Below are 72,089 nucleotides of genomic sequence, written 5' to 3'. Positions count from 1 at the left end.
TTTACCAATCAGCGAATATAGAGAGAAAAGAGACAACTGGAATTCAAGCAAACAAACAACAACAAAAAACAGAAAAACAGAAACCTTCAAGGAAGAATAATGCAAATTCTAAAATACATAGCAGACTTATGTGCTCTTAATTTATGAAATGATCCTAGTTTAGGATTCTGGTAACAGCCTTTTTAGCTGAAAGAATAATGAATTATGGCCAGTGGCTAGGCCATAACCCCAACAGTGACAAGACCAAGTGTGCCTTTCTGCCACTAAACTGTCAATGACTAATATAATTCCATATTATGCATTTAGCAGTGGTTGAATAAATTAATGTTTGTAACCTTCCTGGTGACTTCTCTTCAGTCTTTTTCCTGAAGAGAAATCACTGGGTGGGTTAGGGTAATTAGTACGGTTCGTAAGACCGGTTTCTTACGAACCGTACTAATTACCTTGAATGAGATATGACCTGTGTTCAGTTTCTGGTAACAGAGACCCAGATTCATGGTAGCCCTACTATTTTTCAGTTGTTTTATTTTTCTGTCATATGCGAAATGTATTAGAAAGGCAGACCAGGTTTGTCATGGAAGTTCAAAGACATTACTAGAATTTCAGACTCCTATTTTCTGCTCTGTACTTCTTATTGAGTAATTTCCATGCTCAAGGTTATGTCATTACTATACGAGAATCTGCTTCAGTTATTAAATTTATATTCCAGGCAGGAAGGAGGAAAGAAGGGCACCATGGCAATTGCCTGCTGAGTGAACCCCACCCAAGGACTTTGGCTTACATGTAATTATCCAGCCCTATCTGTAAGATAGCATTAAGAATACAGTTTTTAAATTGCGTATTTTTATTTTCCACATCATCATAATGAAGAATTGTAAAATATTATTGGGTAGAAAACAGTTTCTGACATATACTGTAATGCCAATAAATACAAAGGAAATTTTGACTTCTAGCTTTATATGACTATGCGACTACCCACTATGCCAATCTTTCTTCTGGAAACACTTTCTTTATGTAGATACTTCTCTGAGTAAGTCAACTGTTACTCTTCCTGGGCTGTAATTTCTTGCTTCATGTTCTTTCCTAACATGATCTTGACTTATAAATAACTTCCAAATTTATAATTACAGCCCATATTTCACTTCTAAAAAACCTATATATCCAACTGCCTTTTCAACTTTTCCACTCTGATTTTTCACAGGAGTTACTATATACCCAGCAAACAGAAGATTAAACTTATCTTTATACTCCCAAAACTTGTATATTAATAATTAACTTAATCTAAAAAAAATAGGTATCCTGATCCACCTATTTTCTCAATGTAGAAAACTCAGAGTAATGCCAGGTTGAGTCAGGACTCTAATTCCTATCTATAAGACCAAAAAGCCCATTTTTCTTATTATTATGACTTATAGCTACCCAACATTAAGCCCATAAAAACATCTAAAAAAGAAGAAAGAAATATGGAAAAAAATAGGAAGATAAGAATATAAGTATGAGATATTATAGTAATAACAAATTCTGACTCTTATTGAGTCATAACTTTTGATAAAAATGCACGATATAGTACATAGGAGTAAATTATACATAAGTCAAGGTATTATTTGAAATCTGGCAACATAGTTCTGGTGATATGGCACCAAATCTACCCAGTAGACTTGAGAGATTTTGTATTTAAGAAATAAAAAGCACTCGAGGACTTCTGCTTACGACACTCAGAATTCAACTTGATGATTTTCTTTGCAAGACCCTCATTATAACATCTTAGTATGAAACAATGGAGAATCCCTGATCAGCATTTAAGGGTATCATGTTTCTAAGTCATTAAATGCATAATAATTGTCCTTCTTCCTCTGCCTGGCTATTTACAAGTGAACAGATGCCCAATATTTGGAGAATATGTATTCTTCCTTGACAGAGGAGCCTTGGATGGGACATAGAGTATAAAAAAAAAGACAAAGAGACAAAGAAAAATATAGATTTTTTATGAGACACAACTCTAAATATATTCAATTATTTATTTTTTATCTGCTGTAGTTACCATATTACTATGCTGCGAAGAGGAGTAAATTGCATAACTTAATATTTAATTATATAATTTATTTGCAATTATTAAATGTTTATTTTGTACTTATTGTATGAGAGGAGCTATATATATGAGGCAGAGAGGAAGGAAGGAAGGAAAGAAGGAAGGGAGGAAGGAAGGAAGGGAAAGAAAGAAAGAAAGAAAAGAAAGAAAGGAAAGAAAGAAAGAGAAAGCAAAAGAGAAAGAAAGATAAAGAAAGAAAGAAAGAAAAAGGGAATGTGTTCGTGTCTACAAACATCGTCCCTAAATATTTGTTAATACAATAAAATTTTTTAAAGCATATGCAACATGAGAAACTAAATGCAAACTTTAAATACTTGATTGAGTATTTCTAGGCTGCTAGCAGTAGTTTTCCTCAATATGGTACCCATTGATTCATTTTCTTAAGCAATTCATTCAGTGGACAAAATTAGTTAAGACCACACTTTAGTGGTGGTCTGAATAATTCAAGCATAATACGTAATATAGGTGAAATCATATATAAATAATAAGGACGTTATTATATTTCTGCCAAAAGGTAACACAGAATGTTTTATTTCATAAAATATGTGCCATAACTACAACCCTTTCGGAGTCAAAAACCGAATAAAACAAGAAAAAGTAATGTGTTAGCTGCCTCATTGTCAAAAGATGAGACATCTGATTTTTAAAACCTTAGGGTCATTTTAAAATTGTTGCCAGATGGTGCTTAGCATTAGGCTCAAAAGAGTGTTTACCCTGAATACTTTATGCTTTCCTCCCATTACCTTTCTTTTTAATTTACTTTTTCTGCTTCACAGATATTTGACCCCTATAATAAATGAAAAGAAGTGTTATGAGTTGATATAATTATCTCTTGAGGCAGTTACATAATCTCCATATTCTCAAGAATATTACCATAATGTTAGTATTTAATACATAATACTTTATATTTTTAATTATCTCATCCACAATTTGTAGGACAAAAGAAAAACCTTAATCCTTTTGAAAGCCATTTTCTGAAAAAGGGTATTGCTGTAATCATTGTGAGAAGCAGAAAGAGGAAGATTAAAGTAGAGAATGACAGACAGATTAAAAGGTAGACAGATAGAGGGGGAATGCGCTAAAATATCCGTGTATGATAGTAGTTTCAGTGAAAATAAATGATGAATTATACAAACACTGCTATGAGAAAGATTCTGCCCCTTAAAAAGATCCAGGGAGAAAAAGAAACTATTTTTGGTTTATACTTTTAATATTTAATGTCTATTTTAAATTTATCTTGAGTTTTTTACGTAAGATCAGGAACAAAGATACAGACATTCCGAAAGCATAGTACCCAATAGGTAGTTTTCCAATCCTTATCTTCCTCCCACCCTCGAACATCAAGCAGGCTCTGGTGCCTATTCCCTTCTCTTTCTCCATGTGTATTCATTGTTTAGCTCCTACTTATAAATGAGAATGTGTGATATTTGGTTTTCTGTTTCCGCATTAGTTTGCTTAGGGTAATGACCTCCAGCTCCATCCATGTAGCTGCAGAGAACACTATCTCACTCTTTTTTATGGCTGCATAGTATTACGTGGAGTATATGTACCATACTTTCTTTATCCAGTCTGTTGTTGATGGGCATTTAGGTTGCTATTGCAAATAGTACTGTGAAGAACACACGCATGCTGTGTCTTTACAGTAGAATGATTTATATTCCTTTGGCATATACCCAATAATGGAATTGCTGGGTGAATTAGTAGTTATTTATTACATTCTTTGAGAAATCTCTGAAGTGTTTTCTACAGTGGCTGAACTAATTTACCTTCCCACCAGTAGTGTATAAGCATTCTTTTTCTCCACAACCTTGCCAGCATCTTATTTTTTAATGTTTTAATGATAGCCATTCTGATTGGTGTGAGATGGTATCTCATTGTGATTTTGACTTGCATTTCTCTAAATGTTAGTAATGTTGGGAATGCTTTTCATGTGCTTGTTGGCTGCATGTATGTCTTCTTTTGAAAAGCGTCTTGTTTATCCCCACTTTTTAACAGGATTGTTTTTTCCCTGAATCCAGAATCTATAAACTTAAATAAATTAACAGATGCATAATTTGCAAATAATTTTCCCCATTCTGTGTCTTGTCTGTTTACTCTGTTAATAGTTTATTTTGCTGTGCAGAACCTCCTTAATTTAATTAGGTCCCATTTGTCATTTTTTTTTTTTTTTTTGTATTTATGTTGCAGTTGCTTTTGGTATCTTCATCATGAAATCTTTGCCAGGTCCTACATCCAGAATGGTACTTTCTAAGTTTTCTTCAAGGGATTTTATAGTTATAGGTTTTAAATTTAAGTTTTAATCCATCTTGAGTTGATGTTTGTATATAGTGTAAGGAAGGGGTATAGTTTCAGTTTTCTGCATATGGCTAGCCAGTTATCTTGGCACTATATATTGAATAGGAAGTTCTTTCCCCAGTGCTTGCTTTTGTCAACTTTGTTGAAAATCAGATAGCTGTGGGTGGTACGGCTTTACTTCTGGGTTCTCTAACCTGTTCCATTGGTCTATGTGTTTGTCTTTGTACTGTTACCATGCTGTTTTAGTTACTGTAGCTTTGTAGCATAATTTGAAGTCAGGTATTGTGATGCCTCCAGCTTTGTTATTTTTGCTTATGATCGCTTTGGCTATTCAGGCTCTTTGTTGGTTCCATATAACTTTAGAGTATTTTTTTTTCTCATTCTGTGAAGAATGTTATTGATAGTTTAATAGAAAGAGCATCATATCTGTACATTGCTTTGGGCAGTATGACAGTGTTAACAATATTGACTATTTCCATTCATGAGTATAGAATGAGTTTTTTCATTTGTTTGTGTCATCATCTCTGATTTCTTTGAAAAGTATTTTGTAATTCTCATTGCAGAGATCTTTCACCTCCCTAGTTAGCTGTCTTCCTAGGAATTTTACTTTTTGTGTGTGGCTATTGTGAATGGGATTGCATTCTTGATTTGGCACTCAGCTTGAAAATTGTTGTTGGATAAAAATGCTACTGAATTTTGTACATTCATTTTTATCCTGAAACTTTGCTGAAGTTGTGTTTTAGGTCAAGAAGCTTTGGGGCAGAGACTATAGGGTTTTCTATGTATAGAATCAGATCATCTGCAAACAGAGAGAGCTTCTTCTCCTTTCTTTTTATTAATATTTGGATACCTTTTATTTCTTTCTCTTGCCTGACTGCTCTGGCTAGGACTTGCAGTACTGTGTTGGATAGGAATGGTGAGAGTGGACATCCTCTTCTTGTTCTGATTCTCAAGGGGAATGCAGCCAACTTTTGCCTGTTCGGTAGGATGTTGGCTATGGGTCTGTTATAGATGGCTCTTATTATTTTGAGGTATGTTCCTTCAATACCTAATTTGTTGTGTTTTTTAACATGAAGAGATATTGAATTTTATCAAAAGTCTTTTCTGCATCTATTGAGATGATTGTGTGGATTTTGTTTTTAGTTATATGATGCAATGAAACACATTTGTTGAGTTGTGTATGTTGAACCAATCTGGCATCACAATGACAAAACCTACTTAATCATGGGGGATTAGGTTTTTGATGGTTGCCAGATTCGATGTTCTAGTATTTTATTGAGGATTTTTGCATCTATGTTCATCAAGTGTATTGGCCTGAAGTTCTTTTTTTGTTTGGTCTCTGCCACGTTTCAGTACCAGAATAATGCCGGCCTCATGTAATGAGTTAGGGAGGAGTCTCTCCTCCTCAATTTTTTGGAATAGTTTCAATAGGAATAGTACCAGTTCTTCTTTATATGTCTGGTAGAATTCAACTGTAAATCCATCTGATCCCTGGGCTTTTTCTGCCTGGTAGGCAAGATTGGTTCAACATACACAACTCAACAAATGTGTTTCATTGCATAAACATAACTAAAAGCAAAATCCATACAATCATCTCAATAGATCTTATTTCTCTCTTGCTTACAAAACTTAGTTTGGCTGGATGTGAAATTCTTGGTTAGAGTTTCTTTACTTTAAGCACGCTGAATATAGGCCCCCAGTCTCTTCTGACTTGCACGGTTTTGGTTGAATGTTCTGCTGTTAGCCTGATTGGGTTCTTTCGGCAGATGACCCATCCCTTCTCTGTAGCTTCATTTAACGTTTTTTCTTTCGTGCTGACATTGAATGACTATGTGTCTTGGGGATGGTCATCTTGTACAGCATCTTGAAGAGGTTCTCTGCATTTCCTGAATTTGAATGTTGGCCTCTCTAGAAAGGTTGGAAAATACTTGTATATAATGTCCTCAAATACATTTTTACAAGTTGCTTGCTTTCTCTCCCTCTCTTTCAGGAACATGGAACATGAATGAGTTGCAAATTTGGTCTCTTTACATCATTCAATATTTCTCAGAGGTTTCATTAATTCTCTTGCATTCTTTTCTATTTATTTTTATCTGACTGAGTTAATTTGAAGAACAAATCATTGAGCTCTGAAGTTCTTTTCCTAGTTGTTCTATTCTACTATTAATACTTGCACTTATATTCTGAAGTTCTTGCAGTGTACTTTTCAGCTCTATCAGATCAGTTTTATTCTGTCTTAAAATGACTATTTTGTTTTCAGCTCCTGTATTTTTTATTGTATTCTTTAAATTCCTTTCTAAGGATTGGGATTTGACTTTCTACTGAATCTTGATGATTTTCATTTTTATCTATATGCTGAATTGCATATCTGTCATTTCAGCCATTTCAGCCTGCTTAAGAAACATTGCGGGAGAATTAATGTCTTTGACTAGAAATAAGAGATACTCTGGCTTCTCAAGTTGCCAGAGTTCTTGCTCTGGTTCTTTCTCATCTGTATGGGCTGATATTCCTTTAATCTTTGCAGTTGCTGTCCTGTCGATGGAGTTTTTGCTTTTATCTTCTTTGATGCCCCTGGGGAATTTTAGTGTGGTATAAAGTAGGTTCAGTTGACTGGTTTCAATTCTGGAAGATTTCAAGGGGCCAAGGCTCACTGTAGCACTCCTAGGCTGAGCATGTTCTCTGCTCCTAGAGGTTAGAAATATTTTGTGCTAGAGGGGCCAAGGTGTGACCTGTCCACTAGCTCCAACACTCTCATGGGACTTGGGGGGGGGGTGGGAGGTGCTGTTAAAAGCACTTCATGGAGGTGGCAGCAGTGGGAACCATGATCACTCACATGTGTCAGCAGTTATAGAGGTTTGGCAGGGTACACACACATTGGTTGGGGCAGGACAACAGTGAAAGTGGGGCAGTGGCATCCAGGAATGCATTTGTGCTGGTGGCAGCAGCACAGCAGAGTGCCTGTGCATTGTCAGGGGCAGGGCAATGGCAGGGTGGTGGCATCCTTGCATGTGCTTACACTGGCAGTAGCTGCAGTGCAGCAGGGCAGGGGTTCCAGTGTTTGTGCATGCACTCACACTGGCAGCAGCAACAGCAGCATGGTGGGCTGACTGTACCTGAGCAGGAGTGGAATGCTGGTGGGTGTGGGCAGGGAAGTCAGGTGCAATTGTGCTGGCAGTGGTGGGTTATATGCATACATGCATATCATTAGAGGAGATGCAATATCTGCCAACGCCCTGACACAGCAAAGTGTGAGTGAGGGCCATGAGCAAGGGCAAACCAGCAAAACAGCAGGGGAAAGCTGTGGTGAGGCGAGGCTATGGGTGGACTGGTCATGTTGGCAGGCACCAGTCTGCTTGAGCTTTCCAATGCTGAGGTAAAGTCAGACAGCAAAAGTGTATGATGAGAATCCCGGAAAGAATGGTGGTTGGGAGCCGGGCGCGCTGGCTCACACCTGTAATTCTCAGCACTTTGGAAGGCCAAGGCGGGCAGATCACAAGGTCGAAAGATCGAGACCATCCTGGCCAACATGGTGAAACCCCGTCCCTACTAAAAATACAAACATTAGCTGGGCATGGTGGCGCATGCCTGTAGTCCCAGCTATTCAGAGGCTGAGACAGGAGAATCGCTTGAACCCAGGAGGTGGAGGTTGCAGTGAGCCAAGATTATGCTACTGCACTCCAGCCTGGCAACAGAACAAAACTCGGTCAAAAAAAAAAAAAAATGGTGGTTGGGCATCTGAGGCTGTGCTGCAAGCAGATATGGCTAGGCTGGAGCCCCAGCAGAGATCAGATCAAACTGACTTTGTCCGATGGGCAACACCACCCTGTTGTGTTGATGTCCGGCAGTCATTCAAAGGCTAAAGCCACCTAGATGAGTTTGATAAGCCTGGGGATATAGGCATTCTTGGCCGTGCTCCACTTCAGCAATTCCTACCCCAAACTCCGGGCTTCACACATGCTGGAGTCCTGCCTGTGCCAAGTCTCTAAGCATCTCTCTGTGCTGGCTCAAGTGTCCATGGGGATTGTGGATTCCCCTGCAGCTAGGATTCTGGGGGTCCATGCTGAGAGCAGGCCACTCCTCATCTGTTCAACTCATCCCTTCCCCAGGAGTTGCAGCGATCCAAGAGTGGGTTATGGTGCTCAACATATCCTGCCTCAATCCCAGGCAGGATTCCCAGCTTCCTCCCCTTTCCGTACAGTGACTGAGTCTTCCCTCTGTCCACTCTCAATGCCTTCCCCACAAAGATCTACTCAGAGTGTGCCAGTCTTCCTGACGTCTTCGTCTTTCAGTAAGAAATGATCCACCTGGCTGTGCCTGGTTAGCCATCTTGACTTCCCCCTATATTTTGAATAAGAAAAGTTTTCTAATAATTCAGAAAGTTTTCCAGGGAAATACAGTTTTTCCTGATACTGATGAGACTCAAGCACAAGTCTTTAGGCTTCAAATTCTACTCCTCTCCGCTAATTTATATATCATCTAAAAGTGTGACCATGCAAAGTGACTATTTAGAAATAACCTCAGTTAGGTTATTTCTGAGTGTCACAGAAAATGACAGAGTAGGAATTTCCAGGAGTTGGTCCTGCCACCAAAATAACCATTTAACAAGAAAAAAAGAAAAAAAAAAAAAAAAAAAAAGAAGAAGAAGAAGACTATCATAATAAACTACTTCAGAACTCTGGAATCTAATTAGACACAGCAAGTGGGGAGTCCCTCATGAAAGAAAGCAGAGGCTGTTAAACTTTCAAAAGGAAGCAACTCGCTTGAATCAGGTATTTTCCCCTATTCTTTATCCTCCTAGCAAACATGGGATAGGTGTCCTACTATGTCATCTGGTGTCAGGATGGACAAGTAACCTTCTTTTCTTCCAAAAATTTAGCATTGTAAGTTTTAGTCAGTCTGGTGTCCCTTAGGGGAAACAATGGAGACACTTGCCTACTTGTCTTTGTTTGAAACACCTTAACGCTGCACTGAATTCCCAAGAGGCATCTATCCTAAGATTTAAAATTACAAACATACCTTGTTTCAAAATCCAGATATTTAAGAAAATCTATTTCATGTCACAGGCTGACTACTGAGATAATAGAACAAAAATTTCAGTGACCACATAAGAGAAATTCAAACTTTGCAAAGATATTTTGAAAAAGTCACTATATAAATGTATGAGTAAAGTCCTCAGAAAATAACAACGGCAATCTCTAAGGAGTGAGAGCATTGTGGCAGAAATGAAAAAATGTAGAAAAATAAACAGTGTCTAAGGGAACTGTGGGATACCATCAAGCATACCAATATATGTATTAGAAGAGTCCCAGAGAAGACAGAGAGAAAGGGAAAAAATATTTTAGGAAGTAATAACCAAAATTTTTCCAAATCTGATAAAAACCATGAATATCCTTATAAGAAGCTCAGTAAATGCCAAACAGGATAAATTCAGAGATTTACATTACAGTCAAATTACCAAAACCTTAAGACAAAGAGCAAGAGACCACATGGCAAAAAGAAAGGACTCAATGGGTACAAAGTATGCTCCATAAAGTTAACAACTAATATTTTATCACAAACTCTGAGAATAAAAGACTGTGGGATAGACTATTTCAGCACTGGAAAAAAGCAAAAAAACTGTCAACCAATAATTCAATATCTGGCCAAAGGATTCTTCAAGAATTAAAGGGAAATTAAGACATTCCAGATAAACAAGCTAAAGGAGTCTCTTAAAGAAATTCTAAAGGAAGGTGTTCGGTATAAAATGAAACACGTTAGACAGTAAACAAAAGACATGTGAAGAAACAAAGAACACAGGTAAAGTTAATTGTATAAGTAAATATAAAGCCAATATTATTGTATTTTGACTTGTGAATCTTCTTTTTTATATAATTTAAAAGGAAAATATACTAAACAATCATTATAAGTCTATGGTGATGTCCACTCACTGTAAAAATACATACCCTGTGACAATAACAATATAAAAGTGGAAGGACAGAGATGTGAAGGAAAAGAGTACTTGTATGCTATTAAAATGAAATTTGTGTTATTCAAATGTGATTTTATTTATATGTTTAACATGTTGATTGTGCTTGTCAAGGTAGCCAATAAGAAAATAAATTTTAGGCCGGGCGTGGTGGCTCATGCCTGTAATCCCAGCACTGTGGGAGGCCAAGGCAGGTGGATCATGAGGTCAGGAGTTCAATACCAGCCTGGCCAACGTGGTGAAACCCCATCTCTATGAAAAATACAAAAATTAGCCAGTTAAAGTGGCAGTTGCTTGTAATCCCAGCTACTCAGGAGGCTGAGGTAGGAGAATCGCTTCAACAAAGGGGGCAGAGGTGGTGATGAGCCGAGATCGTGCCACTGCACTCCAGCCTGAGTGACAGACTGAAACTCTGTTTAAAAAAAAATGAATAAATAAAAATATATTTTAAAATACATTTTTTTTTTTTTTTTTTGCTTCCCTGGGCCACATTGGAAGAAGAAAAATTGTCTTGGGACACATGCAAAATATACTAACACTAATAGCTGATGAGCAAAAAAGGGAAACCACAGAACATCTCATAATGGTTTAAGAAAGCTTATGAATTTGGGTTGGGCCACATTCAAAGTTGTCCTGGGCGACATGCAGCCTGTGGGCCCTTGGTTAGATAAGCCTGGTGTACAGTAAAAGAAAGAAGAATGTGATGCAGGATTTTTGCTCCTTATTTAAGCTGGGTATGGGTTCTTGTCTCATGACCAGGACTAGTTAACTAAGATACTTGAGACCACTGAATCCAACGCAGTGTCAAAAACAACAACAACAACAATAACAACTACAAAAAACAAAAAACAAAAAAAACAGCTTGGATGGCATCAACAACAGAAATTTATTTTCTCACAGTTCTGGAGGCTATAAGTCCAAGATCAAGGTGTCGTCAGGTTTGGCTTCTGAGACCTCTCTCCTTGGCTTTCAAATAGTCGCTTGCTTATTGTGTCCTCCCACGGTGTTTACGCTTTGTGGCTGTGCCTTTGGTGTCTCTCTATGCATCTCAATCTCCTCTTATACGATTACCAGTCAGGTTGGATTAGGACCTGCCCTAAGGTAGGGTCCCTTTCACAGCACATGGGAATTCTGAGAGATACAATTCAAGTTGAAATTTGGGTGGGGAGACAGGTAAACAACATCATTGTGCCCCTGGCCCCTCTGAATCTCATGTCCTCACATTTCAAAACCAATCATGCCTTCTCAACAGCCCCCCAAAGTCTTAACTCATGCAGTATTAACCCAAAAGTCCACATTCCAAAGTCTTATCTGAGACAAGGCAAGTACCTTCCACCTATGAGCCTGTAAAATCAAAAGCAAGGTACTTACTTCCTAGATACAAAAGGGGTACAGGTATTGGGTAAATACAGCCATTCCAAATCAGAGAAATTGGCCAAGACAAAGGGGTTACAGGGCCCATGCAAGTCTGAAATCCAGTGGGGCAGTCAAATTTTAAAGCTTCAAAGTTATCTCCTTTGACTCTAGGTCTCATATCCTGGTTATGCTGTTGCAAGAGGTGGTTTCCCATGGTCTTGGGCAGCTCTACCTCTTTGGCTTAGCAGGGTAAAGCCTCCCTCCTTGCTGCTTTCACAGGCTGGTGTTGAGTGTCTGTGGCTTTTCCAAGTGCACGGTCCCAGCTGTTGATGGGTCTACCGTTCTGGGGTTTGGAGGATGGTGGCCCTGTTCTCACAGCTCGACTAGGCAGTGCCCCAGTAGGGACTCTGTGTAGGGACTCTGATCCCACATTTCCTTTCTTCACCCTAGCAGAGATTCTCCATGAGGGCCCCGCCCCTGCAGCAAACATTTGCCAAGGCACCCAGGCTTTTCCATACATCTGAAATCTAGGTGGAGGTTCCCAAACCTCAGTTCTTGACTTCTATGCACCTGCAAGCTTAACACCAAATGGAAGCTCCCAAAGCTTGGGACTTCCACCCTCTGAAGCCACAGCCCGAACTCTATGTTGACCCCTTTCAGCCACAGCTGGAGCAGCTGGGACACAAAGCACCAAGTCCCTAGGCTGTGCTCAGCATAGGGACCGAGTGCCCTGCCTACAAAACCATTTTTTTTCCTCTAGGGCCTCTGGGCCTGTGATTTGAGGGGCTGCCATGAAGGTGTCTGACATGACCTGGGGACATTTTCCCCATGGTCCTGGGAATTAATATTAGGCTCCTTGCTATTTATGCCAATTTCTGTAGCTGGCTTGAATTTCTCCCCAGAAAATGGGTTTTTCTTTACTATCTCATAGTCAGGCTGCAAATTTTCTGAACTTTTATGCTCTGTTTCCCTTTTAAAACTGAATGCCTTTAATAGTACCCAAGCCACCTTTTGAATGCTTTGCTGCTTAGAAATTTCTTCTGCCAGATATCCTAAATCATTTCTTTCAAGTTCAAAGTTTCACCAATCTCTAGGGCAGGGGCAAAATGCCACTAGTCTCTTTGCTAAAACATAACAAGAGTAACATTTGCTCCGGTTCCCAACAAGTTCTTACCTCCATCTGAGATCACCTCAGCCTGGACCTTATTGTTCATATCGCTATCAGCATCTTTGTCAAAGCCATTCAACAAGTCTCTAGGAGGTTCCAAACTTTCCCACATTTTCTTGTCTTCTTCAGAACCCCCTCAACTGTTCCAACCTCTGCCTGTTACCCAGTTTCAAAGTTGCTTCCACATTTTCGGGTATCTTTTCAGCAACGCCCCACTCTACTGGTACCAATTTATTTTATTACTCTGTTTCCACATTGCTGATAAAGACATATCCAAGATTGGGAAGAAAAATAGGTTTAGTTGGACTTACAGTTCCATGTGGTGGGGTAGACCTCAGAACCATGGTGGGAGGCAAAGGCACTTCTTACATGGTGGTGGCAAGAGAAAATGAGAAGGCAGCAAAAGTGGAAACCCTTGATAAACCCATCAGATCTCATGATACTTATTCACTATAACAAGAATAGCATGGGAAAGACTGGCCCCCATGATTCCATTACCTCCCTGGGTCCCTCCACAACACGTAGGAATTCTGGGAGATACAATTCAAGTTTGGGTGGAGACACACTCAAACCATATCAGTACCATAGTGTTTTTTCATGATAGCACTCTAGTGTAAATTGAATTCAGGTAATGTGATTCCTCTACTTTTACTGTTTTTTTCTCAGGATGGTTTGGCTATTCTTGTTATTTTATGGTTACATATAAATTTTAGAATTTGTTTCTATTTGTGTGAAGAATGTCATTGGTATTTTGATAGAGATTGCATTAAATCTGTAGATTGCTTTGAGTAGTAGACACACTTAAAAAATATTGATTCTTTTAGTTTATGAACAAGGAATATCTTTTCATTTTTTAATGTCCTCTTCAATCTCTTACATCAATGTTTTTTAGTTGTCATTATAGATATCTCTCACTTCTTTGGTTAAGTTTATTCCTAAGTATTTTATTTCACTTACAGTTATTGTAAATGTGATTACTTTTTTTATTCTGTTTTCACATTGTTCACTGCTGACACATAAAAATGTTACCGATTTTTCTATGTTGATTTTGTCTCCTACAACTGACTGAATTTGTTTATTAATTCCAAGTTATAGGTTTTTTTTGGTGGAGTCTTCAGGTTTTTCCAATATGATTGTATTGATAGATGCAGAAGGCAGATAAGAGGGAGAGTCCCCAGAGAATCTTCAACTCACCTTCACACTGGAAAAATTGGGTGGAGCCAGAAGAATTTTGTGCCTTGTGCAGTGGGGAGGGGCCTGGCCTCTTCAGCTCATGTGTGGTGGCCTGGAATTCCATCTGTGAGGTGGGAGCCCTTTGGCAATAACCCCTTTCACTTTCCTGAGAGTTTTTTATTCTTTTTTTTTTTTTCCCCAATAAATTCCACTCTACTCACCCTTCAGTGTGTTCCCATTCCTAATCCTTCTTGGTTGTGTGACAAGAACCAAGTTTTAGCTGAACTGAGGAGCAAGTATACTGCAATATTTTGGCGGGTTATGCAGGAATATGAGAAAGAGTGAGTAAGATGCAAACCAAAAAAGCTTTTTCCCTTTCACTTCTAAGACTTTTTGTCCTCTGACTACTTCTGAGGGTAAAGGAAATTGTGCCTCCTTGCCTCCCTTGCTGTCACTCCCAGGGGTCAAGAATGTCAGCATTTTTCTTTTCTTTCTGGGACAGACAAGCAAATGGCTCCTCACCCCCAACCCCTTTTAGGCAAAGCTGGGACACATGGCCCAAGGGTGCTGCATGGCAGGCTGGCCAGCATTTCAAGCCATGCAGTCCACAGAGTCTTCCTCTCCCTCAGCTGAAGGGTCCAGCTCAGTCAGGCAGCAATTAAGTTTATCACTCAGTTGAAACAACCATTTACATAAGAATAAGACCTGTAACCACCTGGTAATGCTTTGTTTTAGCCTTTATCATTTTACAATGGCAGCTAGGGTTCACTTCTGGCTTAGGAAATTAGTCCTTTCTGGTTTGAGATCTGCATGACCTTTTGCCACTTGCTGTTTATCTTCTCCTCCAAAAACTGTCTTGGTTTTTCCTTTCTCTGAGCCTTTAGTAATGTTTGAAAACCAGAAATATCGCAGTTAAAGTTGGATAACAGGAATTTAAAAGAATTTCCTTAAAGAGCACACATCTTAATCAAAAGTGAATATCCAAGTTATAGGTATATTCAAAAGACCTTTACGTTTTTTCTCTTCTTGGATCTTGTTTTGCTGGAAAAGGTTTTTTTGTCAGTTGACTTAATTATTTTTATCCATTTTGTCTTGACCACTCTTAATGCACACATGAGAGGCTCTAAGATAACTTCTGTGGTCACGGGACTCCTTGGAATAAACAGAGAAGGTGCCACTGGTCCCGTTTTGGGAAGAAATCTGTCTTCCTCATGGAACCCCAGCAATTAAAATTGGATAGATCCATTTCAAAATCTGTTTTTGTCTCCCAGGTATGCCTGTTTAGTAGGCCCTAGAAACTACATGTTTTCCTAGGCCCATCTCTTACAGGGTTCCTCATGGAGGCCAATAATCCAATTGGGAGATTGGCACATGAAAAATCATATAGCTACTGGGTTTTCTCCTGCCTGTCTGTGTAGTTATATATGTGCTGTGTGGTGATGTCTATTAAAAAAAAAAAAAAAAAAGAGCTCTAATTAACTAGCCGAAAGGAAGATAAGTGATTGGATCAAATATTTTTTAAAACAGAGACAAAAGCTGTGGTACCTTTTAGCTCCTGTGACTTTAATATTTGAGAAATAAACACAGCCTTAAAGATTATTGGTGAAATGCGGATGTTGTCAAAATGTAAACAGGTGAACTAAATTATGCATGTCAGATAATAGGTTTGCAAAACGTTATAAGGTTATAAATTGGTTTTTTCTTTTTTTGGTTTTTGAGAAGTGTTTGACTTGCCTGCTTCAATTGGTAAGGCCTGGGACATATGGAATTAACCGCACCCTTAATTACGCTGGAAAGAGTCAAACCTTGGCTGTGATGTGCACATAATTTAAACAACTTACCAAACTTTACATTAAAGTTAAAAATTGCTAGGAGTTACCACATAACATGTAATTGAGACTACTAAAAATAGATTTACATGTGAGGTATGTAAGAACATTAAAATGTGTTTTTAATTAAATATTATAAGTAGGCATAGAAATGTAAATTGTTGCATAGGATTAAAAATCATTTTGAAATAGGATAAAGCTAAAAGTTCAAACAAGTTGTAGAAGGATTATAAAAATTAATCTAGCAAAGGAAATTCCATGTGTTAACATTCTGACTAAATTCAAAAAGGTATAATATGGTTTTTCTGCAAAGTGAGCACTGAAATAAAAACACAACAAGGTACTCTTAAGACAGTAATTTTCTCTTTAGCAAAATGTGTGAAGGTTAAAAGATTTATGCTTTTTAAAAATTTCTGAGTCATCATTTTGGCAAAATAAATAACTTACAGTGATCTGGAATTCTTTTTTATAATATAAAGTGTTTTAAATCTCAGACATTTAACAGGCTTCCCAAAATCAAACTTCAGTTTCAAAAATGTTTTTCTTTATGCCTGGCTTTTGGATGGTACAGAGGGACCCTGGAGCATCCAAAAAAAATGTAAACAGGATTATTTTACTTATTTAGGTACATGATATTGCCAAAGTGATGTTTAATTTTCTTCAGGTTATATTTTAGGAAATAATATTAATATACGTTCCATAATTGTATGGAATTTCTGTAATTCTAATGCCTGAGTTTATGTTTCTAATCATAATTAAGGTTATTATATTAAGTTGTTACAAACCACAGAGATAACCAAATATCTTTGTCAATCATGTTTTTGACTGTAACTACCCTGAATATTTTGTCATTCACATACAATTGTTGTCTTGTTTTGATCTTCTTCAAAAGATGTTTTATAATCAGATATAGAACTTTGACAGGTGCTCTTAAATGCAGGTTTCTGATAACTTTGGAGATCGTAACATTGGAATAAAGGAAAAATGTACAGTTCTCATGAAGAGCTGAAATGTTTATGAACATCAAGCAAAACAAGAGTTGGGCTGGGCGCAGTGGCTCACGCCTGTAATCCCAGCACTTTGGGAGGCCAAGGTAGGAGGATCACCTGAGATCGGGAGTTCAAGACCAGCCTGACCAACATGGAGAAACTCCATCTCTACTAAAAATACAAAAAAAATTAGCCAGGTGTGGTGGCCCATGCTTGTAATCCCAGCTACTTGGGAGGCTGAGGCAGGATGAGGAGGTTGTGGTGAGCCGAGATCGCACCATTGCACTCCAGCTTGGACAACAAGAGCAAAACTGTGTCTCAAAATAAAATAAAATAAAATAAATAAATAAATAAATAAGAGTTAATGGAATGGACTGAACTAATAGGAAACTGAGACAATCTTTTCACTTTTGCTTAGATCATTGCTGATCCTTGTTTTGTTTTCCAGAGTCAAGGAAACTTATTTTGAGCTATTTATGGCCTTTAATATTTGAGTGAGTATACTCCTATGAACAACATTTGGAACATTGCTGTCTCTCTCTGCTGGGCTTCTCTGGAATTCGGAAACTAGTTGTGAGTATTATTAACTTATGTTTGCATCAGTGCAATAAGAATTCATTTTCTTTTGCAACAGGATGCAATTGGAGAAACAGATTATTTTACTAAGGTTTTGATTAGAAGGTTATGCTTCCCTTTAAGAACACAAGCTTGACTTACAGAGCCAATAAAGTCCCCTTGGGGAAACTGGCCTCATACCTTGTGTGCACAGTCCCTGTACAGGGTTCCTAACTTGTAGTGTGTAAATAATGTCACTTTCAAACAGGCCCAGGAACTTTATGGTCTTTGGATTTCAAGAAGAGAGAACTTTAGCCAACTCACAGGTATTTGAGGGTACAAACCCATAGCTGGGCTCAGCTTTAAAAGGTCTTATCTGAGATTATTTGTGGAACGGAGTTCCATCAAAGCCAATCTAAAAGGCCCATGTAGAAATAATTATTCTTCCCGCAATTTATGCAAATAATCAGGCCAAGTATAAGACTAAAGTCTATTTTTCCAGTAACTCAGTACTATCATGATTTGTTTTTTAACAGAAATGAAGACTGGAGAGAGAGAAATTATGCTATAAATCTTATACATTTGTCATTAAATTCTAGACTCATTGGTTGTTTTTAAGTTCTTGCCTATAGTTTAGACCAACTCTGCTTATCCCTTGAACCATCCAGTGATCTCCAACTGCAGCTTATAAGGAATAAAAAATGATGGGTAATGTAAAAATTGAGATCAATATTCTAGTTCTGAGCAATTATCTGCAAATCTTGTCTGGTGATGGGTATAAATAGGATGCCCATCACCTGGAGGTTTTCTTTTTAGGAATGTAAGATGAAGAGAGCTAATCAAAGCCAAGCCCCATGCACCCAAATCTTAGCAAGCATAATTATAGTCACCGGTCATCTGCGCATGTCACAGGACATCCTTTTTCTCTTGTTGAAGGAGAATTGAATTCCCCAGCTTCAACTTAGCATTGAGCTTATAATAAAGAATCCATGCAACCCCCTCTCTGAGACATGTTTTTGGTCCCAAACTCAATTCCAAGTTTCAGGTGGAAGCCCTAGGAAAGAGAACTGGATCAGAGGGATCCATAGGCAGATGATAATGGAAGTTAAAACACATAGTGCAGTTGAGCATGACTAATTCCTACTAATTAAGCCAAGCTTCCCATTTCATGGATAAAGGTCATGCTAATATCCATGGCATAAATGAGGTCTAGGGAATTCAAAGACTACTGACCGCAGGGAAGTTAGGGGATATGTTGGCAAATCTGAGTATGGCCCTTCTGTTAACATGGGTGAAAGCCACTTTAACACCCATGGGCTGCAGCCTATCATCATTGCTTGGACTCGGGTATATAAGAATGAAAGAAAGAAAGAGGAATGCCTCACTTTCTCTCCATACACACCCCAGGTATTTGCTAGAAAAATAAGGAAACCTGGAAAGTATTGCCTCCCTTTTTCTAGATTAGTAGCCATTCATATTCAGTCTGTACCTCTTTCAAATGCATCCTGAACCCCTCGAACTCCTTTGAAAAAAAATGCCTCCTTTCTCCTTCTTCCTCCTCTGTCCTTTCCTCACTGATATGTTATTGTGTTGCTGTACTACAGGACACTCCCCTCCAAACTGGAAAAAGTTAATTTCTCAAACCTTAAACTGGTTGGCTTAGGATCGGGCTCAGGGAAAGAAAACCCAGAAGCCCAACATGCCAGCAAAAGGGTTAAAGTTTTATTTGTTTGTTTGTTTATTTATTTATTTACTTATTTTGCCCATTAAGCTTTTGGCCTCCTTCTCCCTGTGAAAACTGGTGCAAGTCTTTGGGATTTTGGGGCTGCCTTTATTCCTCCTCCCCTCATTTCATTGTTATACATGTCTCCTTATAACCCAGTTTGTCTCTCCTTGCATTCAGGCTTTCAAACTCCAAATGATCATGCAATGGGACCTCAGATGAGGGCCCCTTTTACCAGGGACATTTGGACAGGCCACTGAGGGAAATCTGACTACCTTTTTCCCAAAACAGCAGCCCCTGTCAGCAGGAAGCAGTTAAGATCAGTCTTTGCCCTTATCCTTATCCTTATTTTAATGGCAGTCAGATGTACATTTTTAGGTGGAGGAATGATAAATGCAGGAGGCAGATAAGGGGGAGGATGCTTGGAAAATCTCCAACCCTCCTGCACATTGGGAAAATGGGGTAAAACCATGGGAATTTTATGCCTTGTGCAGGGGAAGAGCCTGGCCTCTTCATCTCATGTGTGGTGGTCTGGAATTCAGTCTGTGGAGTGGGAGCCCATTGGCAGGAACCCTTCTCGCTTTGCTGAGAGGTTTTCTTTTTTTCTCAATAAATTTTGCTCCACTCACCCTTCAATATTCCCTCATTCCTAATCCTTCCTGGTCATGTGACAAGAACCCACTTTTAGCTTAACTAAGAAACATTCTGCAAAAGTATCTGCAAACAAGAATAATTTGACTTTTTTTCTTTCCAATTCATATGCCTTTTTATTCTCTTATCTGATTACTCTAGCTAGGACTTCCAATAGTATGTTTAATCATGATTAAAGTGAGAATCCTTCGGGAGGGTGAGGCAGGAGAATGGTGTGAACCCAGGAGGCGGAGCTTGCAGTGAGCTGAGATCATGCCACTGCACTCCGGCCTGGGAGACAGAGTGAGACTCTGTCTCAAAAAAAACAAAAAACAAAAAACAAAAAAACAAAAATGAGAATCCTGTCATAGTCCAGATTCCAGAAAAAAGGCTTTAAGTTTTTCTTTATTCAGTATAATACTACCAGTGAGTCTGTCATATATGGCTTTTATTGTGTAGAGGCATGTTCCTTCCTCAGTTTTTTGAGGGTTTTTATCATGAATAAATGCTGTTGAATTTTATCAAATGCTATTATAACATCAATTGAAATGACATATGAGTTTTCTCCTTCATTCTGTTGATAAAATGTATCACATTCACTGATTTGCATATGTTGAGCCATCCTTACATCCCTGAGATAAATCACACTTGGTCAAGATGAATTATCTTTGTAATGTTTTTGTTGAATTTGGTTTGCTAGCATTTTGTTGAGAATTTTTGCATCAATGTTCATCAGACATTTTGACTTGCAGATTCCTGTTTTTGATATGTCTGGTTTTTGTATTAGGGTAGAACTGGCCCCAGAGAATGAGTGAAATATTCCCTCCTTCTGTATTTTTTGGAATAATTTGAGTAGAATTGGTATTAGTTCTTTAGATGTCTGGTAAGATTCAGCAGTGAAGCCATTGGATCATAGGCTTTTCTTTCCTGACAGACTCTTTAGTACTGCTTCAATCTTATTATTTGTTATTGGCCTATCCATGTTTTGTATTTCTTCATGATTCAATACTGGTAGGCTTTACATGCCTAGAAACTCACCTGTTTCTTCTAGTATTTCCAATTTATTGGCGTATAGGTGTTTGCTGTACTCTCTAATGATCCTCTGAATTTCTTCGGTGTCTGCTGTAATATTTTTTTACTTCAGATTCTATTTATTTTCTCTTTTATTTTTACTCTGGTTATAAGTCTGTTGATTCTGTGTATCTTTTTAAATACTTGGCATCATTAATTTTCAGAGAAATGTAAGTCAAAACTACAATGAGATATCATCTTAGACTAATCAGCATGGCTATTTGCAGAAAGTCAAAAGACAACAGATCCTGGCATGGCTGTGGAGAAAACAGAAGGCTTAGGCCCTGTCGATGAGCATGTAAATTAGTTCAACCACTGTGGAAAGGAGTTTAAAGATTTTTCAAAGAATTTTTAGCAGAGCCACCATTTGACCCAGCAATCTCATAACTGGGTATATATCCAAATGAAAATAAATCATTCTACCAAAAAGACACATGCACTTGTTTGTTCATTACAGTACTATTCACAAGAGCAAAGACATGGAATCAACCTTGGTGCCCATCAGTGGTGGATGCATAAAATAAATGGTACATATATACCATGAAATATACCATGGAATACTACACAGCCATGTAAAAATTATCATATCATGTCCTTTGCAGCAACATGGATGCAGCTGAAGGACATTCTAAGAAAATTAATGCAGGAACAGAAAACCAAAACTGCACATTCTCATTTATAAATGAGAAATATGCCAGGCACAGTGGCTCACACCTGTAATCCCCGCACTTTGGAAGACTGAGGCAAGCGGATCACCTTAGGTCAGGAGGTCAAGACCAGCCTGGCCAACATGGTGAAACCCTTTCTCTACTAAAAATACATTATTAGCCTGGTGTGGTGGCAGGTGCTTGTAATCCCAGCTACTCAGGAGGCTGAGGCAGTCTCCTGAGTAGCTCCGCCTCCTGGGAGGCGGAGGCTGTAGTGAGCTGAGATTGCACCATTGAACTCCAGCCTGGGTGACAGAGCAAGACTGCATCTCAAAAATAAATAAGTTAATAAAAATAAGAAACAAAATAAATAAAAGTGAGCTAAACACTGGGTACTCATGGGCATAAAAATGGCAAATAGAGACAGTGGGGATTAGTAGAGCTGGGAGGAATAGAGTGGGGCAAATGTCGAAAAACTACTGGCTATTATGCTCAGTATCTGGTTGACAGGATCAGTTGTGCTCCAAACCTCGGCATTATGCAGTATACTCAGCTAAATCTGCATACGTACACCCTAACTCTTAAATTTGCTTTTTTGAAGCTATTTTCTAGATCCTGTAGGTGTTATTTTTTATTATTATTTATTCTTTAGATTCTTCTGCCCATGTATTTTCAAATAGCCTCTTTTCAGGCTTATTTTTTTTTCTTCGCTTGAAAGTATCATTATGCTGCTGAGAGACTCTGATGCATTATTCAGTACATGAATTGTGTTTTAGCTCCAGAATTTCTGCTCTATTTCTTAAAAAAAAATTAAAAATCTGTTTGTTAAATTTATTTGATAGGATTATTAAATTTTTTCCCTGTTTAACCTCAAATTTCATTTAGCGTTCTCAAAAACAGCTATTTTTTATTATCCCTCTGAAAGGTCACATATCTCTGTCACTCCAGGATTGGGAACTGGTGTCTTATTTAGTTCGTTTTGTGAGGCCATAATTTCCTGAATGCTCTTCATGCTTTTGGATGTCTTTCAATATCTGGGCATTAAAAAAAATTAAGCATTTATTCTAATCCTTGCAGTTTGTACTTATTTGCATTTATCTTCCTTGAGAAAACTTTCCAAGTATTCAAAAGGAATTGAGTGTTGTGATCTAAGTCTTTGGTCACTACAGCCATATCTGCATGAAGTGTACCCCAAGCCCAGTAATGCTGTGACTCTTGTAGACTCACAGAAACAGCACTTTGGTGCTCCTAAGTAAGACTGAGGAGAATTCCCTGGATTACCAGGCACAGTCTCTTTTTCTTTTCCCTTATTTTCCCCCAAACAAATGGAGTCTGTCTCTCCATGCTGAACTGCCTGCTGTTGGGGGAAAGGTGATGCAGGCATTCCCGTTGTCACCACCACTGGGACAGTGCTGGATCACAACTGAAGCCAACATGGTATTGAGTCTCTCACAAGGACCATAGCAGCTAATACCTGGGTGCCACCAATGTGCAGGTTCAAGAGCTCTTCGATCAGCAGGTGATGCATCCTGCCAAAGCTGTATCTGTCTATTCAGGGCAGGCAGGTTCTCTTTTGGTCCAGTGTGTGTTTAGAAATGCTGTCTGGGCACTGTGTCCTGAATTGGGAACTTTAGGAATATACTTGGTGCTTTACTTTACTGTGGCTGAGCTGGTACCCAAATTTTAAGACAAATACTTTTTTTTTTTTTTTTTTTAACTTTTCTCTTTCTTTTCCTCCAGCAGGAGTTTCTCCCAGTGGAGAACTCCAGTGGTATCCAGGTAGTAGTTGTCAACTCTCAGTGGTAGCCAGGGAGTAGTTGTAGTAGTTGCTAACTCCCAGTGGTAGCCAGGTAGTAGTAGTAGTTTAGAAACTCCCAGGTCTGCTAGTGGCAACTACTACCTGGCTACCACTGATGTTTATTCAGGGCCCAAGGACTCTCGAATCAGCAGGTGGTGAATCCTGCGAGGTCTGGTCTCTGTGTTCATGGCAATGGGTTCCCTTCTGGCCTAAGCTATGTCTGGAAATTCTATTCAGAAGTTAAGGCCTGGAATTAGGGACTTTAGGAGTCTGTTCAGTGTTTTATTTTCCTGTGTTTAAGTTGGAACCCAAGTTGCAAGACAAAGTCCTTTTTATTCTTCTCTCTTCTTTCTTCAAAACGAAAGAGTTTGGCCCTGTGGCCACCACAGCTGAGAATGTGCTGGGTCAAACCCAAAGCCCGCACAGTACTGGGTCTCACACGAGACCCACAGCAACTACTACCTGGCTGGTAACTGATGTTTATTCAGGGCCCAATAGCTCTTCTACCAGCAAGTGATGAATCTTGCCAGAACTGAATCTTTCCCTTCATGGCATCAGGATCCTTTCTGACCCAGTATGAGTCTAGAAACACTATTCAGGAGCTAGGGTCTAGAATAGAGGCTTTAAGGCTCTTCTTGGTGCTTCATTTTACTGTGGATGAGCTTTTATCCACACTCTAAGACAAAGTCCTTTTTACAATTCCCTCTCCTTTCTTCTAGTAGAGGGAGAGTGTCTCTCTGGAGCTGTGAGTTTCACTGTCCAGAACTGGGGGAGGGGTGACAGCACTCCCTTGGCCATCTCAGCTGTTCTCTTACTAGGTCATGTGCACCCCAAGTGCACTGGCTGTAAGCCAAGGACAGCACCAGGACTTGTCCAGGAATTGCAGTCCTTGTGGCCTAGACTGCCTTTTAAGTTTATTTAGAATCACAGAGCACTTTAGCTCATAGTGGTGAAGCTAGCTGGAACTCAAGTTGTGCCCACTGGGAAGGACGATTCCCCTCTGTGTAAGCCTGGTGTAAATGTTCCCTCCTTGGGCACTGGATGAATTCTGCTCTGTGTTGCTTTTTACTGTGACAGTGCAACACTGAGTTCCAATACAAAGTCCCACAGTCATTTTCCTTTTCATTCCCCAAGTATTCAGATTCTCTCTTCATGCCATGTGGTGGCTGCCAGAGAGAGAAGAGGTGTCAGCAATTCAAGACTGTGTTTCCTTACTCTCTTCAGTGCCTCCTTCCTTGATATGATGTTAAAACCAGGTACTATGATTGCTCACCTGATATTTGGTTCTTATGAAAGTGCTTTCTTATGTGTATAGTCGTTAAATTTGGTGTTCTGGGGCAGGAGGGGTAATTCCTAAAGGGTTCTATTTGGGTATCTTGCTCCACCCCCTCTCTATCTGAAATTGTTATAGCTATTATATTTCTATTGCTTTTTTAATACAATTTTTAAATGAACTTGTCAGTATCTACCAAAATAAAACCCTAGTGTATTTTGATTGGATTATACTGAATCTATATAATAAATATTCAGAGAATTGATGTTTTAAATATCATATATCTTCTAATTCCAACATATGACATAACTTCATTTATTTAGGAACATTTTGATTTTCTTCATTAGTATTTGTTAGTTTTGAGCACTATCTTACATGTATTTTCTTAGTTTAAAATCTACATATTTCAAGTTTTTTTGTGTACTATTTTAAGTAGTACTGTTTATAAATTGACAAAAAGTCCAATTAGTCATTGCCAGTATATATAAACGCTATTTATTTTATTATACTGACCTTTTATTCTCCTACATTTATAAACTGACTTATTTGTTTTAAGATTTTTTTTTTATTTCTTTGGATTTACTATGTGTACAATTGCTTAGTATATGTATATTGAAAATTTACACATTATAAACTGACTTATTTGTTTTAAGACATTTTTTGATTCCTTCGGATGTACTATGTGTACAATTGCTTAGTCTATGTATATTGAAAATTTTATATCTTCCTTCCAAAGCAGAATGTCTTTTATTTCTGCTCTATTTCAAATTGGACTAGCCATGAGTTCTAGTATAATTCTGAATAGGAGCTATAATCAGAAAAATCCCTTCCTTATTTCTGATCTTAGGGGGAAAACGTTCAGTGTTTACCATTATACATGGTATTTTCTCTAAGTTTTGTGTAGATAACTTTTTAAAAGGTTTAGGAATCATCTTTCAAGTATTAGCATGTTAAGTTTTTCATCAGGAATGGATGTTAAATTTTGTTGAATACTGTTTCTGCATCTGTTCAGATGCACATGCAATTTTTATTCTTAGAGTCTTTACATATGGTAAACTATACTGATTTTTGAATGTTAAATCATTTCTATTGCATTTATCCTTGCTCACCCAGGATAAATACCATTTGGTAATGACACAGCAATATTTTCATATGTTCCTTTTTTGGGCTTGGTAATATTTTCCTTAAAAATTGTTTCTATATTAATTAGAAATATTGGTCTAATATTGTTTTCTTATAATATGTTCTCTAGTTTTATTGTGTGGATTGTATTGGTCTCATAAAAAGTTTCAGAAAGCACCCTTCCTCATCTATTTTGTGAAAGAGATTATGTAAATGAATATTATTCCTTCCGTACATACTTGCCACAATTTTTCTGTGAATCTACTTAGGCCTGAACATGTTTTATTGTTATTGCAACATTTTAATTACAAATTTACTTTCTTTTCTGGATAAATTATTGATGTGTTTATTTATAAATTTTGATAAATAGCATCTTTCAAACAATGTGTCAGTCATAAATTGTCATATTTATGGACAGAGATTTACTTGAGAGATGCCATTATTTTATTTTTTATTTATATTGGGCCAGCAGTGATATTTTTCTTTCATTACCATGGTACTTTCTGTTCTTTTCTCTCTCTCTATATATATATCTTTTCTTGGTCATTTGGGAAAAAGCTTGTCAATTTTATTGATTCTTTTACTGTAAACCAGATTTTTCTTTAGATGGTTTTCTCTATTGTTTTTCTTTTGTTCAATTTCATTTATTTTTATTATCTTGATACTTTTTTCCTTATTAATTTTGTTTTATTTTTCCATATTTTTTATTGTCAAGATAGAAGGTTAGATTCTTGATTTAAGACTTTTTTTTTTCTAATATAATAATGTAATGCTGCTATGGGTTGAGTGTGTCTCCCCCAAAATTCATTTATTGAAACTGTAAACCCCAATGCAATGGTATTTGGAGATGGAGCCCCTGGGAAATAATTAGGTCATGAAGGTTGGGCCCTCATGATAAGATTAATATGCTTTTATAAATAAACACTAGAGCTGGAGTTTTCTCTCTCTACTGTTTGCTATATAAAGATACAACAAGAAGATGGCTATTTGACAAGCAGAAAGATTATTCTCACCCAAACTCAACCATGCTGCTACCCTGATCTCTGACTTCCCAGCCTCTAGTATCATGACAAATAAATTTTGGTTGTTTAAGTAACCCAAGCTATGGTATTTTTACTGTAGCATCCACTACTGACTTACACAAATGCTAGAGTTTCTTCTTAGCACCGCTTTGGTAACATATCACAAATTTTTATACGATGTGCTTTCATTGTGCTCAGCTCAAAATATTTTCTAACTTCTAAATTAAGTTAGAAATTTTGACCAATGCATTATTTTAGCAATGAATTATTTAAAAATCTGTTGTGGCTTTTTTCAAATATTTGTGATTTTCTAGATTTCATTATTTATTGATTTCTGGTTTAATTCAGTTATGCTCAGACAATAGACTTTATTTGATTTCAATATTTTAAGCTGGATTTATAGGATTTTTTCAGATATGTATATATATTATGACAAACTGCTTTTGATATTCACAAGGCAGCATAGATCAGCAGCTGATAAAATGAACTTGGAACTCGAGAGAGGTTATAGAGACATGTTCAACTTTGGGACAAAAAGAAAGAGTTAATAACAGGTTTAAAATACATTCAGAGGACAATCTAATGTGGAATCAAGAAAAGTTTAAGAAATCCTACCTTTGACCATATTGGAATAAGATAACTGGATTTATCTATCTACTTGAAACAACTAGAGAATAATACAAATATAAATATTTTTTAAAAGCTGGGAATTATTAAACAAAACATAATGACCCTGAGAGATGGAACATATATGAGCTGAAACCTATAATTGCAACAGTTTCATTCCCTGAGAGTTTTTTCAAACCACAATGCAATGAAAGGGAGCTTGGGCAAATGAAGCAGATGAACTGAAAAAGGGTTAGACATCTAAGAAAGAGAAAGTAGCTAGAAAGAGTCTATAGATCAGAGTAGAAGAAAGGAGGGCTGCAGAGACAGAACTCAGGAGGTAAACAAAGGATGTCCCTAGATTATTCATAAAAATATTGATAAGCACATGCACGTGATGAGGAAAGTATCTATGGCCAAGAAGAAAATCACGCAAAATGATAAGAGGAAATGGTACCTGATTACTCACACAGAATTTCTAAAAATATATTTATTATTATTTTAGCATTTTTATTCCTGTTTGCTTATTTCTACCAAACATTCTGGAACACCTATAATTCACAGGCTATTGGGAAGAATATTTAAAAGAGAACAGTTAGCTCAAGACTAAACAATATTGTCCTGTCTGAAAAATATGTTCAGCAAAACCTTAGTGGATAAAAGTGTTCTAGAACAAAAGTGTTCAAAGATAAGTCCAGAAATACAAAATCATCCCACACTCAACAAGGTAAAATATACAATGTTGGGCATCCAATAAAAACGTGCTAGGTTTGCAGACAAGGAAGAATGTATGACCAATTGTTGCAAGAAAAATCAATCAGGTGACACAGATTCACCACTGACACGGTCACTAGACTTAGCCAACAAGGATATTTAGAAAGAGTTATTATAACTTGAGAATACATATATTCAAACATCTAAGGATGAAAATCTAAGGATGAAAATTACAATGACTGATGAAAAAAACTAGATGAGTTAATAACAGATTAGACATTACAAAATAAAACATTAGTAAATGCAAAATTGTAGAAATATCAGCTATCTAAAATAAAATAAAGTTAAAAATATACATCTTTATATATAAATATATATTTCAGTATATTATATAACTCCTATAATATGTAATAAAAACTATATGTATACAAAACATTAGTGAACCATGGAACAACTTTATGCATCCTTGTAATTGAAGTCTCCAAATTGGGGTGAAAGAGTGGGGAGAAATACTTAAAGAAATGATAACTGAATTTTTCTGGATCCAAGAAACTCAAAGAATCCAAAGCACAAAACTCATGAAGAAACTGCACGAAGAAATACTGTAATCTAATCAGCCCGTTGAGTGTAGCTGGCTTTAGAGACTCACTTCTAACAGATAATGAAAATAGAAACAAATAGTAAGTTTACAGTAGAGAAACCTAGTAGTTATTACCTTACTCCATGATTAAGGTAAACATTATCATTGATGAATCATTTTCCCAGCACTCTCTGATATGATATGATGAGAAAGGCACATAATCTCTGAAGTATACCTCCCTAAAATTCATAACCTTATTCTATTCATAAAAAAACAGACATACTCATATTCAGCAAAGTAACTTAGCAGTACTCTTCAAAATGTCAGTCATGAAAGAAAAAGAAAGACTTTGAAACTGTGAGAGGTTGAGGAGACAGGTGATATGACCACTATAGGAAAATGATGTCCTACATTTTATATTGGAAGGAAAAAAGGACATTAGTGGAAACACTAGGGAATTATGAATAAAGTCTGTAGTTTAGCAAATAGTATTGCACCAATGTTAATATCTTAGGTTTGATAAATATGCCATAATTATGTAACTGTTAAAATTAGGAAAAATTGGGTGAAGGGTACGTGAATTGCTCCTGTACTATCTTTGCAACTCTTCTTCAAAGAAATTCAAATTCGTTTCAAAATATAAAGTTAAATAGATACCATTTGCAAAGAAATCATTCAAGTGTATTTAAAACCAGAATAACTATGACTTGAGAATGCTCTGTGATCCAAAAGATATTACAGATAATGTTTGCTTGAAAAAACAATCTTAAATTGTGATTTGAAAATATTTCAGTTTGTGGTTGCTTATATTCATTCTAAAAATAAAATAGCAGTTCAAATAGATTATCTTGATATTTTCAAGTTAGAAATAGGTCTTCAAACGATATGGCACCATTACCCCAAATATTGCAGAAGTGTACACTTTGTGTGCAAGGCTTGCAGGTGTACCTGTTTTTTAAAACATTCCACACAGAACTTTTCAGGTTCTGACATTTTAAAAGGGATTATTCAATATTTTCTTTTATACAAATATGAATATAAATATAAATAATCCCATATCTTTACTATTCCTGGTCCTACTTTGATGCAGCAGAGAAGAGAAATGGGTCATAGTTTTGAAAAAAATAAAATAAAATAAAATGCTAGTAGTGGGAATGAGGAATGACCATTTTCCTGTTAATTTTAAAACTATTTATAGCATAGAAGTCAGAGCAATAAGGTCATAATCTACCAAGATAGTTTCTCAATCAGCAAATACAATGAGAACATGCTTGATGTCAAGGCACCACATTAAATTGCTCCATGGGAGACAGACGAATTTTCTAATAACCAATTTTGCATTCTTAGGAGGCTTTCTCACCATTTAGCATTGCCAAGTTTTCTGCCGTTTTGTAGTTTACAATTCTGTTGTATTTCCAGAAGGATTGCCTGGGGCAATTAGCAGTCAAGTGAAGACAGGGATGATATGCACCTCATCTCAAGTTGCAGTTGACACTGAATAAATATTTCTGGTACTGTGTAATAATCATATTGCTGTGTTTAACAATATCTGTAACAAAATCTTCACAATCGTTCAATGGGCCCTATTTCAAATACTGCTGCACTTCTGAGGCTCATTCTCAAAAATGGAGGAGAAATTTAACTATATTTACACCTAAAATATAATCCTTACAGACAAGAAGGAATTGGAATAGCCCTGCAATACCTATGGTTCAGATGAACCTAACTCTGCCTTCTGCCCTTACCAGAAAGGCACAGGGTCATATTTTGGCCACCACACAAATTCAGAAACCAGGAATTGTCTGTGAGAAGAAACTATTTTGTTTCTTTTTTTCTTCTCAAAAACAATTCTGCGTTGATAGTTTGAGAAAATAATATAAATTAAAAGCCATAAGGCAATTTAAAGACATTATAGTGATTTTTGCCTAGTGAAATTATCAGTTAGAGGATGATCGTTAAAACTGCACACTGCGTACGCTGCAGTCTTGAAAGATTGGCAGCTCCCTCTACTGTTTCTCTGGGTGAGGTGCGAGGAATCAAGGCTCAACCCTTTGTGTAATTCCGTTTCCTGTGATGCTGGACTTTCACAGCTTGTCAATTAATGGCCTTCAAACTGGCAAGCTTTCAAACAATGGCTGACTTTCAGTAGTCTGATGGCACCTTTAGGACACCCGCTTCGAAGACCGATGTACTTCAAAAGAAAGCTTGATACTTCTATTAGAGCAAAACATGTGAATCACACTCTCTCTTTGAAGCTTTCTATTTCTGGTTATATCCGTCTGGTCTGTTTACAACAGATGCAAGCTTCTTCTGAAAAGCGGTCCTCCTGGCAATAAAAACTTGTAGCTTCGGAATCCAATTTCTTTTGCATTTTTTTGCGGAAACATTCATTATTTTTTATAAAGTTCAGACTGGTTTGCATCTATTCTTCTAGACCTCATTCACATCACATGTAAAACCAACTTTTTCATGTTTTGTCCTGTTAGATACATTTCTCATAATGCAGTCTTCATTTCTTTTAACCATGCTTTTGTTATTGTGACTACAGAGGAAAGGGGGAAAGAAACAGGTGCTATCGTCTCCCTAAATAGAATCTCCCAGGAACTTGTCTGCATTTGTAATTCCTTTTCTATATACTGAGAAGATCTTTTAAATAGCCTGGAAGAAAAGTATTCATTATACTATAGTGGCTCAACGATTACAGCTTAAGACACAAGGATAAAATTGCTTCATTTGTTAAAACATGTAGAAGCATAATTACTTTCTTTTCTCTTTAAAATAAAATTTAGCACAACGGTACAGATTCTCTATTAGAAATTAATTTAAAACATATAGGAAAATGAATAAAAGAACTAAACTTCACTTCACCTCAGTATCTGTTCTTAGAAAAATACCATTTATTTAAAAGAAAATACACACATTTTTTGACAAAGTTGTCTATACTAAACTAGCCATGATTACTATTACTTTTCAAATGAATTGGCATTATTTTTTTCCAAAAAATATCTTTTAAAGATAACAAGGGTAGGCCAAATATAAAAGACAAAGTAAAGTATACTTTTATTGGAAAATAATGATTCTGTTCTTTGTGTAACTAACGAATTACTCTGTGTATAATGGCAATAGTATTGTGCATCTCCTGATGTCAGGTATTTGATCCTTATTACAATGAGACTAAATGTAGAGAGAATTTCATGGACTGACAAATGCATAGCAAAATATTGCTCCCTCTTCCCTTTCCTTCTTCAAGGTGCTGTAAGGCAGTGTTGACTTTAAAATAATAAAACAGATATAGATGTTATATGTGAAATCCTTTCAATTTTGAGAGGAAGATGTTATGTACATAAATAAACATGAGTTAAAATGCTGAGAGCCTTACAAAAGTAGAGAGTTAGTCTTTAAGGAATTTGAAACAAATATTATTTAAGTAGATAGGGAAAATTGCAAATTCCTGAACAGTATACCTTGAGAAAATATGTCCGTTTCTACATAGCAATGAAGCAATCATGTCAATTAAGGTAAAAAAATAGTCAATTTTGTCACATAACCAGATTGCAGAATATTTCACACTGATGTTCCTTAACAGCTAGGTGTTTCACTATTTATGGCAAATTCTTCATGGATTTTACAGCCTAGAACCTTGAAGATGTAATGAATAATGATACTCACACTCCTATTATTTGATCATTCAACTGTTTTTTACTCATTCAACAAAATTATGATGAGAAAATATTTCTTGGCATGTGAAAAGAAAACGTTGAAATGCATAAAAATAAATTAATTGAAATGGAAATAAAAGAATCATAATTTCAATTTTAGGAGACATTTAAGTTAGTCCTTAGTCAAAGAGCATGAAAAATGTCAAGTTGGTATGGACTAATTTTGTTATGAATTTACCTGGATAACCAATAAGAACCAGTTATAGGGTTCTCAAAGAAAACCATCTCCAGTGCCTGTAATATCCTCTGTCTCATTCTCTAAAATTTTATTGGAATAACTTAGCCCCACTGTAATATGCTGCACCATTACATCTAACATCTCATGCTATTACAGCATTCACTGGTGCATTGTCCAAAGCAGCAGAACTGCGATGGAACATTTAAATATTTTCTTGACAGATATCTATCTGCTAGATATCTATCTGCTAGATATCTATCTGTTTCTATGTTGAGATCCAGTAACTCCACATTTCCATTTCTTTCTTTTTTTTTTAATTATTATACTTTAAGTTCTGGGTTACATGTGCAGAACGTGCAGTTTTGTTACACAGGTATACATGTGCCATGGTGGTTTGCTGCACCCATCAACCCGTCACCTACATTAGGTATTTCTCCTCATGTTATCCCTCCCCTACCCCCCCAACCCCTGACAGGCCCCGGTGTGTAATATTCCCCTCCCTGTGTCCATGTGTTCTCATTGTCCATTTCAACCACAAACATATGCTGTGGAGAAACAGGGTATAATAGATATACACCTGTAGCTCCTGAGTCTGTGGATACAAAAAATTCTGACTCTAATTATGATCAGATAGCTAACTATGCTCCACTGAAATAGTTTATTTGTATAAGCAAATGCAAAGTATGGTTTAAATACCATTCTTAAGCCTGGATATTACTGATTCAGGTAATAAGTTAGAAGTGTCTCACATCTGTTGTTTGTAGACAAACAGTTGTTTTCATATATTTTTTCTTGCCTATCTCTCTGCAAAATATCTTTACAATAATAAATATATCTCTTTTCTGAAGTACAATATCTACTAAGTCACTGAAAGATTAGACATTTGGCTTTGTTAAATGTGAAAGAAAATTACACATTTATCACCCAATATTATAAAGGATTTCTAATAGAAAAGCATTGCTTTTAGAACTTCAGATGTTGTTACTAACATAGGGATGCTAGGTGCATTATTATCAACAGTGTAAGTTAAGACTTTCTTTCTTCATTTTACAAATGTTAAAAAAAAACATTCTTTGTAACCTGTATTTCCCAAAGATCAATAAAGAGCCTTGATATTATTCAGGCATTGTTGGTTTCATAAAACATCTTTCTTTGTAGAAAGCTTTGTCACGAAATCTCATACACTCATGTGCTTGGACACAATCACTTCTATGTTCCTATTCCACGAGAATTTCATAAATTGTCTTTCATACTTCCATATTTTGCAGATGTTCCAATGTAGAGAAATATAGAAGATAATACCAATCTGTGTGTTGGTTCATCATAGAACAAACTCGTGATCTAATTAAAATAACACATTACATTTCTAAAGAAACTGATCAGAAATATTGTCAGAACTGTCTAGTATATATACTACTCTCAGGATATCTGTCTTCCAATTGCAAATGATAATGCAATAAATTTTTACTATACATCAACATATCCTGAGTTGATTTTTCATGTTTCATCTTGGTGTCAAGATTTTGAACTGCCTTTCTTTTCCGTGTGAAAGTGTGATCACATGAATTACAAATTTTTTACCATTTGACTCAAATGTTGGCAAAGCTTTTGTATCACATTTCCCAGGATCAAAATGACACCTTTATATTATACTAAAAAAAAAGACATGCTATGAGCAACTCTTAGATATACTTAGCAAGAATACAATAATAATAATGATCATATAATAACATGAAACAGACATGCCTGCCACTGTATTTGTATTCACAAATTTAAAATCTTTTACAGAAATCTTGAGGGTAGCTTTAAAAGTTTTTTCCTTCACTATAGTTTAGCTGCATTTAAACTTCTTTCTTAAAAAGTTTATTTCTACTTAATATGTTTTATTTGTAACGTGCTCCATAGCTTACCTTTGCTCAAACAGCAAAGAACATTTTAAATGCCTTGAACAAACTCTACCAGTTAAAGCTTTAAAATGGATAGAATTGACTTCTTGCTTCATTAACATGGTCACTTACATAATGTAATTCTAAAACCACATGGGTGGGTCTTATCTCTAGATAAGGTAAAGACAACTAAAAACTGATATGGCCTATGGACATTTTTCATGTTGGATTGAAAATGTAGCTCCGAATAATTGGTGTGAAAATCGGGCATGCTAAGATAAACTATAATATGACTACGGTACCTTTGGGACTTTAAATATGATCAAATTGAGGTTTTGCTTTTTGAAGTGATTGTACCAGCAAGAAAAATTGATAATAAATCAGTAAATTACAAATAACCCTGGATGCTAGAACTGTCAACTCATAGTTAATTACCCAATGGAGAGTAATTTTTCAAGAAGATAGTGTTTGATTCCTTTTATTAAGCATATTTTTGAAGCAGTAAAACCAAATTTGTGTGATTCATCACCTTCCCAGCTTATCATTGTTAATGTCCTTTTTGGAAGACAGTCCTTGTTTCTAGTCTACATTAAATCACTGTTAAGGCTTGGGGTCAGGAGAACAAACATATAGTAACCATATATTTAAGAGACTCAAATAGTCTGAATTATACTTATATAATACAAAAATATTTATAGTTATATACAGTATATAACATGTAATATGAATATAATTATATTGAAGATAAAATAATTATTTTTAAATCTAATTATATTTTATAAACATTAAGGAGAATGTTGTACATATGACTATCATTATTTCTTGCTTTCTGGACTGTTTCTTAAATAGCATTATGTTTTAACTTTCTCCAGACAGTGTAACGTGATGGTAGTTCTTTTTACCAAATAACTGCATAATGTTTTTTTCTCCCCCCCTGAAAAAAAAAAATGTACTGTAGGAAGCCTTCAGAGAGAAACACTCCCTTTACCTCCTAACACCACGATAAGCACTTTGTTTTACTCCGGCCCAGTGGCTCTGGCTATGTGTTTGCCGATAGCAATGTGCTTCTGCTGTGAGAAACCAGTGTGTAACTTTGACAGTATTGGCAGTTATGGTACCAGAACTGATGAATCCCTGAATTGTACACAAGAATCATATTTGCCACTTATTTTTAGGGGGAGATTAAATATGTATAGGGACAAATGCAAAAAGGAACAAGATACTTCATTTTGATTTAGTTACTAAAACAAACAAACAAACAAAACAAAAACAGAATGGTGAAGCCTGTGGACACTGTTAGATTCCATGGAACCTAAGATCAAGAGGGCTGAGACTTAAAGGACTTCTGCCTACCGTCTTTGACCAAGAAAGAAGGAAACTGTGTGGAAAAAAAAAAAGAATTTATGAGTGCAAATGTCCAGGCCTACTCCCATGTGACAATAAACAATAATGATATATTTTGGTAAAGCACATACTTTGTGCCAATAGTTTAGTTAAGAGCTTTTATGAATTATCTTCTTTCATCCTCATGTTATCATATAAATTTGTATCTGCATTGTCCTCAATTAAATATGAGGACATTGATTTGTTTTTATTAGTGTTTTTTTTTTACTTATTCATATTGTCTATATCCTCTTGAATAAATTTTCAATTTTGTCTAGAAAAATGTTTTGTTTTGTTTTTGAAATTAAAATAATATAATTTATTTTAATCATATTTAAAATATCAATATTCTCTAAAACTATTGCTTTTTCTCCTTAATGTTTTTGTACTTTTCTCTTTTTACATTATATGGTTTGCTAGTGACAACACTTTCTGAAAATCCGCTTTTAGTTTCCTGAAGCTGTTTTCTTGGGGGTTTCAAATTTTCTGTTTATTGTTGCTGTATAGTTTAACTGCTTTGTAAAAATGGCCTGTGAACTCTGATTGTTTAACACTTGCTGATTTCTATATGTCTCCATAAATGGCCGAACTATAAAAATACCACCTCAAAGTTCAAAATTTGTTTGATGTTATGTTTTATAGGTTCCATTAAGTCGTTTGATAACTGCAGTATTCAATACTTCCTTGTCTTTGGTATGTTTTCATCAGAGAGAGGTGAGTTAATCTATCACTATGCATTTCAGAGAGAGGTAAGCTCATCTATGGCTATATTGGAAGTTATGGAAAATTGAGTGATTGCCTAACCATAATTTGCCCTTTTCATTTCCATGAGTTTGTAACTTTGTAGGTCTTCCTGTAGAGGGAAGTAAATTTTTTTGTGATACTTTATCTACTTGACTTGCTTTAAACCATGTGATGTTAGCAGATATTGTATAAGTAGGAGCTTGTAATAGGCTTGTACAATGGGGCTTGCCCCTTAATTATTCACCTTTCCAAGAACAGTGCTTCTCCCAGGTAACTGCTGTTACTAGAATGATCACTTGTGGAGAACACTAGACTTGATTATCTGTATAATGCAAGCTCAGCTGTAATTGCAGCTTCAAACAGAGCTGCCACACTGAACCTGTAATGAGTTACCATAGTTTTTAAATACATACTTTAATCATCCACTTACTTTTTCTTCCTTCCACTCTCACCTCTCCATTACTTCCTTCTCTAGACATTTCTTTATGGCAATGCGTGCTTATCTAATTATGATCTTGCTTAAGAAATCCAAGAGGATAATCATGAAACAAACCAAGAACTGAGTCCCCAGTGCAGAATCCTTCTGCTTAGGGGCTGCTGTAAGCAATTAGTTCACCATCCTGGATAACATCAACCAGATCTCTGGATGTGTGATTACCCGAGAGCCATAGGAACAAGACACATAACCCCTGTACTCCACACATCTCCAGCATGTCTCCCATACCAAGTTTCTCTTTATAAACACTATGATACATTTCAAAATTTTAAATGGCACTTTAGAACACTAGTTGGCCGTCTTCTCGGTTTGCTGGCTCTCTGATTAAAACTGCTTTTCCTCTCAACAAACTTTGTCTCTGGCTTCTGCAACCAAACTTTGGTCTGGTTACCAATTCACCCTGAATTAGCTGATCTCCAGCCAACCCACATCTGTGAGAGAAACAAGTTCTTATTATGTACCACTGTAGTTCCATTGTTGGATTTTATGAAGTATTACTATGGAAGTATCTAACTGATTTAGAGGTTTCGTTATTTTCTCATTTTAATTTGTCAGCATTATACTCATTTTTTTTTGTTTGTTTTTTTGTTTTTTTGTTTTTTTGAGACGGAGTCTCGCTCTGTCGCCCAGGCTGGAGTGCAGTGGCGCGATCTCGGCTCACTGCAAGCTCCGCCTCCTGGGTTCCCGCCATTCTCCTACCTCAGCCTCCTGAGTAGCTGGGACTACAGGCGCCCGCCACCGCGCCCGGCTAATTTTTTGTATTTTTAGTAGAGACGGGGTTTCACCGTGATCTCGATCTCCTGACCTTGTGATCCGCCCGCCTCGGCCTCCCAATATACTCATTTTTATAGTTCATACTGCCTACAATTATATAAACATTCAGGTGATTATGTGTGTGTGTATATGCTATTCTACTTCATACCTATTAATTACTTACTCTTTATATTTTCCAAATCTGACATAATTATTTTTGCATTAATGGTATTTAGCTAGTTTTTGCATGACACATGATTGACAAAATTTCTTCCTTGTTTTATTTTGGGTATTTATCTCATATGCCATGTATGTATATAAACATTTCATTTTGAAATAGTTTAGATTTTTATAAAAGTTGCAAAGATAACACGACACAGAGTTTATATACACCCGAGTTTTCACTATAGTTATCATCTAACATTAATATAACATATTTGTCATAACTAATGAACCAATACTGATAAATTATTAAGTAAAGCTGGTACTTTATGAGGATTTTTTTCTAAGTTTTTATCTAATGTTAATTTCTTGTTACAGGATCAAATTTAGGATACAATACTACATTGTTTTGTCAATTATCTTTAGTCTCCTCTTTGCTGGGACAGTTTCTCTGACTTCCCTGGCTTTTGATGACCTTAAGATTTTTGAGGGACCTTAAGATTTTTATCTGGCTTTTGATGACCTTAAGATTTTTGGTTAATATTTTGTAGAATTTCCTAAAATTTGGACTTGTCTCATAATAGTTTTCATAATTAGATTGGAGATACAGGCTCTGGAGAAGTAACCACAGAGGTTACATGCTGTTATTATTATATCATACTAAGGGTACATGCTATCAACATGACTTATTGTTATTGGTTTTGTTAAGCTTGGTCACAAGCAGAGGGAATGTTTGTTTGATGTCTTCACTGTGAAGTTATTCCCACACCCTGCCCCCCACTACTAATTCCTTATTGTACTCTTTGGAAGTAAATCATAATGCCTAGCCCATATTTAATGGGTGGTGAGTTAAAATGCCTCAGTTTCTTATTGCAGCTATAACAAATCACCATAAACTTTAGTGGTCTAAAACAACATGAATTTATTATCTTATAGGTCTGAAGGTCAGAAGCTTGAATGTGTCTAAGGTTTTCACAGAGTTGAATTTCTTCTGGAGGCTATAGGGAAGAATCTCTATTCAAACCCATTTTCCATCTTCAAAGCCACAGCATGGTATCTTTACATCTCTGTCTTTCTGACCCCTGGTTTCCAGTGTCACATCTCCTTCTCTTACCTTTCTGATTCCTTCTTTCTCTTATAAAGACCCTTGGAATTTCATTAGGTCAACCAGATAATTCAGAAATATCTCTCACTTTCAAGATCCTTAATTTAATTACATCTGCAAAGTCCCTTTTGCCTTAATTGCAGGAACATATTCAAAGGTTCCTACAGTTAAAACCTGCAAAGTTAGGGGAGGAAAGGGAGGCATTACCTACTTACCACACACACTGGGTACCACACATACATTCATATATTTGCATAGATTTAATTTTTTGTTCAAAAATATTTCATCTTTCAACATTTATTTTTTAAATGAATTTTACTATATATACTTACGATATACACTATTATGTTACGGCAGGAGTCCAAAACCTGGACCAGTACCAGTCTAAGGCCTGTTACGAACTGGGCTGCACAGCAGGAGGTGAGCAGTGAGTGAGCCAGGAAGCTTCACCTGTATTTACAACTGCTCCCTATCGCTCAAATTACTGCCTGAGCTCCACCTCCTGTCAGATCAGTGAAGGCAATAGACTCTCATAGGAGCATGAACCTTATTGTGAACTGTGCATGTGAGGGATCTACATTCTACACTCCTCATGAGAATCTAATCTAATCAGGAACCTAATCTACTAACCATTGTTTTATTCTCTATCTCTGCTTATTATACTTTTTTAAAATACAGAGATTATGCAATATTTTTCTTTTCATGTCTGGGTAATTTCACTTAACATCATGTCCTCCAGGTTTATACATATTGTGGCAAATGGCAGGATCTTCTTTTATAAGGCTGGATAATATATCATTATGTATATGTGTAAATATATATTCCACAGTTTCTTTATTTATTCATTCATTTGTCTATGAATTGACACTTAGGTTGTTTTTATGTCACATCTTCCAAACATAGCGTGCTTTAATTACTCAGTAAATATCTCCAATTTCTCATATTATCGTTAGAGTTTTAATTATGCTATCTTCCTGAAGACAAAACAAATTAGTGATTATTTTTACATTCAATAGGTGACAGTTTTTTGAAATAGTATGTCAGCTTCTGAAGTTTTGATTCTATTTTATTTCTTGTTTTGTGGTTCATTTTCATACCTGCAAAAAATATTTTTAATAGCCTATTGTGTCAGAGTCTGTGGCTAAAGAACTCTTGTCTCTTACTATTATAGATATTATTTTGTATTCATTTTCTCATGAATAAAAATAAAATTTTACACTTTATATAAAGTATACAATTTGAAGGTTATTATTTGTCCATTACTATTTCGAAAATATTTTAAAATTCTTGTCTTGGTATTCATAAGCTATATGTTGTCAACTAAATTACCTTTAATTTACAGGCAATTTGCTTTTCTCTGATCGCTATAATTGTCTCTGGTTTTCCTGCTTTTTTGTATCTTCAGTATAAAGTTTCTTGGGGTGGGTTTATAAGTTTATTCTTCTAAGTTATTGGGGCAAACTTTTGATTTGAGAACACAAAGGTCTTAAATACTAGAGATGTTTTGCCAATTACCTTTTTATATATTGCCTGTAGTTTATTCTTTCTGATGTTTTATTCTTGAAATCCTGTAAAACGTACTGTAGTCCATCAGTTTCTCCTTCTTGCCAGATGTTTTCATATTTTATTTAAACTTTGCTATTGAATTTTAAATGAATTTCTCAAAATTATCTTCTAATTCATAAATTCTCTCTCTCCCTGTGCTTAAACTAAAGTTCATCCCCTCTATTAAATTTTTACTATTTATAACATTTTAGACTTTTAGACAAATTTATAAGTTCTTTATTTAGTTTTGCCTGTTTTTATTGTACAAGTCCTTTCATTTATAAGGGAGTTGTGTCATCACTAATTTCAAAAATATGGATTATACTTATTTTACATTGTTTGATACATTTTTAATAAAACCATTCCACTGAATTATCTTGGCTTTATGTTTTTTTTTTCATTCATTTTGGAATTTTGCATTTGTTTCATCATTTAGGGCATAGAGTTTCTATGTGTCTTTTTTTTTTTTTTTTTTGAGGGAGTTTCGCTCTTATTGCCCAGGCTGGAGTACAATGGCATGATCTTGGCTCACTGCAAACTCAGCCTCCCGGGTTCAAGCAATTCTCCTGCCTTAGCCTCCCAAGTAGCTGGGATTACAGGCATGCACCACCACACCTGGGTAATCTTGTATTTTTAGTAAAGATGGGGTTTCTCCATGTTGATCAGGCTGGTCTCCAACTCCTGATCTCAGGTAATCCACTTTTCATTTTTCATTATATTTGACCTGAAATTAACTCTCATTAATGAGATATTGTTTTTTTCTTTTAATTTTATGGATACATACTAGTTGTACATATATGAAGAACATGTGATATTTTGATACAATCAAACAAGGTGTGATGATCAAATCAGAGTAATTGGGATATCCATCATCTCAAAAATTTATTATTTATTTGTGTTGGGAAAATTACAAATCTACTCTTTTATTTGAAAAATATTAAAAAAAAATTAACCAAGTTATCTTCTCCTATCCTCTAAGACCCTTTTCAGAACTAGAAGTCATAGTGACAAACTGGATTTTAAGAGATAGCTAGATTCATTAGGAAGTGGTATCTGTGTCTTCTTAAGCCTCTAGAACAAAAGTTGCTATAAGCCACATGCCAGACAGCAATCTTTCTATAATTTTATCAGCAAGTTTTCAAAAAAAAAAACATGAACACAATCATTTGCTATAGTAAAGTGAACTTGACTACAGTTCCCCTCTCAAGGGAAACAGTTTATATCCCCTTTATTCTATGACAGCTGAATGCTTGAATGACGGCAGCTTCATAATAGGGCAGAACTGTAGCCCAGAATGCTTTATGCTTTCAGACGTGCTCATTGATTTGCATGTATTTTCAATTTCTCATCCATGGAGAAATCACATCATGCTTTCTGAGCTAGCTAAGGTATTCTTTGTTTTTTCTCTTCATAATTTATTTAGTTTTGCCTAGTTTTCAGAGCAGAAACAATGAAAATAAATTCTGTCTTGTCCAATGTGGTAGGCAGAATTTTGGCCCCTGACCTCTGCCACCTCTCATAACCAGTATCACACTCATGAATATGTTCAATCACATGGCAAAAGGGATTTTTCAGATAGAATTAAGGTTGCTTGTCAGTTTATATTAAAATTAGACAATTACCCCAAATGATCTTTATGAGACCGATGTAATCAGATGAGCCCGTAAAATAAAAGTTATCTCCCAGATGAGAACCGAATAAAAGTCAGAGAGATGTGACAGAAGGGGAAGTCAGAGACATTTGAAGTACAAGAAGAATTTGATGTATTACAGCTGGTTTTCAAAATGGGGAGTGCCACAAGCCAAGGATGCAATGCAGTCAGCCTTTAGAAAATGAGAAGGAATCCCAGCTGACAGCAAGTCCTACAATCTTGCGGAACTGAATTCAGCCAATGAATGTAAAGAGCATGGAAACAGATTATTTCTCAAATACTCGAGATAAAAGCCCAGGCCAGCTGACACTTTGATTTAGGCCTTGTGAACCTAGCTAAGTCCATCTATGCTTCTGATCTGCAGACTTCTGAGATGATAAATGTCTATTGTTTTAACCACTAACTTTATGGTAATTTGTTACAGAAGCAACACAAAATGAAAACACTCAGATATGTATTTGCAACTTGTGTCAATAAAATCATCATTTTATATTATATATTTACTAATTAAGTAGTAATTAAGTATGTTAAGGTGTGGCTTTCCCTCTTAGGTTGATATAGCTCTACTATATGTATTTTGGAACTTAAATTAGAAAGTCCAATTTTAAATCAAAAGTGTTTTAATAAAGCTTTTAAAAATATTTTGATACCTTTGGGTTTAGTCCTTTTCCTTTTTTTCTGTTAGCTATAACTTTACATTAAGTGTTTGTTCAGAATATTTTACTTTAAATTTAAACTATAAATTTAACTATTCCAGTTTTTTTCTGGTTTGGTAAACGTATGCCTTGTTATTTGCATGTTTGGAACTTGAAAGTAGATATATTTATTATTTTCAGAACCAAAGATATACTAATTTCATTAAGTTCAGTAATTTAGTCTACTCTTTCTTACATGATATTCCATATACTAAGAGGTGATTTTAACTTTCATATTACAATTAAGCTCACACTGTTTTTCCCTTAGACTTCTTTTGCTATGCTTAGTGAATCTTTGCGGCTATCTAAATGATTCATGATACTTAGAACTTTGCTATGGATTTTATTTTTGTCACTCTTATGTGTCTTTTTTTTTAATTAATATATTTCACTTTTAATTCAATTTTGTCAGATATTAATTTCTTAATCACTGCTTTCTCATTTTGAATTTGCCTTTCTATCTTCTCCATTTTCTTGTTAAGATTAAATTCCTCATGAAGCCATAAATGTAGCTTGAAAGAAAGGGAATGAAATAGGAGAAAAGACCTAGGAAGCTTCAGCCAATTGCTTATGTGCTTTGCTTCACCTTCTGGACCTGATTAGGCCTGGTCTCACTTATTCCATTCTGTTACATGAAAAAAAATCTGCTATCAATGTCTAATTTTGTGATTTATTTGATCAGATAACATACAGCCCCTGGTAGGTACAGTGATATCCTGTGATATTTAGTGTCTGCTAGTGCCCAGTATTGGGCAGAAACTACTTTAAAAAAAATTATTTTTATTTTAGTTATGGAGGTATATGTGTAGATTTGTTACATGGGAATATTGTGTGATACTGAGGTCTGAAATGTGAATCTTGTCACCCTGATAGTGAGTATAGTACCCAATAGGTAGATTTTCTAGATTAGAAAGTTATAATACATTAGCATGATCTTTCTCAAAAAACTATAGTTACAAAATTTTGAACTTCTCTATTGGAGTGTGGCAAAGGCTTTCTCTGGCATTTACATTTGACAACAATGCTACCGAAAGCACTGGGTCTGCTTTACCATGTTGCCAAAGTGGGAAAAGAACAACTACTTTGCCATGTTGCCCAAGTGGGAAAAGAGCTATTCTACCTACTATAGAGCTTTTTGTTTGCTTTTGTTTTGCCTCAGATATTACTGAAAATAGCCAGACTTCTAGGATATATAATAAGTGAATCTGAACAATATACCTGAATATAGCATATATTGCCTCCAAATATCAGAGGCATAACCACAAACATTTGCCTTTTTTGCATCATGTGGTATAAAGTTCAGAATATACTCTGTTTAGAAAAATACTCCAATATCCCCACAACTACTGGATTCCTAGAACTTTTGCTAACATGGGAAGCCAGGAACTTTTCAGGATGTATCTTCCTCTCTCTGACATGCAATCATTTACCAAGCTATATCTACATTATTACCAAGGTATCTAGATTGCTTGCTACTTTCAGTTCACCAGGAAAATTAGTGAAATATAATTATTGTAATATTCAACTTTTTATTTTTTGAGATATTAAGATGATCAAAGATATCTCACATAACATTATGACAAAGAGAAGAGTTACCTTAAACCTTAATTAAGATAATGAAGGTATTATGCTGCTCTTGCCATGTAGAAATGAAATGGGATTTTTCTTGGCCCTGCTTTGCTAGCCAGAATTCCACTTCTGTGGCTGGCCAGGCCTCTGCTTATTTGTTCCCGTCACACTGCTCTGACCCATGGCTCCAGGACTGGCCCAGCTCCACCCCTGCCTGGTGCCAGCAACGGAGAGGGCTACATACAGCTCCTTTCACCCCAGCTCTTTGGCAGGTCCCAGGTTCTTGTCCTATGTCCAAGAAGAATGAGATTACTCTAACAATTGAATGGTGAGGAGAGTGGAGAATAATTTTATTGAGCAGTGAAACAGCTCTCAGCAGAGAGGGGACATGAGGGTGGTCCCCTCCACCCTCGCCAGCCACATTGGGTGATTTCTCTCCCAGTGTGGCTGGGTCTGGGCTTTTATGGGCTCCTATTGGGGGAGTGTGTGCTGATTGGTTTGTGAGTATGCAAAAAAGCTAAAACAAAGACATCACGCAAAGGTGGGCAGGACAGTAAAAAAAAAAACACAAAAACATTTAGGGAAGAGTAGGTATATGTAAAATAGGTGAAGGATGAGGATCAATCACAGTAGAGCATGCCAAATAGGAAGAGAGGTTCTCAGTTTGGTCAGTGGATTTGACTTGTAGCTTGGCTTTCAGGCTTTAAACTGTCTTTGGCTTGAAGATGGGGTTTCACTGGGGACCTGCCCCTATCTGCCTAGGCATTTGACTGCCTTCTGCCACTTTTAAACCAACTGCTTCTGATTATTTTTCTGATATAAATAGGAATTAAAGCATAATTTAGGTCAATAACTGCATATATCTGTGTATTAAGTATCAGATATTGCATTAATTTGTTAGAATAAGAATACTTCATCTGGAACCACAGCTGTGATTGGCATATGAATGTATCTACATTTCCAAAACCTAATCATTATTATCTGTGTGCTATTTGCACTAGGCAAAATATAATTCTCATAGGGATATGTTAGGAATCATCTCCTGTATTCCTCTTTAATCTCTGCAATTCTCCTAGAGATGTGATATTGCTCTTGTCTTACTTTCCTGGCAAAAGTCAGTAGTTTGAAGGGTTTTCACTTGCCCTATGTATTATAATAGCCCTGGTTCCATAAATTAAGAAACCAATTAGGAATCTTCTCATCTTCTATATATAACTAACTATTCCCACAACACATTGAGAGGACGAGATAAGTAACCACAGGATGAGTCTATAATCACATTTGATTCATTGTGAGGCAGACTGGTGCAAGGCTTCTGATATAGATTGAGATGTGTAAGCCTCATTATGACTAATAAAACACTGTGACATTTTGATTTCAAGGAATTAGTGTCAAACCTAAGCCAATTTTTGTTATTGTGAATATGCTTCTAAGAATATCCATGTGCAAGTCTTTGTGTAAATATAAGTTTTCATTTCTCTCAAATAAATACCTAATAGTAGAATTGTTGCATCATACAGTAAAATTATGTTAAACATTTTAAGAAACTGCCAAATTGTTTACAAAGTGATACATTATTTTATATTCTCGCCACAAACATTACAAATATTCCAATTTCTTCACATCCTTGCCATTATTTATGTTTCATTTTATTTAAAAAAAAAAAGCCGGCCGTGCGCAGTGGCTCACGCCTGTAATCCCAGCACTTTGGGAGGCCGAGGCGGGCGGATCACAAGGTCAGGAGATTGAGACCTTGGTGAAACCCCGTCTCTACTAAAAAAGCAAAAAATTAGCCGGGCACGGTGGCGGGCACCTGTAGTCCCATCTACTCGGGAGGCTGAGGCAGGAGAATGGCGTGAACCCGGGAGGCGGAGCTTGCAGTGAGCCGAGATCGCGCCACTGCACTCCAGCCTGGGCGACAGAGAGAGACTCCATCTAAAAAAAAAACAAAAAAACAAAAAAACAAACAAAAAAAGCCATTCTAGACAGTGTGAAGTAGTATCTCATTGTAGTTTTGATTTCATTAATGGTTAATGATGTCAAATAATTAACTATGCTTATTGGTCATTAAATAAGCTTATAGCTTTTTTGGAGAATATCTATTCAACCTGCCCATTTGCCAATTGAATTGTTTGTTTTTGAGGTGTTAGCACTCATCATAATGTTTTCAATTTGCAGGAAAGCAAAGGTAAGATAAAATAAGGCATTTATAATAGAATATTTTATTAGAATAGAATTTTTTGAAAATTAAAATTAAAAGAGAAGCCACAGTGAAAATAAGGTTTCAAGTGGCTCATTTGTTAGCCATACTATATAAAGCATTTATTAATAGGAAGTTAATGAACTACTTTACAATTACAGCAGCCTAAGAAATATGTCCAAAGAAAATAAATTTGTGTAAGAATATAAGATTCTTGGTAAAAAATAGTTCTTTAAAGGGTTTATAACATTTGGAGCAATGCCAATAGTCAATCAAAAAACAAAGCAATTGCTTTTCTAGTTGTTTGCATTGAGTTTTAAATAATAGAAAGTGATACTGCCCATTTTATTCAGAGTCAATAAATGATTAAAGGATGAAGTGACTAAACAATTAGAGAGTCAGCCTCTGTTAATAGTGTATGTGGAACAATTACAGGCCAAAATGTTTTAGAAAAAGTTGAGAAAATATAATTTAGTATAACCTGAAGAGGAATCTGCTAAGAAGTGTTAAAATTCATGATAGTAAAAATATATGTGGGGCAGAAGAAAGGCTCAATTGGACAAATTTACAAAGATTGTGAAATTTTAAGGTGTTTAAAGCCTACGGTGTTCATTGTATTATGTATCAGTAGGTATTTGGAAGAGGAAAATATTTAACATAGCATATGTTGTTAAATTAGTAGTGTCAAGGAACAGTATCATTAAGAATTGTGAACTCAACCATGATTCATTCTGTAAGTTTTTGCCATAATAGACTTAACGTACTGAATAGCCTTACATCATAGCAGTTTCATGTCTTACCATCTAAATTTTTGTTTTAAGCTTTTGAACTTAAGGCTAAGATTGAAATTCTTCTGACTATGAAGATTCATTCTCAACTACTATTATTGAACACTGAATATTTTGGAAATTAGCTTTGCCACATATTGATAACATTTCTTAGTGAATTTAATCTAAAATCATAAGGTAAAACAGTGTTCATGTGTGAAACTTACACTGTGACAGTGTCATTTTGACAGAGATTACTGCTGTTTGAATTACAAATGATGTCTAAGTCCTTAATACACTTTCCATGCTGTCAAAGTTAAAACAAGATGCAAAATTTCCACTCCCACAATAAATGCAGCAAATATATTTTCAAAGTTTAAATTACATTCCAGCAACATTTTTCAGACATCAATGCAAGTGCAAATACAATTTCCATATTTCTCAATCCACTTAACTGTGTAATTGAGGAGCCTCTACCTAATATTCATTTGGAAGTGATGGATCTGCAATGTGATGGTATGCTAAATGATATACACAACAATAGAAGAGCTTAATATGTCTATAAATGTCCTCTAAATGGTAAATATTCTCAATTAAAACCATATGCTCATAGATTGATAGCAGAATTTATCTATGAGCAAAGACATGTTCAAAGATGACCTATGTTAAATGCGATTACAGATCAGAAGTAACAGATGAAGTTGTTTTGAAATTTATTTAATAGAAATGCTAACTTTGAACCTTAATTGAAAAACATCTGTCCAAACAATACCATTCTTCTACTTAGTAGACATGTATTGCAAACAAATTGTATGCAAGTTTAATATATACAATAAAATTTTATATGTATTTATAATTTTATCAATTACAATTTTTGCATTTCTTTCTCTCTTATTACATCAGCATCTACATATCATTGATTTGCTTCTTAGCCTAATGAGCCTAAACTGCTTCTTATCTGGACCTTTACAGAAAATGTTTGCTTACGCCTAATATATTGCTTCCTACTTTTTGTGTGAGAAAAAAAGGAGAAATAAGAACATGCATATATATCTGCAATTTTGAACCAAAAAAACTCTCAGAATAGGTAACATAGAGATTAATGAAGTTGATTACCTTTAGAGTGCAGGTAGAAATGGGATGGAAAGGATCTGGGGAATCAAAGAAGATAATACTTCTTTGAATATCTCTTTTTACACAGTCCTGCATTTTCAAACCTTTTTAAGTTTTCACATTCTCACAAATAAATGAATACAGAGATATATAGATAAATAAAGAAATACTATCAGCAAGGATGGAATGAAAATCCCCAAAATTTAATATAGACTCAAATGAACAAACCTAGATATCAAATGAGTAACAAAACCACATTTTTGTAGGATTAAAAACAGCATTAACTCAAGTAACTTTTGAATACAGTATTAGAATTACACATCTTTATGAAAAAGGCAACAAAGAACTGAAATAGATAAGAAACTCTAATTAGTACATTTTTCTGAAAACACTTTTTGTACATTCAAAATTTGAGCAAAAAAGTAAATTTTTTTTGGATCATGGTTTCTTACTCTTAGAGTAGGGAAAGGACAAAGGATAGCAACACGTTTGGGGTGCTGCTAGATTGGGATTGAAGTTATCAGTATAACCTGATGATTTGTCTGTGTATTTTTAGATAGTATAATATAGAACTGAATATAGATTTATTTAGGTGAATATATGTTGCAAAGATTACATATATTGGATGGCTGAAACGAATCACCAGACTCCAGAGAGCATAAATATGCAGGACTTTCACAGAGGTAAAGGCTATGGTATAGCAAGGAAAGAAAATCAGTCACAGGCAAGATTTGGGGTACATAAAGACTTCCACTCAGAGTTACTGAGCTTTATTAGTTTCATAAAATAAGCTTTATTTCCAGATTATGAACCACCAACTATTGCATAATCTTTACTTCAGTAGAGCTCAGGTAGATAGCTTTAGTATATTTTTTTTAATGCTCCATTTATTATTTAGGCAGAATAGGCTGTCTACAAGTTTGATTAGGTATAAGCTGTCAATTTACAAATCCCTAAACAATGTAAACTTGTTGGCCCTGAGTGTGCCTATATGTCTGTGCATGCACACATTTATGGACACATGAATGTGAGTATACATTTATATTTTACTTCCTAATTCTGTTCATTGAGAGGGTCTGGATGCAATGATACCTTAGTAAGAGTGAACTCAATTAAGACTGACATTTTGCTTATTGAATACTGTTCTCCCCAGAGGAGCCAGAGTTCCTTAGATAAATGGCTTATTGCCCAGCTAAGGCAGAAAAATGCATAAAATTAGTCTGGGGCATTTTCTTTTTCCAAAGAGGTGAACTGCTGAAAGAATGGCAACACATGTAAAAAAGAAACAAGTTAACCTGAAGATGTCAAGTCTGGGAAATTTTGACCTATTGGACAAATCTGGGAAAATCTGAGCATGAAAAAACATGTAAAACTAAAAAAAAAATAACCAGTTGAATAAAATAAGAATCAATAAATCCATAATAATGCAAAAAAGTAAATGAATGAGTGAAACAAACAAAGGAAGGAGGAGAAAGTGATTTCTTCCAGTACATTGTCAACTAATCAAGAAGAAAAAATGATGGAGAGAGGAAATCATAATTTGGCAACAACAATAATTGATTCAATAAATATTTGCCGAGTAACAAAATACTTACATATGTCTTAAAAGTGTCTGCCCACAAGACATTTGCTATTTACAAAGTGTGAAATAGTGATGTAACCACAGTGAGGAAACCTGGCCCTCATTACCTAGACCAAATCATTAAGGTTAAACATTGTCAATAATGGGAATAATCAACAGAGTGTAGCTCCTGATATGATGCACTGAGGCAAGCCCAGCATCCCTTCTTTGGTATTCCTGCCAAAAAATGTACAACTGGTATTTACACATGAGGAAATATTAGACAAACCAAATTGAAGGAACTCTTATAAAATGTATAGTTTGTCCTGTTCAGAAATGGCAAATTCATGAAATTTATAGGAAAAATTTAGGAACATTTCTGTACTAAATGTGTCTAAAGAAACATGTCAAAAAACTGAATGCAATTCATGATCACAGATTTTCTATTACTCTAAAAGAAATTATTTGAACAACTGGCAAAACGTAAGTACAGTTTACAAATTAGATAATAGTTTTGTTCAATGCTAATTTTGTAGTTTTGATAGATACCTTGTAAGGGAATCTCTTCAAGTGATTCTCAGAAGAAAATTATGAATTTTGATGGTTATAAGATGAAAACACAAAACTTAACACTTGTACTTGACGGTAAAAAATGAAAAATTAAAAAGATAAACGTATTAACAAATTATATGTATGCATATATTTTTTAAGACAGGGTCTTGCTCTGTTGCCCGGGTTGGAGTGTAGTGGTGCAATCACAGCTCACTGCAGCCTCAACTTCCCAGGTTCAAGTGATCCTCCCACCTCAGCCTCCTGAGCAGTTGGAACCACAGTCTTGGGCCACCATGCCCAGCTAATTGTTTTATTGTTGTAGAGATGGGGGTCTCACTATGTTGTCTGGGTTGGTCTCAAACTCCCGGGCTCAAGCAATCCTCCCATCTTGGCCTGTCAGTGCACAGTGCTGAGATTACAGGTATGAGACACTGTGCTTGGCCAACAAATTATATTTTTAATAATTTAACAGATGAAGTACAAGATTTTTATTGAAAAACAATATAAAAATTTGGGCAATGCTTAATAATACATAAAATAATTACATATATGTTACATTTATGGATGCAAAATGTAATTTATTATTGCTGGGAGTTTTTCCTAAATTACATAAATGTAATACAATTTCACTCAAAATCCCAGTAGAATGTTTTATAGACACAAAGAAGCCACACCACAAAAATAGCCTCATCCCCTAGATGCTCTCACGAGTCTGAGTTATTTTTTGAAAGGTCAGTCTCACAAATTGATGGATCTAATTGATCAGGCCTGAATTGTGATATCTTCTACATTTCAGCTATGGTACTAAGGACATGTATCTTCCCCTCAAAAATATCCATACATACAAATGAGGATTCCTCCAAAGGTCAGAGAATGCCTAAGCCACACTTGTTTTTTAAACTACATCTAACATTGTAGGCTAATTTTATAATCAAAAAAGTATTTGAGTAGTTAGCCAATTATTCACAAAATATAAATTATGCATATATTACTTAGTTTTGGGTATTTATGGAAACAAATAAAACTGCACTTTCCTGTTCTTGAGATGTTTGCAAAAAATGAGGCAATTAAAATATATTAAAAATTTTTGATTCTGGAAGTTAAGGACTTCAATTTAAACATTTATACAGAGCAATAGAACCAAGGAGAAGTATTAGATCTGTTGGGAACCATTGGATTAGTTGCTTTTTATAAGGTAGCACCAAAGGTAATCGTTGATGGAAAAATGAAAATTTCCCAGGCAGAAAACAAATGTGAGAAATGAAAGCTGATGTAATATATCCCAGTACTTCAAGTCACAAGCTTTTTTTTTTTTTTAATTGAATTTTTCCTATTAGCTTCTCAACTAGAAATATTGCTGCAAAGTATTCAGCCCCAAAACATTTGGAGATCAGCTTTACAATTCATTATGTGAGTGCTATTAACAATGTAGGCCATCCTGCAGCTTTCAGTTTTAGTATATGCCTTTGCAACCTAAGTTCTAAACTCATTGCTTCTCTATAGCTACAAGAGGGCATATGCTGTAAACATGTGAGTTAACACTACATGATGTGAGTTTAAATTGCATGATTTAAAAAAATTAACCTTATTAAGTTTAGATGTCTCCAGATTTTCCTGTTGTTAGGCAAAATCTAGCCTTCTGTATCTAATTAATCTCACATTCAGGTTTTCTCTCATTTTTATTGGTCTTAAATATTTTTGCAGATACGTAAATATATTTAAGTGATTATATATATTGTAATAAGGACCCTTTATAGGTCAAAAAACCTAGTTTAAAGTACACTACTATTTATAACTATTGATTATTTGGTTTTAGGTAAATCTTTTAAGTAAGGATATCAGGATCTCCCTAGAGTTACACTGATTATAGTCCTCTTAATTTAGTAGGTACAGTGGTTTTGCTTTTCACGGTTTCAGTTCCTGTGGTTAACCACAATCTGAAAATATGCGAGTATGGTATAAGGTATTTTAACAGAGAGAGAGAAAAAAAGACCACATTTACATAACCTTTATTATGGTACAATTATTATATTATATTATTAGTTATTGTTAATATCTTACTGTGACTCATTTATACATTAAACTTTATCATAGGTAGGTATATATAGAAAAAAACATAGTGTGTATAGTGTTCCACACACTACCCTCAATCTCAGGCATCCACTGGGTGTCTTGGAAAATATCTCCTGCCAGTTTGAGGGGATTACTGTATAGTGGTTTTAATATTAATAATGAACATTTAAAATCAGAAATTAAATATACACCGATCTCTCTGTCTTAAATATTTTCTCTCTTTTTCTATCTCACCCATCTGGTTAATGACTCTATCTTTTAAGGTTTCAGTTTAAACATCATTATCCTAAGGGATACTTCACTCACCATCACCACTAATTTCTGTCCCACCTCCAGGACTGGCAGATCCTCCTCTTACATGCCTGCTTGTTTACTTTGTATTATTTATTAGCACTTATCATGGTTGACAGGTAAAACTGACTCAAGCAAATACTTGCTTACCGTGTATCTCCAATATGGACTATAAGCCTCATGAGAGAAGAAGCCAATTCTCTTTTTTATCTTATTCAGTACCTCACATAGTATTTGATTCTCAGTAAATGTTTTTTGAATAAAAAATGAATAAACTGAACAAAATTCTTTTGGAAGACCTAGCAAGACCATTTGTGAACTACTTGAGGAATTGTCAGGCAAATAACAGGTGTAGATATAACTAATTCATTTCATGTATAACTAATTACTGTGAAGATAATGCACATCTTTCTTTGATCATTAATCCATCGTCATAATGTGGCCAACACAATTTCCAGCCACTAGCAGGTGAATGAAGGTCTGAGTCCTGTTTCTACTGTCTCTTCCTTTTTTTTTTATTATCCTGCATTACATATTTTATTGTCTCACAACTGTTTTGTTCTATTTGACTCAAGGGATTCTCTGAGTCACTTTACATGTACACAGTTTAAAAAATTTTTTATTAAGATTGCATATTAGGGCCCAGGTATGGTGACTCATGCCTACAATCCCAGCACTTTGAGAGGCGGAGGCAGGGGCATTGCTTGATCCCAGGAGTTTGAGACCAGCCTGGGCAACATGACAAAACCCTATCTCTACAAAAAATATGAAAAAAATAAGAAAATAAAAGATTAGCTGAGCATGGAGATGTGTACCTGTAATTCCAGATATTAGGAGGCTGAGGCAGGAGAATCAAGTGAACCTGGGAGCCAGAGATTACAGTGAGCTGAGATAGTGGCACTGCACCCCAGCCTGGGCAAAAGAGTGAGACTCTGTCTCAAAAAAATGTGTATTAGGGATGCAGAAAATACAATATTTTTTAAAATTTAATGTTTTATATAATTTACCTACAGTTATGTTTTGAACCCTATTATTTTAGGTGGCGGAAACATTGACTTAGCCAACATGGCAGTTCAGCACATCTCTGTTGCTCCGAACTGGATGCAAGTTGTTGGTGTGTGGAGTCAGGGCAAGGGGAGAGGTTCTTATAAATGCATGTGTAAATACACTTACATGTGATCATCAGTCCATGTTGGCTTCCACTGGTCACCTCTGACATTCTAGTTTTGGTCCCTATGGACATTATTGTAGCATCTCTTTCCTTCCTCAAAGGCTGCTTTTAATCTCATTTCACACTACAACTTCTAGAGCAATCTACATAGCACAAGCAATACTCAACTGCTTCTTTGCTATGCTACCTTTAGAGGAGTTCAGTAAAGCCAGGTATAATCTAATTTCTCTCAGAGCCAATACCTAATAATGCCTTGCATCCTTCTTGTCTAATTATCCCACGGTGATTCTATCTTGTTGTAAGAGTGGTTGGTCTGTTTTAGAGGTTTCAGGTATTTTTTTCTTTTGTACTTAGTATTACTGTGAACTAAACCTTGGAAATTCGAGGGTATTTTTTTGCTGTTGTTATTATTGTTTTAACTGCTCGCTTACCATGATACCTCTTTCTAGTGGCAATGAATATCTTGGAGAATAACTGATGTATTTGGGAGAAAAGTCAACAGGTAAATAAGAAATCAGGGGATAATTGCTTAACATTTCCAAATATTAAGCTATTATTGATAATTGTAATGTAACTGTCTAGTAACCTTAGAACATTTTTATGCCTCATACTGAGGCTGGTATTACTATTGTACACTTTGCTTCATCCTGGCAATTATAGCATGTTATTTTATGCTGAGTTTAGTTTCCTATATGTGACATTCTTGCCAATTTACCCTGCATCTGCTTTGTATAATATTGACTGACTTTGGCCACTTTTTCTAGAAACAGCTTAGACTTCCAGTCAGGCTGTAGTTAGATAGGCCACTATTATCTTTCTGATCTCACAAACACCACTAGAATTACTCGTTTTATCCTTGAATCCCTTTTACACAGGCCAGGATAGCTCAGGACAAGTACTGACCTCATACTCCTCAAGATTTCTAGTTTCAATGACTCCCATTAGTCCTGAAACATTGGTGACTTTGAGAGCTCTGATTTCATCATCCAGTAGCACAGAAGGACCTATTTGTGCTGCTCCTAGATTTAGTAAAGAAAGAAAACCTTGGGAACAGATTGCTTTCAGGAAAATCATACTCTATATGAAAAAAAAAATCCTTTTTTGAAAGGATTTTGGTGTTTCCCCTTTTAAAAACTCCCCTCATTTTTCTCTTTAGCTTTACTCGCAAATATATCATATATTCTTCAAGATATTCATTTCCACTAGAAATAGATATTATGGTTAGTGAGCAGTTAAAAAACAAAACAGAAACAAAAACTCCCATTTATTAGAGCTCACTAGTAATAAATCCCCATCTTAAACATATCAAACGCTATCTGTAGTTAGAAATAAAAGAGAAAACAATGGAGTTTCACAATACTTTCAATCCCTAAATTTCTCCAAGCAAACTACCAAGGTTTTCCTGGAAAATGGAAACTGTAACACCTGTGACCCTCCCCTCCTCCTCTTCCTTGTGTACTCATTCTTTATACTTTGGCTAAAACATACCTGCCTTCTTGCACTCCCTCAGTGACATACATATAGCAGGATTGAGTTACTAGTATTTCCTTCACCTTATCATTTCATTGGTAGACAGATGACTGAGTTTTTCACAATTTGTATTGATACAGTACAGATTGCTGATTATTGAATATTACAACTACTTTTCCTGTGTACAAAGTGATCATTCATGGAATCACTACTAGTTATAATTGAAATTAAAATTTGTTTCTGAAAAACTAAAATTTAAAAACTAAGACATAAAAAATATGGTCAAGAAAATTTGGAGATGTATTTTGCATTTGATAATTGCCTCAAGGTTTTCCAGATTTTATGTATATTCAACATTAATATAGCTCTGGGTAGTGATTTTCCAATACATAGGGAGTTTCTCTGTCCATCCTCAGCAGTTTTCATGTTCAATTTGAATCCTTGAGTTAAGAAAAAACTCAGGAGTGTATAAAATACAAAACTAAAGCCTTTGTTAAAAAGGGCAAATGTATTTACACAAAATTTGAAAATATATATATAGCAAACATTCAACAAAGTTAAGAAATATAAACAACATATAAGTAGGCAAAGAATTTCTTTGACTTTCCACGTGTTTTTAAAAATCATTTTTAAAGAGACAAGAGAAAATGGAAACTGTAAAGGAAAATCAACATGAAATATTCAATCTCACTGTGAAGTAATAAATAATGACAGGATCAGAAACCATTTTTATATACCTGGCAATTATTTTGGAGTGTAATTTGGCAAGATCCATCAAAATTAAAACGCATGAACACTGGGGCTCTATAATTCTAGGGCTGGGCAATTGCAACAGGTGTATTTGTACAGTGTGGAAGGATCAATCTTGTACTTTCTGAAAGTATAAAGATTAGAAACATCCTATAGGTTCATCTGTGAAGATCTACTTAGTAAATAATGAATCGCATTTTGGGGTTGTAGATTAATTGAGGATAATATCAGATTCTTATGCATTGTTGACTTCCTGTAGGAATTTGATGTGGGCACTTGAGAAACTTTCTTGTAGTATTAAATGATTAGATTATAAAAATTGATTTAAAGTACTTGTGTAAGTTTATCCAATTATTGAGCAATTAGGAGATATATCAGGATATATATCAGGCATATGAGAAGTAATAATGGTAGATGCAGTATGTGCTCTTACTGACCTTAAAAAGCAAGATCGAGAGATTGCAATGTTAATTTACATAATAATTTTCAAAGTCATTAGTACTTTATCCTTAATAGGATTAATTAGGACAAAAGGTAGAAAGCAGGTATTACTTTGTAAATATATTTTTGATAAACATCTATCTATTACTGAGTAACAAATTAACACAAGCTTAGCTACATAATGACACAAATTTATAGTCTGTTCTATGCTTAGGTACTCACAACACCATAGTCAGCATCATCTGCTGGGCTTTTTTTATAGAGGCTCAGAAAACAAATCTGTTTCCAATTTCACTGGGTTTTTGTAGAGTTTGTTTGTTGGCATTTGGAGGACTAAAACCCCATTTCCTTGCTGGAGGTCGGTCAGGAGCTCTCTCTGCCTCTACAGGCCACTGACCTCCATATTCAAATTAAGGAGGACAGGTTGAGTTTTTCCTTTGTTTCTAATCTCTTTGACCTCCACTGCAGCAGTATCACTGCTGTTAAAAGGTTTATGTGAATAGATTAGGTTTATCCAAATAATCTTTCTTTTGATTGAATCAAAGTTAACTGATTAGTGACTTTCAAATCATCTGCAGAAAGTTCATTTTGCCATGTCACCTGGCATAATCAGAGGATGATCTCTCATCATACTCCCAGTTCTCTGGATTCTAGTGAGAAATCTAGAGGAGACATTTTAGGATTTTACCACAGTCATATACAGTAGTCTCTCCTTATCTAAGAGGGATTTGTCCCAAGAACCCCAGTGGATGCCAAACTGTGGATAGTACCAAAGCCTAAATATATTATTTTTTAAATACATACATACCTATGTTAAAATTTAGTTTTAAATTAAACACAGTAAGAGATTAACAAAATAACAATAAAACAGAACAATTATAATAATATGCTATAATAAAAGTTATGTAAATGTGGTTTCTTTCTCTCAGAATATCTTATTGTACTGTACTTACCTATTTTCAGACCACAGTTGACCATGGGTAACTGAAACCATGGAAAGAGGAACTGTGGATAAAGTGGATAGACTGTATTTGAATTAGGTGGTTATGATTGACCACCTAGCTAGATCTTGGTGTTGCTATTGGTTAAAAAAAAGAAAAGAAAAGAAAAAGTCTACAAGATTTTATTTGCATAGATATTCATCTGTATCTTTTAATGGGCACCATAAGGTAAATATAGGTAGATAGATCTAATTATCTATCTATCTATAGATAGATATATCTTTATTTATCTATAGATATATATATGGATAGATATATCTATTTATATAGAAAGATAAATATATCTATTTATCTATCTATCTGTCTATATAAAATATAATTTCAAGAAAATATATTTTAAAGACAACATTAAGCATTACACCCTACAGGTCTACACTAATGTTGGCTTACCTTGAAACTTTGTACTAGGAATAGAGAATTGTAGATCAGTAGCAAAAAATGAAATGTTCTTTCAAATTAAGAATGATTATGGGAAATAATCAAATCATTCATTTTGGACATCCTTACATATTCATTTAAAAGAAAAACCCAGGAGTAAAAAATAAATTATTTATCTTTTAATTTATCATAATGTAATTAATCTTTTCAAATGATATTAAAAGCACATTGGTCATATCATATATAGTTTCATCTTTTATGTTTTTAGTTAATAATATATTGCTTGTAAAGAATGAAACAAATACTATAAAATTCCAATGTACTATGAATATTCATTATTCTTTTCTTTAAATCAACATTAATTATAAAGTATCTTAAAAATTTTACAGATTTCTCAATAATTATAATTTCCATAGTATGAGAAATATTTTCTCATTGTTACTGTAAACTAAATGTAACTAATAGCATTTTCTAAGTGCTTGGTCAGTACTTTCATCATTCTTTTTGGAGGTGGGAGAAGGAGTTCACACAGGATAATAATCCTATTTTACAAAAGGTAAAGTAGAAAAAGTGAAATGTAAATTTTCACTAGAGTTATTACTGTAAAGATGGAAATCAAACCCAGACTGGATGAACAATTTCCTAATAATCTCAACTTTATTTTATTGTTGAATCTATACATAGTGTTAAAAATTTTTTGACTCAACAACATTTGTTATACATTTGTAGTATGTCTTAATTGAGACCAGGTTCTATAAAAGTCTGGGGAAAAGTTCCTTGAGGGTTTTACTTATTATTTACTCATACATTTAATAATTTATTGCACATCTACTACCTACCATGATTTATGTTAATAAAATGGGTCAAATAATTGGGAGAATCATTTCCAACTCTCCCTGTCTTTTATTTGGGATTTTTGTCTGTAAAGTACTGCTTCTTTGAACTTGGGAGTACATAAAGACTTGTAAGTAAAAGAAAACTTCTAAGCTCTACTTTTTTTTTTCTTACTTTACCAATATTATTTACCAGTCACTGTTAGAATTTGAATATCAGTTGTTTGAAAATGGCAGTTGGAGGGTCAGTGTACATGGTTTAAGATTCAGAGTCATACAACTTAGATTTGCTTTTGACATTATCACTATATGACTTTGGCAAAGTAATTTGTCTTTCTATGTTTCAGCTTCTTCACATCTAAAATGGGGCTAATGGATGTCATCTCATAGGATAGTTAAGAGATTTAAAATGTCCTAAGCACACAGAAAGTGGTCACTAAATGCTAGCTTTATTATTATTTTATGTACTTTTTTTTAGTCTAATAAGGGGTGAGAATCAAAAAGAATATTGTAAATTATAGTAGTTTCTGACATGATAATAATATTTTTTGGAAATCATAAAAATGATTGCAATATCTTTGAACAACTCTTGCTTTTTACCAAAAGTACAGTAAATGGTGGAGTTCAAAATTATTGTTATCACATTTACTAGACACATTTATTGGCTTCTGTGAAACACTGTTTTAAGCACTTTAAAATTTTATTTATTTATTTATTTATTTTTGAGATGGAGTCTCGCTGTGTCATCCAGGCTGGAGTGCAATGGCACAATCTTGTCTCACTGCAACCTCCTGCCTCCCAGGTACAAGTGATTCTCCTGCCTCAGCCTCCAGAGTAACTGGGATTACAGGCATGCACCACAATACCCTGCTAATTTTTGTATTTTTAGTAGAGACGGGGTTTCACCATGTTGGCCAGGCTCAAACTCCTGACCTCCTGAGGTCTCGAACTCCTGACCTCAGCTGATCCACCTGCCTTGGCCTCTCAAAGTGCTGGAATTACAGGTGTTAGCAATGGCGCCTGGCCGCACGTTAAAATTATTAACTCATTTAGTTGTCATAGCAATTCTTTGAAGCAGGGAAATAGAGAAACATTATATAATAATATTATCTATGTTTACATTCCTAGCGAAAAAGACAAGATTTAATTCCAGGCTTTCTCTCTCAGGAATCCAAAATTCTGAATTAAAAGCTATCTACTTCTTAATTTTGAGTATTATAAATGATCGAAATCCTAAAGGCATTAGGTGTACCTTAATAATTAGAAGTCATAGGTGGAGTTCAGAAATTCTGCATTAACTTAGGCATTTGCTATTTCAAATAATATGGTATTTTCAATAAATAGCAAGTATGAAGGGAAAAATCCCAAATATTGTTGTGAAATTTTCTAACTTCAACATCATTAACATATTATTTTCTTACAAAAGTATATATTTTCAAAGTAATAGATAAATATTCTCAACCTAATTCTATAATATATAGTATGAAATATCATTTTATATAATTGATGCCAACTACTTAAGAACATAAACAAGGGGAATTACAAACTTATTTATATAATCGCCACACTCATATTGGCAATTTTTTACTTTATATATTCCTAAGTTTTCCCAAATGTTCTTAAAAACAATCATGTTACAAATTGGATTTGTGATCTTTATCTTTCCAGATCTTACCCTTGCAGTGTTTTTTTTTTTTTTTTTTTTTTTTTGCCTGTCACCTTCCATTCTAATCACCCCTCATCAATTTTTAAAAATTTTTAAATGTTTAGCTTCTATGTACCAGTAACAAGAATGTGCCTAATATGTTTGTAACTTCTAAAATCATTAATAATTCAAAACTGAATCACTTATGACATTGCATGAACACTAAGTGTTCATAAGAGTACAAACCAAGACTTATGCTACACATTGAAAAAAAGTAATTATTTCAAACAAATATAGTTCCAGTGGGAGGCAATCGTACCCAATGGAGTGCTAAATTTAAGAAGACTGATAATGTCAATTGTCAGTGGGAATCTGGGACAACTGAAACTCTCATACTTTGCTAGTGAATGTGTAAAATAACATAAACACTTTGGAAACCAGTACACATTTTGTTTTCATAAAATCAAATAAATTCTTCCACTGTGACTCAGAAATTCTACACTTTTTGTATTTATAGCCAAAAGAAATGACAAAAAATGTCCGAGAAAACAACTTGCATGTAAATGTTCTCAAAAGTTTTATTGATAATAGAATAAAACTGAAAATAACCCAAATGCCTGTGAAAAAGATAACAGATAAACAAATTGTGGTTTATCCATAGAATAGAATACTGCTCGGCAGCTGAAAACAAAAACAACCAACCAATCAACCAACGAAACAAACAAAAAAACCATTGCTGATAGAACAAAGCTATGAAATTCTAACGATTTTTTAACTCTCCTGAGAGAAAGAAGTCAGGCACAAATGTATATATACAGTATAATTCTATTTATATAAATTTGTGAAACCAGCAAAACTAACAGATGTTGAAGAAAATGAGAACAGTTGTTACTGGAAAGGAGTCCTGATCCAGACCCCATGACAGAGCTCTCAGATCTGATGCAAGAAAGAATTTGAGGTAGATCCACAGTGTAAAGTGAAAGCAAGTTTATTCGAGAATTTAAAACAAAAAAATATGGCTACTCCTTAGACAGAGCAGCAGCATGGACTGCTCAGTTGCTTAAATTTATTAATTGTTGATTATATGGGAAACAATGTATGAATTATTCATGAGTTTTCTGGGAAAGGGGTGGGCAATTCCTGGAACTGAGGGTTGCTCCCCTTTTTAGACCATATATGGTAACTTCCTGACATTGCCATGGCATTTGTAAGCTGTCATGGTGCTGGTGGGAGTGTCTCTTAGCATGCTAATGCATTAGTGTAAAATGAGCAGTGAGGGTGACCAGAGGTCACTTTCATCACCATCTTGGCTTGGGTGGGATCTGGCCAGCTTCTTTACCACATGCTGTTTTATTAGCAAGGTCTTTGTGACCTGAATCTTGTGCTTACCCCCTATATCATCCTGTGACTCAGGATGCCTTAACCTCCTGGGAATGCAGCCTAGCAGGTCTCAGCCTTATTTTACCCAGCTCTTAATCAAGATGGAGTCACTCTGGTTCAAACACCTCTGACACAGTGATTGCTTTTTGGGATTAAATGAGAAGAATGATTACAGAATGTTCTGGAGGTGAGTTTCATGAATGCATATATTTCTCAAAACCCAGATCTACATATTTAACTTTAACTAAATTATACCTTAATATAAAGATGATGCCAAAAATAAATATGACAAACTAAAATAAGTCAGATGAAAGCTTGTATATACGACACTACAGTTATACCCCACAGCCACAGCATCTGCATAATGGGATTGAGAGAAAAAACTTTTATGTGAGGAAAGTCAGCACCCTTTAGTTGTCAGGCTCAGAGAGACATTGAAATGCAGAAGCAGTCCACATCACACTTCCCTCTTGAGCTAAATAGTTACCTCTTGAAGCCACTTGCTTCTTGGGTTCTAGACTGACACTAAGTAGCCATAAAATGCCATATACTGGACACCATAAGCTTGTACTCCATGGTTCAACAATGTGTATCCAATCACATCATTGTTATTTCTGTGCCCAGTTAGAATTCCTGTCAAACAACTTTGCATCAGCCCACTCATTGTCCCCTTTTTTCCTTTAAAAACATGCTTGTAAGGAAGGCCTGATGGAGCACTCCCAAGGCAACATGGAAACATTTCACAGGCTGCAGCTGCCAACCTTGGACCAAATAAATGCTCTATAACAGTGTTGCCATGCTTTCTTCCTTCAGGTTGACAGGTCACATATTTTTTACCAAAAATAGTTACTTTACTTTTAGACAGGTACAAAGGCAGTTTTGGGAAGACAGAAGTAGGTATATTTGAAAAATTTCACCACATTAAATCCACGTGTAGCTCCATTGGGATGAATATCAGACAGTCTCTTCTTCCTCATCTTGCTCCTTTTGGTTCTATTGTCATTTAAATAGAAATCTCTTTTGTCCTGTGTTCTGACTTCCTCTCCTACCAGTTCTTACTGTATTCTGGTAGTTGGCTATAATGTTTTTACATTCGTGGTGGTGTTTTTTGAGCCTGAAGAGTATTCAGAGATTTCTTTATGGTAAAACAAATGATGCAGGATTTTTCCCAGCCCCTTTGCCAAGCTCGCAGCAGGAGGTGCCCTGTCTACCCCACCCACCGGGCCGCGTCCAGCTTGTGCTCCAGCCCATGGCTCTTACAGCTACTGCAACTGTGTGCTCAGCCCCTGGCAGGTGGTGGTGTGTGAAAGAGCAAGTGCAGGGTCCAGTCAGCTGTTCGAAATGCCAGCACAGTGATGAACTCCATGCAGGACTTGCTGCTGGACCAGGCATGTTTCCCCAAAAGGAATGTGATGGCACCCAGGCAGGGGTGCACATGACCCCAAAGAGACTGGAGGGGTGTTACAACATGCTAATTAACTCTTTTAGTTTTACCATCCACAGCCTGATAGACAGTGGCATGTTAGCACAGTCAGCCTCTTGCCCTGCTCTGGCCCAGAGCTCCAAGGCTGGCTCAGCCCTGCCATTGCTTCCCATGGTGTAGAGTGGCTGCCCTCCTCTGGAGGAGAACAGGTGACCACAATGTTATAGCTGTCTGAGTACCCACATTTGTTGGGTCCTGAATTCTTGTCCCCCATCCAAGAAGAATGAGGATATGCTGACAACCAAAGAGTGAGGGAGGTGGAGAAGAATTTTACTGAGTAATGGAACAGCTCTTCGTGGAGAAGGGATCCAAAGTCAGGTGGTTTCTCTTCCAGTGTGGCTGGGTCTGGGGCTTTTATGGGCTCAGAATAGGGGAGTGCATGATGATTGGCTTGTGACTATGCAAAAAATAGTTAAAACAAAGGCACCACTCAAAAGTGGGCACAACATTGTAAAAAATTAATTAGAGAAGGGTAGGTATATATAAAATAGGTGAAGGGTGGGAATCAATCAGAGGAAAGTGCACCAAATGGGAAGAGAGGTTCTCAATCCAGTCCTTGGATTTGCCTGGGACTTGCAGCTAGGCTTTAAACTCTCTTTGGCTTGAAAGTGTTGTTTCAATGGTCACTCACCCCTGTCTGCCTAGGATTTGTCTATGTCCTGCCACTATCATAAACACCATTGCAAAGTATTTAAAATTCTTTACAATGGAGCATCAACCAGGCTTTTCTCCTAATAGGGCCCTTCCCTCACAGCAAACTAAGAATAATTATCTGTCACTGTCTTACCAAAGACCACTTCCCTCTACAGGTGAACAGAAGTAAAGAAAGTGACAAAAGTAGGTTGGGGTGACAAAACAAAATGCTTTCCTGCTGTACTTACTTCTGATATCTGAGGAATAATTCTTAAGAGAGCAATGTATTACAGATCTCAAGCTGGCTCCAAGAAAATGGTGCAGTAGGTTTCTCAGTCTTTGGCATGTCTCCAGACTCAGCCTTGTTTGTCTCTCCTAACATCTCACCTTTTCTTTCCTGGGCTCCCAAGGGCAGGCTGCACATGTCTACCAGTCCCTGTGAAAGTGTTAGCTGATAATTAAGATGATAGCTGAAGCCTAAGGTGTTAGCTGACACAGTTTAAGATATAAGCCTCCTGGTGAATTTACACTTTAATCAGGGACTTTGAAAGGTGAAATACTAATTTCGTTCTTTCCATTTTCAATGCTCCATCTTTAATATTATTTATTATGAATATTCATGAAGAATATTCAACTCATGTAATTAGGGTGAAATAAACATATTTATAACTACATCTATCAGTTCCCATAATCGGATCCTCTTTCCACCTGCACTATTTATGAACAACATTCAAAACAAAACAGTGGCCAAAAAATAGATATATGGACCACATCATGCAGAGCTACTTATAATTGCCTTTATTTCCTTCAGTCAATTCTTTCAAAAGTCAAAATGACTATCAGTAACCTTAATTGATATTTAAAATTGAAGCATGGCCAGCAAAGGATTCTTAGCTCCTACTAATATGAATAAAATTGGTGTGATTTCTTAACCAAAGAAAAATGGCACAAACCTGCCAGACAAGTATTTTACTGACCTTGTTCATATTTATTCTAATTGATTACTTTCAGGGAAGAAAATATCATAACTTTGGAGGGTGACAATATCTTTGATCATTTTAAAAGTTTTACTTCATTTCACAAACTATTCTTCTGTAATTTTTATGGTTTTCTCAGTGTTACATCTGGATAGTACACTTTCACTAACTGTATGCTTTCTTATATTCTGTATTTTATACAGATGTTGGTATACCACTTATGACCTTTCCTATCTAGGTAAAGCATTGCCAAGATCTTCATATAAGATAATTTCTAATCAAGTCATCCTTCTCCTTTTCATCTGAAATTATTTTATGTTTTTTCATTTAACCTATTTCCAGTTATCAATACACACATTTTTTGAGATGAGGTTTAGCTTTATTGCATAAGCTAGAGTGCAGTGGCACAACCATAGCTTACTGCAGTTTCAAACTCCTGGGCTCAAGCAATCCTCCCACCTCAGCCTCCTGAGTAGCTGGCACTATGGGTGCATTTCACGAGGCCCAGCTAATTTTATTTGTTTATTTATTTATGTTTTTTGTAGGAATGGAGTCTTGCCATGGTGCCCCAGCTGGCTTTGAACTTCTGGGCTCAAACAACCCTCCTGCCTCAGCCTCCCAGAATTATCAATATTGAAAGCCAGTTACTGATGATAACATAGGTAAGACTGAACTATGGCTGAACTTATACATTAATTAATGAGTGGGAAAATTAATGAGTGGGAAACCCCTGAATCTTTGTGCTTCGAGTTGAGAGGTTTCATCTGGCATCGATGCAAAAAGATGTATAAGAGGCTGAAAGTTATTAAGGGCCTCAGTGTTAGCAAGGCACAGTGGAAACAGAAGGATATACATGGGGTTGGACTAAATGCGATATTCATGCCGCATCATTCATCATATGATTACCTGTGGAAGAACTGTGTAACAGATCCAAAAGTTTGAATGACTGTGAGTATAAAAGAAACACTGAAATCTAAGGATAGTTAGAAGAGGTTTAGAAAACAGAATGAATTCAAATGGAATATACTGAGGTTGAGTTATCAGAAATATATTTAGAAATATCTTGAAGATAATGTGACATTTTAGAGGTGACATTAAGAGAATACATATGTCTAGAGAATTATATTTCAGGATTTAAATTAGTAGAATTGAGAAGTAAGTTTTTGTTCCCAAAAAGAGGATAAGATGAACCAGGAGTGCCAGTGAACAAAAAAAAAAAAAAAAAAAAATGAGAAATATGCAAACATAAGAAATGGGAGAAAGGAATGATGACCAAAGAGATTAAAAAGGAGTAATCTGGGAGGTGGAGTGAGAACTAGTGTCGCATATTTCACAGAAAATGAGAGTTCAGAAATATTAAAAAGAGATGTCATGTCTAGTATTAACAGCTGTCATTAATATGCACTAGACCCTTTACTAAGTAAGTACCTTATCTCATTTAAAGTTCAGAACATCTCTTTAAAATAGAAGCATTAGTTGCACAAAGTAGTAAGTCTCAGAGTTTCCTAAGGGCAACTATTCAGAAATTAACAAAGTTGGAGTTTGAATCTTAGGCTGTATGAATATGATGTAACCACTTACCTACATTATCTCAAAAATTGACTTTATGCTAAGATTGAGAATGAAAAAGGGTCAAAGTGTTTGTTAACTAAACAGTGATCTTTGAAAGAGTAGTTTGGGGATATCTATCAGGATAGAAGCTTAGTGACAAATAATTGAGATGTGAATGCACAGTAGACATTGTAGAGAGTGACAAGAAATTTGGCCCTGAAATAGACAGTTTGATGGGTTAGCCGAGTAGAACGAAGGAAATATATTAAATGCTCTTTCTCTCTCTTTTTAATGATTAAGGAAACTAGAAAATCACTGTGTGTTAACAGAATCATTTTACATTTGTAATATGGTAGTTCTGTGGGTCATCGACTCAGAGATGAAAGCTGACACAATTGAATAGCAATTTATGCTTACTGATGCATCACTGGGAAATGACCTAAATTAGATAGCCCTTGTTAAAAGTAATTACATACATGACATTAAAGAAAGTGAAATGCTAAAATGCTAGGCAGAAATAAAAATGAATTACATTAATCTTGGAGAAAATACTGCTTGTTGTGTTTAAGAAATATTAGTATCCACAAACTTTAGACTCTATCACTTCCTGGCACAGACATATAAGTTATAAAAATCTGAAAATATATACATATTCATATAAAGAAGCCTGGGACGGTGCCTTTCAAAATTAAAAGAAAATGACCAGAGCCTTAATTTTATTTTTCTTCTTCCAAAATATGAGTAATTTTATAATAGTGTGATATATCATACTAACATCATTCAAAGCGTGTCTGGCTGAGAGCCACTATTAGGGCACTTGTGAGTAGATTTGTAAAACTGATATTTTGGTTGAAGGTTCCAATTAATTTGACAACATTATCCCAACTTTGAAGAAACTAAACATATTAGAGTATGAGATAGAACACTGGTGTATTTTGCAAAATTTCAATTGATATGGCCCACAAAGGTGGAAGAAAATTCATTATTTATTAATATTTATAATATTATTTTTCTAAGGGACAGAAGACACGTACTTTTTCATGCTGGGGCAGCCGGCACTTAATTCAAACACACTGTCCTTCACTCTAACACATTGATAGACATTTTGACACAAATAATGCACATTTTTTAACACCTTCAAATATAAGCATACACACAAAACACATTAAATGATTGTCTATAGGCAGTGTATGGGCCAGGATACAAACACACACACACAGACACATACAGACACACACACACATACACACTTCTTTTGTCTCGGTGTGGCCATGTGACCTAGTTATCACTCAGTAAATGAGAGTAGAAATAAAATACGCACTCACTAAAGGGCCTCTTCTATCTATAGGAAATGTCTCTTTGGGCTTTCTCTCCTTCATGTGGATATGCAGTCACCCAGTTCTGACTATATAGAAGACACAATTACCTTGGAAAGAGCAACCCAACAGTATGGAAAAAATATTCCTTGAATGTCCTCAGGAAAAAATGTTTTCTTTGTAGCCTAGACTTTACTAACTGTTATAGAAAGGAAAGAAATAATAATAATAATATATTGTATTGAAACAAGCTTTATTCTTAGTTGAATCAGAATTCCAAGGAAAGAGACTGAGATGTGTTTGCCTTGTCGATGATCACCAATAACAATGACATTCACATGCAAGGCTGAAAGTTTTGCACCATTAACTGTCCCCAAGAAAGCCTGATTGGAAAGTATTATTAATTGTAAGTTAGAACAAAATAATCTTTTTGGAAAGGGCTGCAAATAATCTAAAATCTTCCATTTTTCTTCTTAATTATACAATTTTTCCTAATTTACACAAATTTGGAAAAGAAAATTCCTATCCTTGTTGCTCAAGATTCTCATTATACACTCATCCCACAGGTAGCCTTGCCCGGCTCACAGAAGTACATTTTATTTTATAAATATACATACTTGCACATGCAATTTTCCATAATAAAATCATGTAAGTCATAATACTTAAATAACTTTTTTTATTCACAAAAATATTATGGACAGATTCCATGTTCAGTACATATAGTTCTACCTCTATTTTTTGTGGAAATGTTGCTTAGTATTTTATTCTATTCCTCTACAAATAGTGGAATAGCCATTTATCATGGTTATTTAGATTGTTATTGGTATTTTTCTGTTACAATATATGTTTCAATAAGTTGTACACAGGTGTGTATATAGATTAATACGTATTTATGTGCTCAAGCTACTATTTCTGTAGCTAGATTCATAGTATTGTTATTCTGAATACGGCAAGCATAATTCATACTAAAATCTTCCCCCCGAAATGTTGGCCCCACAAATAATATATTAGAATGTCCATTCTCTACACTCTCACCACTAGATGCTAGGTTTTCATCTTCAGAATATGATTAAAGTTCTTGCAAGTGGCCAATATCAGATACAGATACACATGACATCTCTAAGTAAAAAGTGTGAGGAGAATTATTGAAATATGCAAGTTCACTCAGATAACATAAAGTAGGGTAATGGTTACTAACACTTGGTGTGTGTTATACATAGTTAACTTTCAGTTAGGAAGCACGGTAATTACATTGCCCCTTTTTAACCTTTCAAAATATATGTAATGTAAATGTTCTCTTTTTGTTCATATTGTTCCCTCTAGAGGCATCAGATGGTGTAATTTGGATTTACACCATCACAGTAATTGAAATATGAATATATTCGAATTGCTTTCACAATTATGAGGCTTGAATTTAATTATTTTTAATAAGGTGGGTAGTGGGATAGAATCACAAAAATAAACAATATATTTCTTGCTGTTCATGGCACTGTGTCAACTACTATGCAGCATGAAGCTAATACAGAGGACATTACGTGAATTCTCAAAGATTTGCATTTGAAATTCTTTAGGATAAAAATTAACATGGAATGAAGTTGATTGTGATTTAAAATAATTTCATATTCTTTGATTTACTTCTATTTTTCTTTGCTACTTTTCATCTTTTTGTATGCAAGTGTGAGGGACTAACTGATTATTTTCAGAAAGAGTAAAAGAGAAATGTCTGTAAAACATGATGTAGTAGAGTAATTGAGAAGCCTCAAGCGATGTAAAGCGAATGGGGCTTTAAAAGATGACACCTAGGAAACCGGATTTTCCCAGAGTCTGAACTACTAGAATAGGAAAAACTATACAGAAAACAGAATAGTGAAAATGTGTGCAATAAAAATGAAACACACCATTTTATCACCATAGAAATCAGACCAATAATAAATAAATATTCTGTGAAACGCAGGCTTTGCCATTAAGATATCAAAAGCCTTTAAACCAAGTGGCAAGTTCTTTATACGAAATGAAAGCAAATTCCAGATAGAGGGTATTTTTCAATTAAAAAATTTATAAGATCCTATGATTCCTCACACAAATGTAATATGGTGCAGAACAACACCAAATTACCATTCTGCCCTCATCCCACGCCTGAGGAGTACATTACTGGTAGGAAGACAGGTTTCAGATAATATCAGAGAAACATATAGAGTAAATGTGCGTGCAAAATTCCCAGTTGTGCTTGTTTAATTAGATGCTGGTAACAGCAGCAAACAATAGTAAAGAAGGCATGGAAACAGAGTGTTAATGAGATTCAAATAAATCAGATATCACTGTTGGACTACAGATAAAAGACAAGCTCCAGTATATCTGCATTTTAATCAGCCTGATCACAGTTTTGATGAATGTGCCAAAGGGACTGTTCTTTGCTCTGTTTTCACAGTGAGTGAAAGGCAACAAAAGGAGCAGTTTTGATTTTTACACTTCCTGACAGATGAGTCATATGGGATTAATGTTGGAATTCATTAAAGCTAGAATTCTACCTAAGGATCATATTTCACAGGATATATACATTACCATTTTATAAAGGTGACATTTAAGAGTCTGGTTAGCTATTTAACAGATTTTGGCAATTGGACAGGACCTAAGTATATACACATGATATTACTAAATATATATGCATCCATAAACACACAACACCAAAGTGTCCTACATTGCTTAGGAAAATATTCTGAGCCATACACAAAAATACATCAATTTTGCTGCTATTAAATAAAAGCAAGAACTTCCAAATACAGTCATTCCCATTATCTAACCATGCATTAACCAAGTTTCTAGAACTGCAAGGTATTTTAAGAAGAAAAATTATTTTATTAGGTAAATATTTACTAGTAAATTAACTGCTTAAGATCAGCCACCAACTAAATACTCACCACTTAATGTTAGAGTTTATTCCACTTGGGTCAGGCACAGTGATTCATGTCTATCATCCCAGCACTTTGGGAGGGCGAGGCGGAAGGGTCACTTGAAGCCAAGAACAGTTTGGGAAACACAGCAAGATCCAGTCTCTACAAAAGCTGAAAAAACAAAAACAAAAACAAAACAAAATAAAAAAAAAATTGTCCAGGGTTGGTGATACACATCCCTAGTTCAGGCTATAGACCTAGCTACTCCCCTGTCCCCAAAAAAGAAAGACAAAGAATTTATTGCACATGAATAAGTCAGTCTTATACCGAATCTCAGGTATATAGAATATCTAACATTATAGTGCAAATATAACAGAAAATAAGAGCCAATGAAAATTACAGATCTTGAAAAGATGCAAGATTTTATGAAGTTGATGAAATTGTTGGAGAACTGCTCAAATAATCTACAATAACTTGACAAAGGAGACTTTTTGATAATTAAAATGGATAACAGTCAAGTTCGTTTTCAAACAATGTTTAATACTTCAAAAGAGGATGTCTTGAAGATCAAAAGACCTAGGATCATTGAAGAATGGTAACACTCCTGAATATTTTTCCTAAATGCCAATTTTGAGAACACATTATGGAAGCCAAAGATGAAGCAAGAGATACTATATCACACCACCACATAATACTTTTAGAAACAAAATTTGATTAATAATCATTTATTAACATTTAATTTGTCCTAAATTTTAGATCATATATGTAATTTTGAATCAGAATTTTTCTCAACACACAAAAATAATTTTCATAAATGTTTACATTTTTAAAGATAACATTTAAAATATTTTTTTCTTCATTTACTATTAATATAGACACTTCTGTCTGTGCCTGCAATATAAGTTTGAATCACTGAACTTATCTGATTGACTTCTTTTGGCTAAAATGTCTATCATTCTGCTGGGCTAGGCATGAATAAGACATAGCTCCTCTACAGAAGCTCACAGTTTACTGTAAAGAACATTCATGTCAACAATAACAGTATTCCATTGTGATAACCAGAATAAAAGTTGTAAATTAAAATGTGAAATTTAAATGAAAAATTTGGTATCTTGGGTCAT

At 35.3% G+C, this 72,089-nt stretch overlaps 1 long non-coding RNA gene across 1 annotated transcript; it reads left to right on the top strand.

The window, feature by feature from the left end:
* Window positions 1-24,418: 24,418 nt before the first annotated feature.
* On the top strand, window positions 24,419-65,872 carry LOC106993759 (uncharacterized). Its single transcript, XR_013405057.1, has 3 exons — window positions 24,419-24,544; window positions 36,414-36,485; window positions 65,756-65,872. It is a non-coding gene; the product is annotated as an uncharacterized LOC106993759 (long non-coding RNA).
* The last annotated feature ends 6,217 nt before the right edge of the window (window positions 65,873-72,089 follow it).

This window comes from Macaca mulatta, chromosome 15 (genome assembly GCF_049350105.2).
Source record: "Macaca mulatta isolate MMU2019108-1 chromosome 15, T2T-MMU8v2.0, whole genome shotgun sequence".
Lineage (NCBI taxonomy): Eukaryota > Metazoa > Chordata > Mammalia > Primates > Cercopithecidae > Macaca > Macaca mulatta.
Note: the sequence above shows the minus strand (reverse complement) of the source record. Positions and strands in the feature narration are given on the sequence as shown.